General features: G+C 47.5%; 5 protein-coding genes and 1 pseudogene across 5 annotated transcripts; all 6 read right to left on the bottom strand.

The window, feature by feature from the left end:
• Positions 1–716: 716 nt before the first annotated feature.
• On the bottom strand, positions 717–1,580 carry LOC123351949 (annotated as a pseudogene).
• Positions 1,581–10,818: 9,238 nt separating this feature from the next.
• LOC123351948 (chemokine-like receptor 1) lies at positions 10,819–11,685 on the bottom strand. The gene has a single exon (XM_044991642.1). It carries the CDS (start codon positions 11,683–11,685, stop codon positions 10,819–10,821), a length of 867 nt encoding a protein of 288 aa, XP_044847577.1.
• A 10,143-nt stretch (positions 11,686–21,828) lies between these two features.
• On the bottom strand, positions 21,829–22,686 carry LOC123351947 (chemokine-like receptor 1). Its single transcript, XM_044991641.1, has one exon. The coding sequence runs from the start codon at positions 22,684–22,686 to the stop codon at positions 21,829–21,831; it is 858 nt and encodes a 285-aa protein (XP_044847576.1).
• A 9,291-nt stretch (positions 22,687–31,977) lies between these two features.
• Positions 31,978–32,844, bottom strand: LOC123351946 (chemokine-like receptor 1). Its single transcript, XM_044991640.1, has one exon. The coding sequence runs from the start codon at positions 32,842–32,844 to the stop codon at positions 31,978–31,980; it is 867 nt and encodes a 288-aa protein (XP_044847575.1).
• A 10,704-nt stretch (positions 32,845–43,548) lies between these two features.
• On the bottom strand, positions 43,549–44,406 carry LOC123351945 (chemokine-like receptor 1). Its single transcript, XM_044991639.1, has one exon. The coding sequence runs from the start codon at positions 44,404–44,406 to the stop codon at positions 43,549–43,551; it is 858 nt and encodes a 285-aa protein (XP_044847574.1).
• A 10,108-nt stretch (positions 44,407–54,514) lies between these two features.
• LOC123351944 (chemokine-like receptor 1) lies at positions 54,515–55,381 on the bottom strand. Its single transcript, XM_044991637.1, has one exon. It carries the CDS (start codon positions 55,379–55,381, stop codon positions 54,515–54,517), a length of 867 nt encoding a protein of 288 aa, XP_044847572.1.
• Between the last annotated feature and the right edge of the window lie 11,212 nt (positions 55,382–66,593).

The raw sequence follows: 66,593 nt of genomic DNA, 5'->3' as shown, positions 1-66,593 counted from the left end.
AAAGAGATGACTAAGGAGGGGATATGATTGAGCTGTATAAAATGGTATGCAAAAAGTAAATAAGGAAGTCTTATTTATTTGTTCCCATAACACAAGAACAAGGGGTCACCAAATGAAATTAATAGGCAGCAGGCTTAAAACAAACAAAAGGAAGTATTTCTTCACACAACGCACAGTCAACCTGTGGAACTCCTTGCCAGAGAATGTTGTGAAGACCAAGACTATAACAGGGTTATGTTATGTTCTGGTTAACACACAGTGAGGTTCCTATGGGCCTAAACACTTTTAAAAATAGGACTTAGATACTTTTGAAAATGTTACCCTTTGTTTCATAGACCCCATTGAGCTTCAAGAAACACCACATTTCTAAGCTGAATTTGTCTAGGTTCAACTTCTGTTCACTCGATCAGGTTACACCTTCCTCTGCCAGACTGAAGAGCCAGTTATTAAATATTTTTTCCCCACATAGGTACTTACAGATTGTGATCAAGTCACCTCTTCACCTTCTCTTTGTTAAGATGAATAGATTGAGCTCCTTGTGTCTCTCACTCCAAGGCAGGTTTTCAAATCCTGTAATAATTCTCACGGCTCTTCTTTGAGTAAGGCAAAAAAAAATTCACTTGCTAAAAAAGATAATTTTGGGGTCAAGAGGAAGTTACAGGTCCCAGCGAAGAGAATTTTTTCTCCATGCAAATATCAACAATTCATCCATTCCCCTATTCAGCCGTCTCTGTCCCTGAGTTGTCAGTGGTTTGGGGGTTGCGTACACGTTGCCGGTACCTCTGAAACTCTTCCTCCATGGTGAGGTAGAAGATGGGGTTGAGGCAGCTGCTGAAATATGTCAGGGCACCAGCAAAAGTGCTTCCCGTGTTCAGAAGAGTCTGAGGATACGTAGCTGAGATCTGCAGGAAGGAGAAGACGTGATACGGCAGCCAGCAGAGGAAAAAGGTCGGGATCAAGCCAAGAAGGATCTTGAGTGGCTTGGTGGACTAGATCAGCCTGTTCCTCCTCAGCTTGGCAGTGAGAATAATGTAGGAGGTTAGGATCAAGATCAAGACTAGTGGGATCAGAAACCCAACCAGGAACTGGATGGCAACGGCAGCCTTCAACCTCCTTTCATCCAGCTGGAAGCTCATTCTGATGCTGACAGATGAGTGCAGGGATTCCCAGAGATCACTGTGCCGCAAGCTGAACCCAACAGACAGGGCCCACATGCCTATAGCCATCTTGAATGTCAGGAAGGGTGTTCGGTGGTTCTGGGCCCACTCAGGGTGTCCCACAAGGATGCAGTGATCGACACTGAGAGCCATGAGGAGGAAAGCGCTGAAGAACATGTGGAAGGAGGTGACGGTGCTGCTCAGCTCATTGGCCGAGTCTAAGTCCAGGATGAAGATTGAGGTCAATCTGAGGGGCAGGAAAATGATGAAGATTAAATCGGCCACGGCCCGGCTCCAGAACCACACAGTGCTGGCCGTCCTCTCCACACGGCAGCTGGCAACAAAGAAGGCGTAGCCATTCAACGGCACCCCGGCGAGGAAAGCCACGCCACACAGCACCAGTAAGAGGACTGGGAACTCCATTCTTGGAAGAGTTGCAGTCACAATATCCCCTCCTTCACGTCAGAGTTCTGTGGGGACAGTTCAGATGTTGTGCTGAGGAAAGGAAGGAAGAACAATGAAAATGGCTCCAGGAGAGGACAATGACAGAGAGAGACAGCCGCCGAGTTTATAATCTCCTTAGAGTTTATTAGGTCCCCAGATCCTGAGCTGAACACAAATAGGATGAAATCCTTGTAGGCCAATGGTACCTATGATTTGAAGACCTTAGAAGCATAGAACCAGTGGGTTAGAAGGTGACCGCAAAGGTCATCTCGTCTAACCCCCTGCCAAGATGCAGGACTTGCGTCTGTTCTCTGCCCAAACATTTTTTGTTTTTACATAATATTGTTTTTTTGACTACACCAAACATTAAAAATAACCCCCACATTTGCTTCTTACCGCAATGTTGGATTTAAGGGCAAGGGGAGGTGGGCAATGAGGGGGGCCAGTCGAAGACAGAGATTGAAGAGACACACACACCCGCCACCCTCCACAGCCTCACCAAAATTCCCAAATAATCTTCTTGCTGTTAGTATCCCAAAGGATCTGGTTATTCCCGTCTTTGTTAAAAAAAAAAACAGTTAATGAGTGATCACTTCCACTCCACTTTTTTTTGTTTTGAAATAATGGAATTTCTGAAAGAGAGTCTTCCTCAGCCCCCCTTCATTTTGAAGTGGAGTTTTCGTGTGGTTTGGGTCATATCGGGGGGTGAGTTAGTGGAGCAGGCACAATCCCCATCGAAAGATCCCCCCTGTGAAAACCTCCAGTGATGGAGAGAAACTCCCCAGCAGGAGAAAAGTAAGATGGAAACAAGGACGACAACAAAAAAGCTGGCCAAACACCAGAGGAAGAAGAGACCTGTAATCAGCTAAAAAACTTTTTTTTTTAAAAAGGAAGGCTATTGCAGGAGTCTATTGTAGTGGTTAGCCAGGGAGTTCCGTCCCAGACTTTCTCACTGAACTGCTTGGGGAGCCTGGATAAGTCACGCCACGGCCCCGTGCCTCAGTTTCCTCTCCAAACTTTAGAGTGTGAGCTTGCTGTGGCCAGACCTCTTTCTCCCTCTGGGTCTGTGCAGTGCCTGGCACGATGGGGCCCCCGAGCTCGGTCAGTGTCTACGCACCGCCCTGCGTGACGAGGGCCCATGACCTCTGCCAACAGGACCCACAAATAATTTCAACTGGTTCTAACTGGAGTGGATGAGGGGAGGGGATGGGGACAGCTGGAAGGGGGGAGATCCAGGGGGCATTGGTGTGGGCGGCGGGACAGAATGAGCTCCAGTGGGGCAGATGTCCTTACCTGTGTCTTGGAGGACGCAGCGTCTCAGAGTCGACCCCCGTCCAAGGTCCCCAACGCGATGCCTGCAGCTCTCCCAGACTGGCTCAGCCCGGAGCAGGAAGCTGTTCATGTGGGGCAGGAAGAACAATGAGTGGAAATCACAGGATGTGGCTGGGTCTGAATACTTCTGCAAAGCCTGGAAGGCCTCCTGCACCAAAAGCTACGTTCAGATGTTATGTGAACCACAAGCTCCTGTTTGAATATAGGTATTCAGACCTGCCTGTAGAGGCCTAGACTTTAAGAACTTAGGTGTATTTTTATCACTTAGCTAGTTACAGGGGTATAAAAACAAAGAATCAAAACCACAGTCTGCCTTTGTCTGGGCCTTCTCTCACGGTGACAGTCTGAGGCCTGGTTCTTAGGCTAAGGCCTTTGGCTAAGCAGCGGGGGCAGCCATACGCTGGGAAGCAAACGGTCACATCCTCACATCCCAAACCCGTCACGCTGAAAGAAGAGGGTTTGGGGCTGTTAGGAAGACGATCCTGTCCTGGTAGTGCCCATCGCCAGCAGATAAAGAAACAGCTCTTGAGATGGTTAAAGAAAACTTAGTTTGACAGTATCCTGTCTGGCAATAAATCACTTATCAATGGTTGTGGTTGTGAAACCTTCATTTCTGTCTGTTTCATCTTGACCCCCCACACACACACTTTTCTATTCTTAATCTGTCTGGTTCTCTACTTGTTTCTGTCAGCTGTATAATTCATTTTGCTAGGTGTAGATTATTGAGGGTAGCGGGATAAAATTGGTTAGAGAATTGTGTTACAATATGTTAGGATTGGTTCGATAAAGTTCAGTAAAATAATTGGTTAAGGTATAGCTGAGATATAAACTGGGGTCAAACAGGAAGTGGGGGGAAGGGAAATTGGAATCATGCTTGCTGGACATTAACCCCAATGAACATTGCATTGTCTGCACTACGGACTGCTGGTCTTTTGCCGACTGCTGTCTGCTTGACGAGAACCAGGGAAGTGGGAGGGTGGAGGGAAACCCTCTAACAGCTCCCCCTCTTTGCTGGTCCCTAGCAAGGTGTCTGCATCACGCTGTCCACTTCCATGGGCCAGCGCGCAGGACCCCCATCGGAGAGCAGGGGCTGAGACAGCCACGTCCAGCAGACTCCACCGTGCGAGGTCCCAGGAGCAGAGACAGCAGCTGGGACTCTGCTCTCCAGCCCCTCCTGGCTGAGGAAAGCGAACAGAATCCTGCTGGGAGTCGGACGCGTGAGATTCTCAGCCCTGCCTTTGCTGCACCCCTCAGCCCGGGCCATGTTACAGGCCAGCGAACGCTAAGGAAATCCTCGCTCTGTGCTAGAGACCACACAAACCACAGCCCGGCCTCCAACCTGCCTTCTTGTTTCGTCATTTGCCTGGAGGCCTCAGGCGTGGAGGCACTTTTCTCAATTAGGAGCAGGGAGGTGATTTTCACTCTGGATCCAGCCCTGGTGCAACCGCCGCTGGGATCCCGTGTCCGGTTCTGGTGCCCACCCTTCAAGAAGGATGTTGAGCAACTGGAGAGGGGTCAGAGAAGATCCACGAGAAGGATTAATGGACTGGACCCTGGGCTTGACAGAAAGAGACTCCAGGAGCTGAGGGTGTTCAGGGAAGGCTGGGCCACGGTAGCGGCTCAGTGAAGATGCTATTTATGCTTCTCCCATCAGCGTAGTTAATTTCCCCCCCGCCCCGCTCCCCGGAGAAGTGGTAGCTGTCCTGACAGGAGAAACGTTATCTACACCGGGCCTTAGGTCAGTATAACAACGTCACCCGGAGTGGTGGGTTTCCACACCCATGAGTGACATAGTTATACCAACATCAGTTGCTAGTGTAGACCAAGTGAAAGGGAAGGTGACATGGTGACTTGATTGCCAGTTTCTGAGAAGCAACTGAATTGTATGTGTGCTGCCATCCACTGGCCAGGTGTTTTACTGTACCCCTTTCAGGATTCTCATTTGTCTTGTGTACCCCCAAGTTTCTCCTAATTTTAAAACTGATTATTTACAAAATCAGACATAAATATACAAGTTTCACTAGTACTGATAAATAGTTTACTTTTTCATTTTACCATATACTGATGAAATACATCAATTGGAATATAAATAATGCACTAACATTTCAATGGACAGTATATACAGCAGGATAAAAAAATCATCATATGAAATTTAAGTTAGTACTGACTATGTTCGTGCTTTTTATGTAGTCTGTTGTAAAACTAGACAAATATTTAGATGAGCTGATAATGTACCCACAGGAAGATCTCTGTGTAACCCCGGGAGTAAATGTACCCCTGGTTGAGAACCACTGCTATACACTTTTACCCAAAGGCTCATCTGTGATTTGTTGGCTGTGACACACATGACATTGTGTTTGCTCCACAACTGGCTGGTGGATGTGTTTGAAACTGGAGAATGACCAGCAATGTAGAGAAGGGTGGAAGCTGCATATATTTTGACCAGGAATATCAGGATTCATTGAGACACTGTTTTAAAAAGTCACTTTGACAGGGTTCCTGTCGTGCAACCTGGACTGTGGGACATCCGAGCCCTGTGCCCCACCAGCCTGGGGTATCCCTCTCACACTGTGATGCTGTGTCAAGCTGCAAACTTCTCGCAAATCCTACACTCCACAGCCATAGCCAGGCAGGAACACACCCCACTGTGTTCCATGAAGGACCTCCCAGCCACTCATGAACCTCCAATAGGGAGGCTCCAGTCAATTCCCGCCGGCTCCCTGGCCTTGCAGTCCAGATCTGTACAGTCCTGCATTGGCATGAAGCCTGACAAGTGTAAGTTCATTGCCCAGTCTGCACCTCCCCTGATTTGGAGAGCAGAAACACCAGCTTTGGAAACTGAGCTGAGATTTCACAAGCACTTCCATCAAAACACACAGTTCTAGGTAGAATATAAAGCAGGTTTATTAACTACAGACAGAATTAAAGCGATTATAAGCATCAAGCACAGAGATCAAACTTGGTTACACAAGAAGGAAAAGTAAATTTACAGTCTGAGTTAAATAAACTAGACAGGATATGAATCAAGCTGTGTGTCACCCTGGCAGGTGGTACAAGCAGGTTACAGTTCCTCAATACACAGGCAGGGCTTGTCGTCCAGCCCAATGCCAAATTTCCCCAGTTCAAAGTCTTTGTCCTTCAGATGTGTTTCCAGGTGTTGTGGTGGGAGTGATGCCAAGTGGTGATGTCGTTTCCTCTCTTTTATAGTTTCTTCCAGCTTGCTGGAAATCCACTTTGCTATGACTTGGGTCAAACAGTCTCCATTGTCTACGTGCTCTCTCTGAGAAATCTCCATTGTATACAGTTCCTGAGATAGTGGCTTCTTGGATGAGGGTTGATGAGCCAGTAATGCTGTCTGGCTCCTCCACTGTCGTACCTGAAAGGCTGGTTGTGGGTGTTCCCAACATCACAACTTATTTCAGTAACACACACATAGCAAAACTTCCTAACGCCCCATGCAATGACAGCACGTACAATTCAACAGGATATTAATAATCAACAGAGCAAAACTTTTTTCATGATACCTCACAAGGCAGACTGTTCATATTGATATGACAGTGGTGATTATGGGGGTTCCGGGTGCTGTTTTGAGGTACAGAGTGCCACAGCCACCCGCATTTTATTTAAAGTCCCCAATATTTTATACACCTCCTCACTCCTTTGGTTTCCAAAACAGCTGGATGTTTCTGGTTTTCTAATACTTTTGGTGGGGTTTTGTAGCATCGCCAACTCTAACAATTTGGTTGTGGCATTCTCCATGCTTGTTCTTTTCCTCCAAGCCTCAGATCCTGGAATTGGATGATTATGTGGGAATTTCAGCTTTCTTTCTTTCTTTCTTTTTTTTAAGTTTCCAGCCTTTGCCGTTGCAGAGAAAAGCTTGAAATGCTGCCCCCCCCCCAAAAAAAATCATAAGGCAAAAAAAGAAGAACCCAAATGTCTGTCTTTTCAAACAAATCTCATCATGTTTTAGGGGGCGGCTCATGAGGTTTGAAGGTTCGTGTTTGGCAATGAAGAGACAGGACTAGACTTTAAAAAGTGGTTAAGGGATTTAGGTGCCAAATTCCCATTGAAGTTAGGAGTTAAGCGCTTAATTCACATAGGTGCTTTCGAAAACATCATCCATAGAAGTTTAAGTCAATTCAATTAGATCATGTAATGGCAGACTGCTAAAAAGTGACATTTAAGTTCTTATATACAAATGCTAGAAGTCTAATAATAAGACGCATGCACTAGACTGCCTTTTATTAAATGAGGAGATTGACATAATAGGCATCACAGAAACTTGGTGGAATGAGGATAATCAATGGGTAATACTTGGTTTAGTAAGAGCAGATTACAAAATATATTGGAAGGACAGAACAGGTCCTGCTGGTGGGGGATTGGCACTAGATGTGAAAGAAAGCGTAGAGTCAAATGAAGTAAAAATCTTAAATGAACCAAACTGTGCCATAGAATCTCTCTGGATAGTAATCCCATGCTCTAATAATAAAAATATTGCATAAACTCAAAGACTTTAAGGTCAGAAGGGACCATTATGATCATCTAGTCTGACCTTCTGCACAACGCAGGCCACAGAATCTCACCCACCCACTCCTGTAACAAACCCCTAAACTATGTCTGAGTTATTGAAGTCCTCAAATTGTGGTTTGACGACCTCAAGCTGCAGAGAATCCTCCAGCAAGTGATACGTGCCCCATGCTGCAGAGGAAGGTGAAAAATCTCCAGGGTCTCTGCCAATCTGCCCTGGAGGAAAATTCCTTCCCGACCCCAAAAATGGCGATCAGTTAACCCCTGAGCATGTTGGCAAGACTCACCAGCCAGCACCCAGAAAAAATTCTCTGTAGTAACTCAGCAGCAGTAGGATATATTAGCAACCACCTGACCAGGATGGTGACAGCGACTGAAATGGTCTGGGAGATTAGAGAGGCTGTTAAAATAAAAAACAACTCTATAATAATGGGGGATTATCAACTATCCCCATATTGACTGGATAGATGTCACTTCAGGATGGGACACAAGGATCATTTGTTGACTCCTTAAATGACGGCTTCTTCATACAGGTAGTCCTGGAACCCACCAGGGGAGAGCCAATTCTTGGTTTAGTGCTAGGTAGAGCACAGGATCTGGTCCAAGGGGTGAATATAACTGAACTGCTTCATAATAGTGACCATAATATAATTTAATGTATCATCCTTATGGCAGAGAAAACATCACAGCAGCCCACCACTGTAGCGAAGAAAACTACACAAAAATGAGGAAGTTAGTTAAACAGAAATTAAAGGGGACAGTGCCAAAAGTGAAATCCCTGCAAGCTGCGTGGAGACTTTTTAAAGACACCATAATAGTGGCTCAATTTAAATGGATCCCGCAAATTAAAAAAAACACAGTAAGGGAACCAAAGAAGAGCCACCGTGGGTAAACAACAAACTAAAGAAGCTTTGAGAGGCAAAAAAGGCGTCTTTTAAAAGTGGAAGTTAAATCCTACTGTGGAAAATAGAAAGGGGCATAAACTCTGGCAAATGAAGCGTGAAACTATAACTAGGAAGACCAAAAAAAGAATGTGAAGAACAGCTGGCCAAAGATGCAAAAAGTAATATGAAAAAAAAGGTTCATCAGAAGGAGGAAGTTCCCTCACCAAAGACTCTTAAGCAAAGTAAGCTGTTGTGAGGTGAGGGGGAAGGTCCTCCCATGGATCAATAACTGGTTAAATGGTAGGACACTGAAGGGGATGCTTATGTTCATTTTGGATAAAATGTGGTTTGCAGGGTGCTTATGCATAGGGAAGCAGGATGTAGCTCAGCACCCTAGGGCTATTCTAGAGAAGGCCGAGGCGGGGGGAGCTCAGCATGTGGAATGGAGAACTATGGGTATGTGATAAACAAATCCATATATGGAAAGGTTAACTCTGATTGGTTAGAGGTTCATGTTATGTAACTTGTAATGTAACTGCCACATGCTATAAAATAGTAAGGGGAGGGGCTCCTTGCTGGAGGGACTCTGCCTGATTTTTGTACCAGGGGCTCTGCCTTTCTATATATTGAATAAAGCCTTGTTGAATTGTATCGCATCAAAGTCCTTTGATTTCTGCCCAGCATCTGACCCACTGGGAACCACAAAATCCCAACGAAACAAAGGGTAAGAATAAATGGTCAGTATTCAGAATGGAGACAGATAAATAGCGACGTATCCCAGAATGATCTGGAAACAGAGGTAAACAGTGAGGGGGCAACATTTTCAAATGATATAAAACTACTCAAGACAGTTACGTTCAAAGCAGACTGCGAGGAGTTACAAAGGGGTCTCACGAAACTGGGTGACAGCAACAAAATGGCAGGTGAAATTCAGCGTTGATAAATGCAAAATAATGCACATTGGAAACCATAATCTCAACTATACATATAAAATCATGGGGTCTAAATTTGCTGTTACCACTCAAGAAAGATCTTGGAGTCACTGTGGATAGTTCTGTGAACACCTCCACTCAATGTGCAGCGGCCATCAAAAAAGCGAACAGAATGTTGGGAATCATTAAGAAATGGATAGATGATAAGACTGAAAATATTATATTGTCTTTATATAAATCCATGGTACACCCACATCCTGAATGCTGAGTGCAGATGTGGTCAGCCCATCTCAAAAATGATATATTGGAACTGGAAAAGGTTCAGAAAAGGGCTACAAAAAATGATTAGGGGTATGGAACTGCTTCCATGGGAGGAGAGATTACTAAGACTTTTCAGCTTAGAAAAGAGATGACTATGGGGGGATATGATAGAGCTCTATAAAATCCTGACTGATGTGGAGACAGTCATGACTGAAGTGTTATTTACTCCTTCCCATTACACAAGAACTAGGGGTCGCCAAATGAAATGAATAGCCAGCAGGTTGCAAAGAAATAAAAGGAAGTATACAAATAAAGAAAAGGAAGTATTCCTTCACACACCGCGCAGTCAGCCTGAGAAACTCTGTGTGAAGTATCTCTTCACACAACATATAATCAGATTGTGCAACTCTTTATCAGGGTTATATTCTGTTCTGTTCTCATTGACTCACAGCGAGGTTCCTAAGGGCTTAAACACTTTTAAAAATAGGGCTTAGACCCTTTTGAAAATGTTACCCTTTTTCTCAACAAACACAGGAAAGAAAGCTCCACTGGGAGCAAAGATGACAGAGAAGATGATGAGAAGAACACAGATGATGAGAAGAAGAATGACTCAAGGACGTAGAAAAGGAGAGACCATAGAAAACAAAATTCCCCCAAATAATCTAAAAACAAGCAAAACCAAGAATCCATATATTTTGTTAAAATGACAGATTCACACATTCCAAGGCTGCAAGGGACCATTGTGATCATCTCGTCTGACCTCCTGGGTCACATGGAACAGAGAACTGCCCCAAAACAATTCCTAGAGCAGAGCTTATAGAAAAATTTCCCAGCTTCATTTAAAATTGCAAAGTGATGGAGCATCCACCACGACCTCTGGGAAATTGCTCCAATGGTCAGTTATTCTGACCATTAAAAATTTACACCTCATTTCCACTCTGAATTTGTCTAGGTTCAACTTCTGTTTACTGGATTGTGTTAGACCTTCCTCTGCTAGACTGAAGAGCTCGTTATTAAATATTTGTTCCCCACATAGGTACTTACAGACTATGATCAAGTCACCTCTACACCTTCTCTTTGTTAAGCTAAATAGACTGAGCTCCATGATTCTCTCACTGTAAGGCAGTTTTCTTATCCAGTAATCATTCCTGTGGCTCTTCTATGAATAAGGCCAAAAAATTCACTTGCTAAAAAAGACAATTCTGGGATCAAGAGGAAGTTACAGGTCCCAAAGAACAGAATTCTTTCTCCATACAAATATCAACAATTCCATCCATTTCCCTATGCAGCCGGCTCTGGCCCTGAGTTGTTGGAGGTTTGGGAGTTGCGTGCACGTTGCCGGTACCTCTGAAACTCTTCCTCCATGGTGAGGTAGAAGATGGGGTTGAGGCAGCTGCTTAAATATGTCAGGACATAAGCAGAAGCCCTTCCTGTGTTCAAAAGAGACAGAGGGTACTTAGCTGACATCAATAAGAAGTAGAAGACATGATACGGCAGCCAGCAGAGGAAAAAGGTTGGGATCAAACCAAGAAGGATCTTGAGTGGCTTGGTGGACTGGATCAGCCTGTTCCTTCTCAGCTTGGCAGCTAGAACGATGTAAGAGGTTAGGATCAAGATCAAGGCTAATGGGATCAGAAACCCAACCAGGAACTGGATCGCAATGGCGGCCCTAACTCTCCCTTCATCCACTTGGAAATTCATGCTGATCCTGGGAGGTGAGAGCAGGAATTCCCAGAGATCACCATACCGCAAGCTGAACCCAACAGACAGGGCCCACAAGCCCAAAACCATAATGAAAACCAAGCGGGGCGTGTGGTGGTTCTGGGCCCACTCAGGGCGCGCCACGAGGATGCAGCGATCGACACTGAGGGCTGTGAGGAGGAAGGTGCTAGAGAACATGTGGAAGGAGGTGATGGTGCTGCTCAGCATATTGGCCCAATTTAAGTCCAGGATGAAGAAGGAGGTGAATCTGAGAGGCAGGAAAATGATGAAGATTAAATCAGTCACAGCCTGGTTCCAGAACCACACGGCGCTGGCCGTCCTCTCCACACGGCAGCCGGCAACAAAGAGGACGTAGCCATTCAATGCCACCCCGGCGAGGAAGACCACGGCACACAGCACCAGGAAGGGAACTTGGAGGTATTCCATTCTTGGAAGAGGTACAGTCACAGTATCCCCTCTTCCTCCTCCCGGCTCGGCTTGGGCAGTGCAGACGTTGTGCTGAGCAAAGGAAGGAAGAGCAATGAAAAGGGCTCTAGGAGAGGACACGGACAGATTGAGACTCTTCTCAGGGTTTATAAACTCCTCAGATCCTGAGCTGAACTCAGATAGGATCACATCCTTTTAGGCCAATGGCACCAATGCTTCGAAGATCTTTGGAGCACAGAGTCAGAGAGTCAGAAGGAACCACAAAGGTCATATCATCTAACCTCCAGCCAAGATGCAGGATTTGTCGTGTCTATTCTCTGCTCAAACGGTTTTTGTTTTGCCTCTGACCTGTGACAACAGGCTCCACAAATAATTTCAATCGGTTCTAATCAGAGCGGATGAGGGGAGGGGTTGGGGGCCACTGGAAGGGGGGAGATCTGGGGGCACTGATGTGAGGGCAGGACAGAAGGAGATCCAGTGAGGAAGCTGGGGGGGTTGCCTCATTACCTTACCCGTGTCTTGGGGAATGCAGCGTCTCAGAGTTGACCCCCGTCCAAGGTCCCCAACGCGACGTCTGCAGCTCTCCCAGACTGGCTCAGCCCAAAGGAGGAAGCTGTTCATGTGGGGCGGGGAGAACAATGACTGGAGATCACAGGATGCAGCTGGGTCCGAATACTTCTGCAAAGTCAGGAAGGCCTCCGGCACCCACAGCTACATGCAGACGTTATGTGAACCAGAAGCTCCTGTTAGAATATAGATATCCAGGCCTGCCTGTAAAGGCCTACACTTTAAGAACTTAGGTGTATTTTTACCACTTAGCTAGTTACAGGGGTATAAAAACAAATAATCAAAATCACAGTCCGCCTGTGTATGGGCCTTCTCTCACTAGGATAATTCATTAATGATCTGGAGGACGGCGTGGATTGCACCCTCAGAAGTTTGCAGAAGACACTAAACTGGGAGGAGTGGTAGATACGCTGGAGGGTAGGGATAGGACACAAAGGGACCTTGACAAATTAGAGGATTGGGCCAAAAGAAACCTGATGAGGTTCAACAAGGACAAGTGAAGAGTCCTGCATTTAGGAATGAAGAATCCCTTGCACTGCTACAGACTAGGGGCTGAGTGGCTAAGCAGCAGTTCTGCAGAAAAGGACCTAGGGGTTACAGTGAACAAGAAGCTGGATATGAGTCAACAGTGTGCCCTTGTTGCCAAGAAGGCTACTGGCATTTTGGGCTGTATAAGTAGTAGTGTTGCCAGCAGATCGAGGGATGTGATCATTCCCCTCTATTTGACATTGGTGAGGCCTCATCTGGAGTACTGTGTCCAGTTCTGGGCCCCACACTACAAGAAGGATGTGGAAAAATTGAAGAGTCCAGTGGAGGGCAACAAAAATGATTAGGGGGCTGGAGCACATGATTTATGGGAAGAGGCTGAGGGAACTGGGATTGTTTAGCCTGCAGAATAGAGGAAGAATGTTGGGGGATTTGATAGCTGCTTTCAACTACCTGAAAGTAGGTTCCAAAGAGGATGGATTTAGACTGTTCTCAGTGGTACCAGATGACAGAAGAAGGAGTAATGGTCTCAAGTTGCAGTGGGGGAGGTTTAGGTTGGACATTAGGAAAAACCTTTTCCCTAGGAGGGTGGTGAAGAACTGGAATGGGTTCCCTAGGGAGGTGATGGAATCTCCTTCCTTAGAGGTTTTTAAGGTCAGGCTTGACAAAGCCTTGGCTGGGATGATTTAGTTGGGGATTGGTCCTGCTTTGAGCACGAGGTTGGACTAGATAAACTCCTGACGTCTCTTCCAACCCTGATATTCTATGATTCTATGATTCTATGATTCTCTGAGGCCTTGTTCTTAGGCTAAGGCCAGTGGTGAGCTCCAGCCGGTTCGCAGCAGTTCGCGCGAACCGGTTGTTAAATTTAGTAGCCTTTTTAGAACCGGTTGTTCCAGGACAATGATGTTCCAGGACAAAGTTTTTAAATTTAACAAAGCTCGGGCAGCTGTCTGCCCGGCCCCCAGCCCCAGCTCACCTCCCCCTCTCCCCTGAACGCTCCTCCCCTACTTCCCGCGAATCAGATGTTCGCGGGAAGCCTGAAAGGAGGAGCAGGCAGGTAAGCCGGGCGGGGCGGACGGCGCGCGTGGCCCAGTCCAGCTCCACTTGAGCGGCTCACCCTGGCCCCGGCCAAGCTTCCCAGCCCGGTCCCGGCCAAGCACCCCCGGCTCGGTCTGGTCCCGGCTGAGCGGCTCCGACCCGGCCCAGCTCGGGACCCACCGACTCCGGTGCCGGCCCGGGGAGTCGGGCCCTGTGGCTCTGGCCGAGCGGCTCGGCCCCGGTGCCGGCCCGGGGAGTCAGGCCCCGAGGCTCCGGCCAAGCGGTGCCTGCTCTGGTCCAGCCGGGCTCGGGGAGTTGGGCCCCGCGGCGGCGGAGTGGACCCATCCCGTCCCCAGCCAGTGTGGTAAGGGGGCAGGGAGGGAGTGGGTTGTGGGGGGGTAGATAGGGGTCAGAGTGGTCAGAGGGCAGGGAACAGGGTGAATGAATGGGGGAAAGGGTCCTGGGGAACAGTCAGGAAAGAGCAGGGTTGGATGAGGTGGGGGGGGCACTCTGTTTTATCTTTATGTCCCTCATTTTTCTATTGTTAATCTGTTCTCTACTTGTTGCTGTTTGCTGTATAATTAATTTTGCTAGGTGTAGATTATTGAGGGTAGTGGGATACAATTGGTTAGAGAATTATTTTACAATATGTTAGGATTGGTTCAGTAAAATGATTGATTAAGGTGTAGCTGCGAATATTACTATATAAATTGAGGTCAAACAGGAAGTGGGGGGAAGGGAAATTGGAATCACGCTTGCTGGACGTTATCCCCAATGAACATCGCATTGTCTGCACTACGGACTGCTGGTCCTTTGCTGCCTGCTGTCTGTGTGACAAGAACCAGGGAAGCGGGAAGGTGGAGAGAAACCCCTCTAACAGCTCCCCTCACTCTGCTGGTCCCTAGCAAGGTGTCTGCATTAGGCTGTGCACACCCATGGGCCGTCGGGCAGGGCCCCCATCGGAGAGCCGGGGCTGAGACAGTCATGTCCAGCTGACTCCCCCGTGCAAGGTCCCAGGAGCAGAGACGCCAGCTGAGACTTTGATCTCCAGGCACTCCTGGCTGGGGAAAGTGAACAGAGCCCCGCTGGGAGTAGGACGCGTGAGAGTCTCAGCCCTGCCTTTCGTGCAGGGAACCCACCCTTGCCAGGGTCATGTTACAGACCAGCCAAGGCTAAGGAAGCCCTCACTCTGTGCTGGAGACCACACAAACCACAGCGCAGCCTGCATCCTGCCTCTGTCATTTGCCTGGAGGCCTCAGGTGTGGGGGCATTTTTCAGCTCAACATGAGCTTCCAGAGCCAACAGGGCACCGGCCGTCCTGGGATGCATCAACAGGGGAGTCTCGATTAGGAGCAAGGAGGTGATTTTCCCTCTGGATCCTGCCCTGGTGTGACCACAGCTGGGATCCTGTGTCCGGTTCTGGTGCCCACCCTTCAAGGAGGTTGTTGAGCAACTGGAGGGGGTCAGAGAAGAGCCACGAGAAGGATTAACGGACTGGACCCCAGGCTTGGCAGAGAGAGACTCCAGGAGTTCAGTCAGGCTCAGTAAAGACACTATCTATGCTGACGCGAGAGCTTCCCCAATCGATCACATTAATCCACCCCCCTGAGAGGTGGTAGCTGAGTTGACGGAGGAAGCAATGTGTACACCAGTCGTTAGGTCGGTATAACAGCGTCACCCAAAGAGGGTGGGTTTTCCACATCCCCGAGCGACGTAGTTGTACCATTATATTTTGCCTAGTGTAGACCAAGCAAAAGGGAAGTGACTCGATTACCTGTTTTGTGACCAGCACCTGAATTGCACCTATGCTGCCATCTACTGGCCAGGTGCTTTTACTGCCATCGTCAGCCCTGAGCCTTTGGATAACAGTCTGTAGCAGTGGGTCCCTGAGGGTATGCAGAGAGGTATGCAGAGAGGTCTTCCGTGGGGTACCTCAGCTCATCTAGATATTTGGCTGATTTTACAACAAGCTACATAAAAAGCACGAGCCTAGTCAGTACAAACTACAATTTCAAACAATGACTTGTTTCTACTGCTCTATATGCTGTCCACTGAAATGTAAAAAGACTATTTATGTTCCAATTTATTTATTTTATAATTATATGATAAAATGAGAAAGTAAACTATTCATCAGTCTAGTGTGCTGTGACAGTAGTATTTTTATGTCTGATTTTGTACAGAAGTAGTTTTTAAGTGAGGAGAAACTCGGGGGTACGCAAGACAAATGAGACTCCTGGAAGGGGGACAGAGACAGATATGGGGAGGCCATTGTAGAATTCACCGTAGCATTGAAGCTGGAAGGTTTAATCTCACTTTCTTATCTATGTCCTGGGGGAATCAGACACGGCATCTCAGAATTGAGTCCCCCAACACACACACACCATCTGCAGCTCCCCCTCCCCACAGACTCTGTCTGGGGACAGGAAGCTGTCCTCTCAGGGAGGGAAAGAAGGGGGGGTCTCAGCAGGGGTGAGAGATGCTCACAAAGCTGGGTTTGCAAAGCCTCTGAGGCTGCCAGCTCCGTGCAAGGCTCAAGCAGCTCAGCTCAGATCTGGGGCCTGCTGTGACGAAGGGTCTGATCCCGTCTGGAGAGACGGTCGCCCACATCCGGGGTAGCCACAGCCCGAGAGCAGGAGCTGAGCTGCAGCAGCATCATTGCAGAAATTCAGCCCGTTCACACCTGGAGACACACCAGACTCAGCTTGGGCCCCTGAACTGCCGCTGGATCAGGAATGATTCATGCATGGGTGCTGCCACCCTTCACCCCCGGTCACCCCAGGAATATCCTGGAGAGACCCTGCCAGGCGGCGAGTGGATCGTGAATCTCTCGCGTCATTGGCTGTTAGCCACACGACATAGAGTCTGCTCCACGACTGGCTGGTGGGTTGGTTGGGCGCTGGAGAACGCCAGCGATGTAGCGAAGGGTGAAAGCTGCGTGAATTTTGGCCAGGAATATCAGGATTCATTGAGACGTTGGTTTAAAAAGCCACTGTGACGGGGTTCCCAGTGTGCAACCCAGACTGTGGGACTGCTGAGCCCTCTGTCCCACCAACCTGGGATGTTCCTCTCACACTGTGATGCTGTGTCAAGCTACAAACCTCTGGCAGGCCCTGCACTTACACAGCCATCCCCAGGCAGCGACACACCCCACTGAGTCCCGGGAATGTTTCTCCCAGCCACTCATGAACCATCAATACAGAGACTCCAGTCAGTTCCCTCCAGGTCCCCGGCCTTGCACCCCAGTCCTGTATCATCCTGTTCTGCTCAGAAATCCGGCCAGTGTAAGTTCATTACCCATTCGGTGCCCCCCCGACGCGAAGAGCACAAACACCAGCCTTTGGAAACTAAGCTGAGATTTCCCAGCACGTCAACCAAACACACCGGTTTAGGTAGAATATAAAACAGGTTTATTAACTACAGACAGATATTATGTGATTAAAAGCAGTGAGCATAGAGGTCACCATTGGTTACGTAAGAAATAAAAGTAAATTCCCAAGCTGCAATAATAAACTAAACTACTGTTGCTACCTGGTAACCCTACTCAATACACAGGCTGGGCTTCTTTTCCACCCCAATAACAAACCTTGCCAGGTCAAAGTCTTTGTCCTCTAGACGTGTTTTCAGGTGTTGTTGAGTTGTGGGGGGGAGTGAGGCCAAGTGGTGACATCACTTCGCCTCTTTTTAGTTTCTTCCATCTTGCTAGAAAGATCTTTTCCTATCATTTCAACAAGCTTCTGTACCAAATGACTGGAGGATAGCTAATGTGACACAAATTTTTTTAAAAAAAAGGATCCACAGGTGGTCCTGGAAGTTACAGGGTGGTAAGCCTGACTTCAGTACCAAGCAAACTGGTTGAAACTATAGTAAACAACAAAATTGTCAGACTCATAGACGAACGTCATTGGTTTGGGAAGAGTCAACATGTTTTTTGTAGAGGGAAATCATGCCTCACTAAGCTACTAGAATTCTTTGAGGGGGTCAACAAGCATATGAACAAGGGTGATCTAGACAATATAGCGTACTTAGATTTTCAGCAACTCTTTGACAAGGTCCCTCACCAAAGGCTCTTAAGCAAAGCAAACTGTCCCGAGATAAGCGGGAAGGTCCTCCCATGGATCAGAAATTGGTTAAAAGGTAAGAAACAAAGGGTAGGAATAAATGGTCAGTTTACAGAATAGCAGTGTCCCCCAGGGATCTGTGCTGGGTCCAGTGCTGTTCAACATGTTCATAAATGATCTGGAAAAGGGGGTAAACAGTGGGCAGGGGCAAAATTTTCAGATGATACAAAACTACTCAAGATAGTTAAGTCCAAAGCTGACTGCGAAGAGTTACAAAGGGACCTCACAAAACTGGGTGACTGGGCAACATAATGGCAGACGAAACTCAATGTTAATAAATGCAAAGTAATGCACATTTTTGGCTTTGACAGGAGGGTTCAGCAATAGGTCTACAGCGGTTAGAGGAAAGGATGGGAGAATATTGATAGAAGAGAAAGAACAAATTAATTGATGGGCAGAGCATTTTAGAGAGACTCTAAATAGACCAAATCCTGAAGAGGTAGTTGAAATAGAGGAAACGAGTTTTCAGATGGCGGTAGAACAAGGGCCTATCACAGAGCGAGAGATAGAAGAGGCCATTAGACAGACAAAAGAAAATAGGGCACTAGGCGAAGATAGAATAACCACAGGAATGCTAAAAGCCGACCTGAATATGAGTGCCGGGATTCTAGAGGAGCTATTCAACAAGGCATGGGAAGAAGAGAAAGTACCTGAAGCATGGAAGAAAGGTATCATTGTGAAATTACCAAAGAAGTGTGATTTGTCTTTGTGTGATAATTGGAGAGGTATAAACCTGTTATCAGTGCTCGGGAAGGTTTTATGCAGAGTCCTGTTACAGAGAATAAGACAAGCAGTAGAAGAGGTCCTGAGGGAAGAACAAACAGGATTTAGGAGTGGGAGAGGATGCGTTGATCAGATATTTGTATTACGTATGATAATGGAACAATCCCTTGAATGGAACTCGCCACTGTTCATTAACTACCTTGATTTCGAGAAGGCATTTGATAGCGTCCACCATCCATCTCTCTGGAATATCCTAAAAACATATGGATTCCCTCCGAAAGTTATTAACATCCTCAAAGATATGTATGCCAATAATAAGTGTTGTGTTCGCCATGAAGGACAGCGGAGCGAGTGGTTCCATGTGAGAACGGGAGTTAGACAAGGATGTGTTATTTCGCCCATCCTATTTCTTGTGGTTCTAGACTGGGTGATGCGGAAAGCCACCGAAGATAGGCCAAGAGGGATCGCATGGGGACCCTCTGGTCATATAGAAGATTGTGACTTTGCGGATGACATCGCCCTGATTTCAAGCTCTCAGATGGACCTCCAAGAGAAGACTGATAGAGTAGGTAGAGCAGCAAGGTGCGTGGGACTTAATATCCACGCCGGTAAGAGCAAAACAATGAAAGTAAAAACAGCCAGCTCGACGACAACAGTAGTATGTGACGTAGAATTGGAGGAGGTGAACGATTTTAAATATCTTGGTAGTTACATATCGGCTGATGGTAATATTCAGAAGGAGATATCTACCAGAATCGGTCTTGCAGCAACTGCATTCTATAGACTTCAGAACATTTGGAGGTCGGCCATCTTGCAAATGAAAACCAAGGTAGAGATCTACAGGTCGAACGTCCGCTCTGTGTTGCTTTATGCGGCGGAAACATGGAGGACCAACAAGAAGATAGAAAGTCGGCTTCGGGGTTTTAAAGGAAGGAAGGTGTCTTAAGCGAATTCTTAACATACACTGGCCGCAGCATATCACCAATGTTGAAGTGAGCCGATTAACGGGCATTAACAACATAGTGGATGAAGCCAAACAACGAAGATGGAGATGGTTGGGGCATGTGTTGAGAATGGGTGCTGATAGACACCCTCATTTTGCCCTTGGATGGACACCACAAGGAAGAAGGAGGAGAGGTAGACCATTGGGGACGTGGTGAAGGACCATTGAAGAGGAAATGAAAGGCATGGGAATGAAGTGGGATGAAATTTGCTGCCTCGCTCAAGAATGAAATGAATGGAGGAGAATGGTTGACGCCTTATGCTCCACTGGGAGTGAATAAGAGGAAGAAGAAGAAGAAGAATGCACATTGGAAAGCGTATTCCAAATATACATATAAAACGATGGGGTCTAAATTAGCTGTTACCACTCAAAAAAAAATCTAGGAGTAATTGTGGATAGTTCTCTATAAACATCCACTCAATGTGCAGCGGCCGTCAAAAAAGAAACAGAATGTTGGGAATCATTAAAGGGATAGAGAATAAGAATGAAAATATCATATTACCTCTATATAAATCCATCTAAAAATTATTTATTTTATATATAAAGAAAAGGGCAACAAAAATTATTAGGGGTGTGGAAGAGATTCCATATGAGAGATTAGTAAAATTGGGACTTTTTAAATTGTTAAAGATATGACTAAGGGGGGACATGATAGAGCCCTATAAAATCTTGACTGGTGTGGAGAAAGTAAATAAGAAAGTGTTATTTACTCCTTCCAAAAACACAAGAACTAGAGGTCACCAAATCAAATTAATAGTCACCAGGTTTAAAAACAAACAAGAGGAAGTATTTCTTCACACAATGCACAGTCAACCTGTGGAACTTTTCCCCAGAGGATGTTGCGAAGGCCAAGACTATAACAGGGTTAAAAAGAGAACAAAATCATTTCATGGAGGATGAGTCCATCAGTGGATATTAGTCAAGATGGGCAGGGATGGTGTCCATAACCTCTGTTTGCCAGAGGCTGGGAAAATGGGTGACAGGGAATGGATCATTTGATGATTCTCTGTTCTGTTCATTCCCTCTGGGGCACCTGGCACTGGCGGAAGACAGGGTACTGGGCTAGACGGACCTTTGTTCTGACTCAGTATGGCCATTCTTATGTTATGTCTCATTGACTTTCAGCAAGGTTCCTATGGGCCTAAACACTTTTAAAAATAGTACTTAGACCCTTTTGAAAATGTTACCCTTTCATAGACCCCTTGATCTTCAACAAACACAGTGAAGAAGAAGAGCTGGAGCCCCAATGGGAGCAAAGATGAAATGATGAGAAGAATAAGGACACGAAGACGTAGGAAAGATCAGACCATAAAAAATCAGATGTCCTAAAATGCTCTAAAAATTAAAGAAAGCAAAACTCTAATATATTTCATTGTGATCATCTAATCCAGGGGTAGGCAACCTATAGCATACGTGCCAAAGGCGGCATGCAAGCTGATTTTCAGTGGCACTCAGACTGACCAGGTCCTGGCCACCGGTCAGGGGGGCTCTGCGTTTTAATTTAGTTATAAATGAAGTTTCTTAAACATTTTTAAAACCTTATTTACTTTACATACAATAGTTTAGTTATATATTATAGACTTATAGAAAGAGATCTTGTAAAAACATTAAAATGTATTACTGGCATGCGAAACCTTAAATTAGAGTGAATAAATGAAGACTCAGCACACCACGTCTGAAAGGTTGCCGACCCTGATTTAATCTCACCTCCCTGATCACATGGGCCAGAGAACTGCCCAAAACAATTCCTAGAGCAGAGATTTTAGAAAAAAAACCAATTAATTTAAAATTGCTGGTGATGGAGGATTCACCATGACCCTTGGGAATTTTTGCCAATGGTCAGTTATTTTGAACAGTAAAAATTTACACCCCATTTCCAGACTGAATTTGTCTCGGTTAAACTTCTGTTCACTGGATCATGTTAGACCTTCCTATGCTAGACTGAAGAGCCCGTTATTAAATATTTGTTCCCCACATATGTACTTACAGACTATGATCAAGTCACCTCTACACCTTCTCTTTGTTAAGCTAAATAGATTGAGCTCCATGATTCTCTCACTGTAAGGCAGTTTTCTAATCCAGTAATCATTCCTGTGGCTCTTCTATGAATAAGGCCAAAAAATTCACTTGCTAAAAAGACAATTTTGGGGGCAAGAGGAAGTTACATCTCCCAGCAAACAAATATCGACAATTCCATCCATTCCTCTATTCAACCATCTCCAGCTCTGAGTTTTCGGTCGTTTGGGGGTTGCAAGCACATTGCCAGTAACTCAGAAACTGTTCCTCCATGGTCAGGTAGAAGATGGGGTTGAGGCAGCTGTTGATATATGACACAACACAAGCAAAATTGCTTTCTGTGACAAGAAAAGAAGGGGGGTACTTAGGTGAGATCAGCAGGAAGGAGAAGACGTGATACGGCAGCCAGTAGAGGAAAAAGGTCGCGGTCAAGCCAAGAAGGATCTTGAGTGGCTTGGTGGATTGGATCAGCCTGTTCCTTCTCAGCTTGGCAGCTAGAACAATGTACAAGGTTGGGATCAAGATCAAGGCTAACGGGATCAGAAACCCGACCAGGAACTGGATCACAATGGTGCCCTTCACCCTCCCTTCATGCAGTGCGACATTTATGCTGGTGCTGGCAGGTGAGAGGAGGGATTCCCAGAGATCACCGTACCGCAAGCTGAACCCAACAGACAGGGCCCATATGCCCATAATAATAATGAAAGCCAGGCGGGGCGTGCGGTGGTTCCGGCCCCACTCAGGGCGCGCCACGAGGATGCAGCGATCGACACTGAGGGCGGTGAGGAGGAAGGCACTGGAGAACATGTGGAGGGAGGTAACGGTGTTGTTCAGTATCTTGGCCCGGACTAAATTCAGAATGAAGATGAATCTGAAGGGCAGACAAACGATAAAGAGGAAATCGGCTATGGCCCGGTTCAGGAACCACACGGTGCTGGCCGTCCTCTCCACACGGCAGCTGGTGACGAAGATGACGTACCCATTCAACAGCAGCCCAGCGAGCAAGGCCAGGCCACTCAGCACCAGAGAGAGGATTGGGAACACCATTCTCAGAGGAGTTGAAGTCACAATATCCCCTCCTTCTCCTCAGGGCTTGGCGGGGGCAGCGCAGATGTTGTACTGAGCAAAGGAAGGAAAAGAAATGAAAATGGCTCCAGGACAGGACAACGACAGAGTGAGACAGCCGCTGAGTTTATAATCTCCTTAGAGTTTATAAACTCCCCAGATCCTGAGCTGAATGCAAATAGGATGAAATCCTTGAAGGCCAATGGTACCAATAGTTTGAGGACCTTAGAAACGTAGAGCCAGTGGGTTAGAAGGTCATCTCGTTTAACCCCCTGCCAAGAAGCAGGACTTGCGTCTGTTCTCTGCCCAAACGTTTTTTGTTTTGACATAATATTGTTTTTTCGACTACACCAAACATTAAAAATAACCCCCACATTTGCTTCTTACCGCAAAGTTGGATTTAAGGGCAAGGGGAGGTGGGCAATGAGGGGGGCGGGTCCAAGGCAGAGATTGGAGAGACACAAACACCCGCCACCTTCCACAGCCTCACCAAAATTCCCAAATAATCTTCTTGCTGTTAGTATCCCAAAGGATCTGGTTATTCCCGTCTTTGTTAAAAAAAAAAAAAAGTTAATGACTGATGACTTCCACTCCACTTTTTTTTGTTTTGAAATAATGGAATTTCTGAAAGAGAGTCTTCCTCAGTTCCCCTTCATTTTGAAGTGGAGTTTTCGTGTGGTTTGGGTCATGTCGGGGGGTGAGTTAGTGGAGCAGGCACAATCCCCACCGAAAGATCCCCCCTGTGAAAACCTCCAGTGATGGAGAGAAACTCCCCAGCAGGAGAAAAGTAAGATGGAAACAAGGACGACAACAAAAAAGCTGGCCAAACATCAGAGGAAGAAGAGAACTGTAATCAGCTAAAAAACTTTTTTTTTAAAAAAGGAAGGGTATTGCAGGAGTCTATTGTAGTGGTTAGCCGGGGAGTTCCGTCCCAGACTTTTTCACTGAACTGCTTGGGGAGCCTGGATAAGTCACGCCATGGCCCCGTGCCTCAGTTTCCTCTCCAAACATTAGAGTGTGAGCTTGCTGTGGCCAGACCTCTTTCTCCCTCTGGGTCTGTGCAGTGCCTGGCACGATGGGGCCCCCGAGCTCGGTCAGTGTCTACGCACCACCCTGCGTGACGAGGGCCCATGACCTCTGACAACAGGACCCACAAATAATTTCAACCGGTTCTAACTGGAGTGGATGAGGGGAGGGGATGGGGACAGCTGGAAGGGGGGAGATCCAGCGGGCATTGGTGTGGGCGGCGGGACATAATGAGATCCAGTGGGGCAGATGGAGTTTATCTCATGTCCTTACCTGTGTTTTGGAGGACGCAGCGTCTCAGAGTCGACCTCTGTCCAAGGTCCCCAACGCGATGCCTGCAGCTCTCCCAGACTGGCTCAGCCCGGAGCAGGAAGCTGTTCATGTGGGGCGGGGAGAACAATGAGTGGAGGTCACAGGATGTGGCTGGGTCCGAATACTTCTGCAAAGCCTGGAAGGCCTCCGGCACCCAGAGCTACTTGCAGATGTTATGCGAACCACAAGCTCCTCTTAGAATATAGGTATTCAGACCTGCCTGTAGAGGCCTAGACTTTAAGAACTTAGGTGTATTTTTATCACTTAGCTAGTTACAGGGGTATAAAAACGAAGAATCAAAACCACAGTCTGCCTGTGTCTGGGCCTTCTCTCACTGTGACAGTCTGAGGCCTGGTTCTTAGGCTAAGGCCTCTGGCTAAGCAGCGGGGGCAGCCATACGCTGGGAAGCGAACGGTCACATCCTCACATCCCAAACCCGTCACGCTGAAATAAGGTGCTATTGGGCTGTTAGGAAGACGATCCTGTCCTGATAGTGCCCATCGCCAGCAGATAAAGAAACAGCTCTTGAGATGGTTAAAGAAAACTTAGTTTGACAGCATCCTGTCTGGCAATAAATCACTTATCAATGGTTGTGGTTGTGAAACCCTCATTTCTGTCTGTTTCATCTTGACCCCCCCACACACACACTTTTCTATTCTTAATCTGTCTGGTTCTCTACTTGTTTCTGTCTGTTGTATAATTCATTTTTATAGGTGTAGATTATTGAGGGTAGTGGGATAAAATTGGTTAGAGAATTGTGTTACGATATGTTAGGATTGGTTAGATAAAGTTTAGTAAAATAATTGGTGAAGGTATAGCTGAGATATAAACTGGGGTCAAACAGGAAGTGGGGGGAAGGGAAATTGGAATCACGCTTGCTGGACATTAACCCCAATGAACATAGCATTGTCTGCACTACGGACTTCTGGTCTTTTGCCGACTGCTGTCTGCTTGACGAGAACCAGGGAAGTGGGAGGGTGGAGGGAAACCCTCTAACAGCTCCCCCTCTTTGCTGGTCCCAAGCAAGGTGTCTGCATCACGCTGTCCACTTCCATGGGCCAGCGCACAGGACCCCCATCGGAGAGCAGGGGCTGAGACAGCCACGTCCAGCAGACTCCACCGTGCGAGGTCCCAGGAGCAGAGACAGCAGCTGGGACTCTGCTCTCCAGCCCCTCCTGGCTGAGGAAAGCGAACAGAACCCTGCTGGGAGTCGGACGCGTGAGATTCTCAGCCCTGCCTTTGCTGCACCCCTCAGCCCGGGCCATGTTACAGGCCAGCGAACGCTAAGGAAATCCTCGCTCTGTGCTAGAGACCACACAAACCACAGCCCAGCCTCCAATCTGTCTTCTTGTTTCATCATTTGCCTGGAGGCCTTAGGCGTGGAGGCACTTTTCTCAATTAGGAGCAGGGAGGTGATTTTCACTCTGGATCCGGCCCTGGTGCAACCGCCGCTGGGATCCTGTGTCCGGTTCTGGTGCCCACCCTTCAAGAAGGATGTTGAGCAACTGGACAGGGGTCAGAGAAGATCTACGAGAAGGATTAATGGACTGGACCCCGGGCTTGACAGAAAGAGACTCCAGGAGCTGAGGGTGTTCAGGGAAGGCTGGGCCACAGTAGCGGCTCAGTGAAGATGCTATTTATGCTTCTCCCATCGGCGTAGTTAATTCCCCCACCCCCTTTCCCCCGGAGAAGTGGTAGCTGTCCTGACAGGAGAAGCATTATCTACACCGGGCCTTAGGTCAGTATAACAACGTCACCCGGGGTGGTGGGTTTCCACACCCATGAGTGACATCGTTATAGAATCATATCATAGAATCATAGAATCTCAGGGTTGGAAGGGACCTCAGGAGGTATCTAGTCCAACCCCCTGCTCAAAGCAGGTCCAAACCCAACTAAATCAGTTGCTAGTGTAGACCAAGTGAAAGGGAAGGTGACATGGTGACTTGATTGCCAGTTTCTGAGAAGCAACTGAATTGCATGTGTGCTGCTATCAACTGGCCAGGTGTTTTACTGTACCCCTTTCAGGATTCTCATTTTCTTGTGTACCCCTAAGTTTCTCCTAATTTTAAAACTGATTATTTACAAAATCAGACATAAATATACAAGTTTCACTGGTACTGATAAATAGTTTACTTTTTCATTTTACCATATACTGATGAAATACATCAATTGGAATATAAATAATGCACTAACATTTCAATGGACAGTATATACAGCAGGATAAAAAAATCATCATATGAAATTTAAGTTAGTACTGACTATGTTCGTGCTTTTTATGTAGTCTGTTGTAAAACTAGACAAATATTTAGATGAGCTGATGATGTACCCACAGGAAGATCTCTGTGTAACCCCGGGAGTAAATGTACCCCTGGTTGAGAACCACTGCTATACACTTTTACCCAAAGGCTCATCTGTGATTTGTTGTCTGTGACACACATGACATTGTGTTTGCTCCACAACTGGCTGGTGGATGTGTTTGAATCTGGAGAATGGCCAGCAATGTAGAGAAGGGCGGAAGCTGCATATATTTTGACCAGGAATATCAGGATTCATTGAGACACTGTTTTAAAAAGTCACTTTGACAGGGTTCCTGTCGTGCAAACTGGACTGTGGGACATCTGAGCCCTGTGCCCCACCAGCCTGGGGTATCCCTCTCACACTGTGATGCTGTGTCAAGCTGCAAACTTCTCGCAAATCCTACACTCCACAGCCATAGCCAGGCAGGAATTCACCCCACTGTGTTCCATGAAGGACCTCCCAGCCACTCATGAACCACCAATAGGGAGGCTCCAGTCAATTCCCTCCGGCTCCCTGGCCTTGCAGTCCAGATCTGTACAGTCCTGCATTGGCGTGAAGCCTGACATGTGTAAGTTCATTGCCCAGTCTGCACCTCCCCTGATGTGTAGAGCAGAAACACCAGCTTTGGAAACTGAGCTGAGATTTCACAAGCACTTCCATCAAAACACACAGTTCTAGGTAGAATATAAAACAGGTTTATTAACTACAGACAGATTTAAAGCCATTATAAGCATCAAGCACAGAGATCACAGTTGGTTACACAAGAAGGAAAAGTAAATTTGCAGTCTGAGTTAAATAAACTAGACAGGATATGAATCAAGCTGTGTGTCACCCTGGCAGGTGGTACAAGCAGGTGACAGTTCCTCAATACACAGGCAGGGCTTGTCTTCCAGCCCAATGCCAAATTTCCCCAGTTCAAAGTCTTTGTCCTTCAGATGTGTTTCCAGGTGTTGTGGTGGGAGTGATGCCAAGTGGTGATGTCGCTTCCTCTCTTTTATAGTTTCTTCCAGCTTGCTGGAAATCCACTTTACTATGACTTGGGTCGAACAGTCTCCATTGTCTATGTGCTCTCTCTGAGAAATCTCCACTGTATACAGTTCCTGAGATAGTGGCTTCTTGGATGAGGGTTGATGAGCCCATAATGGTGTCTGGCTCCTCCACTGTCGTACCTGAAAGGCTGGTTGTGGGTGTTCCCAACATCACAACTTATTTCAGTAACACACACATAGCAAAACTTCCTAACGCCCCATGTAATGTCAGCACGTACAATTCAACAGGATATTATTAATCAACAGAGCAAGACTTTTTTAATGATACCTCACAAGGCAGACTGTTCATATTGATATGACAGTGGTGAATATGGGGGTTCTGGGTGCTGTTTTGAGGTACAGAGTGCCACAGCCACCTGCATTTTATTTAAAGTCCCCAATAATTTATACCCCTCCTCACAACTCTAACAATTTGGTTGTGGCATTCTCCATGCTTGTCTTTTTCCTCCAAGCCCCAGATCCTGGAATCAGATGATTATGTAGGAATTTCAGCTTTCTTTCTTTCTTTCTTTCTTTCTTTCTTTCTTTCTTTCTTTTAAGTTTCCAGCCTTTGTCGTTGCAGAGAAAAGCTTGAAATGCTGCCCCCCCCCAAAAAAATCATAAGGCAAAAAAAGAAGAACCCAAATGTCTGTCTTTTCAAACCAATCTCATGATGTTTTAGGGGGCGGCTCATGAGGTTTGAAGGTTCGTGTTTGGCAATGAAGAGACAGGATTAGATTTTTAAAAGTGGTTAAGGGATTTAGGTGCCAAATTCCCATTGAAGTTAGGAGTTAAGCACCTAATTCACATAGCTGCTTTTGAAAACATCACCCATAGAAGTTTAAGTCAATTCAATTAGATCATGTAATGGCAGACAGCTAAAAAGTGACATTTAAGTTCTTATATACAAATGCTAGAAGTCTAATAATAAGACACATGCACTAGACTGCCTTTTATTTAATGAGGAGATTGACATAATAGTCATCACAGAAACTTGGTGGAATGAGGATAATCAATGGGTAATACTTGGTTTAGTAAGAGCAGGTTACAAAATATATCGGAAGGACAGAACAGGTCCTGCTGGTGGGGGATTGGCACTAGATGTGAAAGAAAGCGTAGAGTCAAATGAAGTAAAAATCTTAAATGAACCAAACTGTACCATAGAATCTCTCTGGATAGTAATCCCATGCTCTAATAATAAAAATATTGCATAGACTCATAGACTTTAAGGTCAGAAGGGACCATTATGATCATCTAGTCTGACCTTCTGCACAACGCAGGCCACAGAATCTCACCCACCCACTCCTGTAATAAACCCCTAAACTATGTCTGAGTTATTGAAGTCCTCAAATTGTGGTTTGACGACCTCAAGCTGCAGAGAATCCTCCAGCAAGTGATCCGTGCCCCATGCTGCAGAGGAAGGCAAAAAACCTCCAGGGCCTCTGCCAATCTGCCCTGGAGGAAAATTCCTTCCCGACCCCAAAAATGGCGATCAGTTAACCCCTGAGCATGTTGGCAAGACTCACCAGCCAGCACCCAGGAAAAAATTCTCTGTAGTAACTCAGCAGCAGTAGGATATATTAGCAACCACCTGACCAGGATGGTGACAGCGACTGTGAAATGCTCTGGGAGATTAGAGAGGCTGTTAAAATAAAAAACAACTCTATAATAATGGGGGATTATCAACTATCCCCATATTGACTGGATAGATGTCACTTCAGGATGGGACACAAAGATCATTTGTTGACTCCTTAAATGACGGCTTCTTCGTACAGGTAGTCCTGGAACCCACCAGGGGAGAGCCACTTCTTGGTTTAGTGCTAGGTAGAGCACAGGATCTGGTCCAAGGGGTGAATATAACTGAACTGCTTCATAATAGTGACCATAATATAATTTAATGTATCAGGCCTATGGCAGGGAAAACATCACAGCAGCCCACCACGGTAGCAATTAATTTCAGACAGGGGACTACACAAAAATGAGGAAGTTAGTTAAACAGAAATTAAAGGAGACAGTGCCAAAAGTGAAATCCCTGCAAGCTGCGTGGAGACTTTTTAAAGACACCATAATAGAGGCTCAATTTAAATGGATCCCGCAAATTAAAAAAACATAGTAAGGGAACCAAAAAAGAGCCACCATGGGTAAACAACAAACTAAAGAAGGTTTGAGAGGCAAAAAAGGTGTCCTTTAAAAGTGGAAGTTAAATCCTACTGTGGAAAATAGAAAGGGGCATAAACTCTGGCAAATGAAGCGTGAAACTATAACTAGGAAGACCAAAAAAAGAATGTGAAGAACAGCTGGCCAAAGATGCAAAAAGTAATATGAAAAAAAAGGTTCATCAGAAGGAGGAAGTTCCCTCACCAAAGACTCTTAAGCAAAGTAAGCTGTTGTGAGGTTAGGGGGAAGGTCCTCCCATGGATCAATAACTGGTTAAATGGTAGGACACTGAAGGGGATGCTTATGTTCATTTTGGATAAAATGTGGTTTGCAGGGTGCTTATGCATAGGGAAGCAGGATGTAGCTCAGCACCCTAGGGCCATTCTAGAGAAGGCCGAGGCAGGGAGCTCAGCATGTGGAATGGAGAACTATGGGTATGTGATAAACAAATCCATATATGGAAAGGTTAACTCTGATTGGTTAGAGGTTCGTGTTATGTAACTTGTAATGTAAGTGCCACGTGCTATAAAATAGCAAGGGGAGGGGCTCCTTGCTGGAGGGACTCTGCCTGATTTTTGTACCAGGGGCTCTCCCTTTCTATATATTGAATAAAGCCTGGTTGAATCACATCGCATCAAAGTCCCTTGATTTCTGCCCAGCATCTGACCCATTGGGAACCACAAAATCCCAACAAAACAAAGGGTAGGAATAAATGGTCGGTATTCAGAATGGAGACAGATAAATAGCGACGTACCCCAGGATGATCTGGAAAAAGAGGTAAACAGTGAGGTGGCAACATTTTCAAGTGATACAAAACTACTCAAGACAGTTACGCTCAAAGCAGACTGCGAGGAGTTACAAAGGGGTCTCACAAAACTGGGTGACGGCAAGAAAATGGCAGGTGAAATTCAGCATTGATAAATACAAAGTAATGCACATAGGAAACCATAATCCCAACTATACATATAAAATCATGAGGTCTAAATTTGCTGTTACCACTCAAGAAAGATCTTGGAGTCACTGTGGATAGTTCTGTGAACACCTCCACTCAGTGTGCCTCGGCCATCAAAAAAGCGAACAGAATGTTGGGAATCATTAAGAAATGGATAGATAATAAGACTGAAAATATCATATTGTCTCTATATAAATCCATGGTACTCCCACATCCTGAATACTGAGTGCAGATGTGATCGCCCCATCTCAAAAATGGTATATTGGAATTGGAAAAGGTTCAGAAAAGGGCTACAAAAAATGATTAGGGGTATGGAACTGCTTCCATAGGAGGAGAGATTGCTAAGACTTTTCAGCTTAGAAAAGAGATGACTATAGGGGGATATGATAGAGCTCTGTAAAATCCTGACTGATGTGAAGACAGTCATGATTGAAGTGTTATTTACTCCTTCCCATTACACAAGAACTAGGGGTCACCAAATGAAATGAATAGCCAGCAGGTTGCAAAGAAATAAAAGGAAGTATATAAAGAAATAAAAGGAAGTATTCCTTCACACACCACACAGTCAGCCTGAGAAACTCTGTGTGAAGTATCTCTTCACACAACATATAATCAGATTGTGCAACTCTTTATCAGGGTTATATTCTGTTCTGTTCTCATTGACTCACAGCGAGGTTCCTAAGGGACTAAACACTTTTAAAAATAGGCCTTAGATCCTTTTGAAAATGTTACCCTTTTTCTCAACAAACACAGGAAAGAAAGCTCCACTGGGAGCAAATATGACAGAGAAGATGATGAGAAGAGCACAGATGATGAGAAGAAGAATGACTCAAGGACATAGAAAAGGACAGATCATAAAAAACAAAATTCCCCCAAATAATCTAAAAACAAGCAAAACCAAGAATCCATATATTTTGTTAAAATGACAGATTCACACATTCCAAGGCTGCAAGGGACCATTGTGATCATCTCGTCTGACCTCCCGGGTCACATGGGCCAGAGAACAGCCCCAAAACAATTCCTAGAGCAGAGCTTATAGAAAAATTTCCCAGCTTCATTTAAAATTGCAAAGTGATGGAGCATCCACCACGACCTCTGGGAAATTGCTCCAATGGTGAGTTATTCTGACCATTAAAAATTTACACCTCATTTCCAGTCTGAATTTGTCTAGGTTCAACTTCTGTTTACTGGATTGTGTTAGACCTTCCTATGCTAGACTGAAGAGCTCGTTATTAAATATTTGTTCCCCACATAGGTACTTACAGACTATGATCAAGTCACCTCTACACCTTCTCTTTGTTAAGCTAAATAGACTGAGCTCCATGATTCTCTCACTGTAAGGCAGTTTTCTAATCCAGTAATCATTCCTGTGGCTCTTCTATGAATAAGGCCAAAAAATTCACTTGCTAAAAAAGACAATTCTGGGATCAAGAGGAAGTTACAGGTCCCAAAGAATAGAATTCTTTCTCCATACAAATATCAACAATTCCATCCATTTCCCTATGCAGCCGGCTCTGGCCCTGAGTTGTTGGAGGTTTGGGAGTTGCGTGCACGTTGCCGGTACCTCTGAAACTCTTCCTCCATGCTGAGGTAGAAGATGGCGTTGAGGCAGCTGCTTAAATATGTCAGGACATAAGCAGAAGCCCTTCCTGTGTTCAAAAGAGACAGAGGGTACTTAGCTGACATCAATAAGAAGTAGAAGACGTGATACGGCAGCCAGCAGAGGAAAAAGGTTGGGATCAAACCAAGAAGGATCTTGAGTGGCTTGGTGGACTGGATCAGCCTGTTCCTTCTCAGCTTGGCAGCTAGAACGATGTAAGAGGTTAGGATCAAGATCAAGGCTAATGGGATCAGAAACCCGACCAGGAACTGGATCGCAATGGCGGCCCTCACTCTCCCTTCATCCACTTGGAAATTCATGCTGATCCTGGGAGCTGAGAGCAGGAATTCCCAGAGATCACCATACCTCAAGCTGAACCCAAGAGACAGGGCCCACAAGCCCAAAACCATAATGAAAGCCAAGCGGGGCGTGCGGTGGTTCTGGGCCCACTCAGGGCGCGCCACGAGGATGCCGCGATCGACACTGAGGGCTGTGAGGAGGAAGGCGCTGGAGAACATGTGGAAGGAGGTGATGGTGCTGCTCAGCATATTGGCCCAATTTAAGTCCAGGATGAAGAAGGAGGTGAATCTGAGAGGCAGGAAAATGATGAAGATTAAATCGGTCACAGCCCGGTTCCAGAACCACACGGCGCTGGCCGTCCTCTCCACACGGCAGCCGGCAACAAAGAGGACGTAGCCATTCAATGCCACCCCGGCGAGGAAGACCACGGCACTCAGCACCAGGAAGGGAACTTGGAGGTATTCCATTCTTGGAAGAGGTACAGTCACAGTATCCCCTCTTCCTCCTCCCGGCTCGGCTTGGGCAGCGCAGACGTTGTGCTGAGCGAAGGAATTGCAATGAAAAGGGCTCTAGGAGAGGACACAGACAGAGAAAGACTCTTCTCAGGGTTTATAAACTCCTCAGATCCTGAGCTGAACTCAGATAGGATCACATCCTTTTAGGCCAATGGCACCAATGCTTCGAAGATCTTTGGAGCACAGAGTCAGAGAGTCAGAAGGAACCACAAAGGTCATATCATCTAACCTCCAGCCAAGATGCAGGATTTGTTGTGTCTATTCTCCGCTCAAACGGTTTTTGTTTTGCCTCTGACCTGTGACAACAGGCTCCACAAATAATATCAACCGGTTCTAACCAGAGCGGATGAGGGGAGGGGTTGGGGGCCACTGGAAGGGGGGAGATCTGGGGGCAGTGGTGTGAGGGCAGGACAGAAGGAGATCCAGTGAGGAAGCTGGGGGGGTTGCCTCATTAACTTACCCGTTTCTTGGGGAATGCAGCGTCTCAGAGTCGACCCCCGTCCAAGGTCCCCAACACGACGTCTGCAGCTCTCCCGGACTGGCTCAGCCCAAAGGAGGAAGCTGTTTGTGTGGGGCGGGGAGAACAATGAGTGGAGATCACAGGATGCAGCTGGGTCCGAATACTTCTGCAAAGTCAGGAAGGCCTCTGACACCCACAGCTACATGCAGATGTTATGTGAACCAGAAGCTCCTGTTAGAATATAGATATCCAGGCCTGCCTGTAAAGGCCTACACTTTAAGAACTTAGGTGTATTTTTACCACTTAGCTAGTTACAGGGGTATAAAAACAAAGAATCAAAATCACAGTCCGCCTGTGTATGGGCCTTCTCTCACTAGGATAATTCATTAACGATCTGGAGGACGGCGTGGATTGCACCCTCAGAAGTTTGCAGAAGACACTAAACTGGGAGGAGTGGTAGATACGCTGGAGGGTAGGGATAGGACACAAAGGGACCTTGACAAATTAGAGGCTTGGGCCAAAAGAAACCTGATGAGGTTCAACAAGGACAAGTGAAGAGTCCTGCATTTAGGAATGAAGAATCCCTTGCACTGCTACAGACTAGGGGCTGAGTGGCTAAGCAGCAGTTCTGCAGAAAAGGACCTAGGGGTTACAGTGAACAAGAAGCTGGATATGAGTCAACAGTGTGCCCTTGTTGCCAAGAAGGCTAATGGCATTTTGGGCTGTATAAGTAGTAGTGTTGCCAGCAGATTGAGGGACGTGATCATTCCCCTCTATTTGACATTGGTGAGGCCTCATCTGGAGTACTGTGTCCAGTTCTGGGCCCCACACTACAAGAAGGATGTGGAAAAATTGAAGAGTCCAGTGGAGGGCAACAAGAATGATGAGGGGGCTGGAGCACATGATTTATGGGAAGAGGCTGAGGGAACTGGGATTGTTTAGCCTGCAGAATAGAGGAAGAATGTTGGGGGATTTGATAGCTGCTTTCAACTACCTGAAAGGAGGTTCCAAAGAGGATGGATTTAGACTGTTCTCAGTGGTACCAGATGACAGAAGAAGGACTAATGGTCTCAAGTTGCAGTGGGGGAGGTTTAGGTTGGACATTAGGAAAAACCTTTTCCTTAGGAGGGTGGTGAAGCACTGAAATGGGTTCCCTAGGGAGGTGATGGAATCTCCTTCCTTAGAGGTTTTTAAGGTCGGGCTTGACAAAGCCTTGGCTGGGATGATTTAGTTGGGGATTGATCCTGCTTTGAGCAGGGGGTTGGACTAGATAAACTCCTGACGTCTCTTCCAACCCTGATATTCTATGATTCTATGATAGTCTGAGGCCTTGTTCTTAGGCTAAGGCCAGTGGTGATCTCCAGCCGGTTCGCAGCAGTTCGCGCGAACCAGTTGTTAAATTTTGAAGCCTTTTTAGAACCGGTTGTTCCAGGACAACCAGGTTCTAAAAAGTTTTTAAATTTAACAAAGCTCGGGCAGCTGTCTGCCCGGCCCCGGCCCCGGCCCCGGCCCCAGCTCACCTCCCCCTCTCCCCTGAACGCTCCTCCCCTGCTTCCCGCGAATCAGATGTTCGCGGGAAGCCTGAAAGGAGGAGCAGGCAGGTAAGCCGGGCGGGGCGGACGGCGCGCGTGGCCCAGTCCAGCTCCACTTGAGCGGCTCACCCTGGCCCCGGCCAAGCTTCCCAGCCCGGTCCCGGCCAAGCACCCCCGGCTCGGTCTGGTCCCGGCTGAGCGGCTCCGACCCGGCCCAGCTCGGGACCCACGGCACCGACTCCGGTGCCGGCCCGGGGAGTCGGGCCCTGTGGCTCTGGCCGAGCGGCTCGGCCCCGGTGCCGGCCCGGGGAGTCGGGCCCTGAGGCTCCGGCCAAGCGGTGCCTGCTCTGGTCCAGCCGAGCTCGGGGAGTTGGGCCCCGCGGCGCCGGTCATGGTCCTGGCGGAGTGGACCCGGTACCGGCCTCAGGCAGTGTGGTAAGGGGGCAGGGAGGGAGTGGGTTGTGGGGAGGTAGATAGGGGTCAGGGTGGTCAGAGGGCAGGGAACAGGGTGAATGAATGGGGGCAAGGGTCCCGGGGAACAGTCAGGAAAGAGCAGGGTTGGATGAGGTGGGGGGGGCACTCAGGGACAGAGAGAAGGGGTGGTTGGATGGGGTAGGGGTCCTGGGGGGCCATCGAGAATGAGAGGAGGGGTTGGGTGGGGTGACAAGGGGCAGTCAGGGGACAGGGAAGGGGGGGATGGGTCAGGGGTCCCGGGGGGTGTGTCAAGGAACATGAGGGGTTGGATGGGGCACGACCCCCCCCGGGGGGGCCACGACCCCCCCGGCGGGGGAGGAGGGAACCGGTTGTTAATATTTTGGCAGCTCATCACTGGCTAAGGCCTTTGGCTAAGCAGCAGGAGCAGCCCTAAGCTGGAAAGCGAACGGTCACATCCTGAAATCCCAAACCTGGCACACTGAAATAAGGGCTATTGGGCTGTTAGAAAGACGATCCTGTCCTGATAGTGCCCATCACCACCAGATGAAGAAACAGATCTTGAGATGGTTAAAGATAGCACCTTGTCTGGCAAGAAATCCCTTCTCAATGGTTGTAGATGTGAAACCCTCATTTCTGTCTGTTTTATCTTTATGGCCCTCATTTTTCTATTGTTAATCTGTTCTCTACTTGTTGCTGTTTGCTGTATAATTAATTTTGCTAGGTGTAGATTATTGAGGGTAGTGGGATACAATTGGTTAGAGAATTATTTTACAATATGTTAGGATTGGTTCAGTAAAATGATTGATTAAGGTGTAGCTGTGAATATTACTATATAAATTGAGGTCAAACAGGAAGTGGGGGGAAGGGAAATTGGAATCACGCTTGCTGGACGTTAACCCCAATGAACATCGCATTGTCTGCACTACGGACTGCTGGTCCTTTGCTGCCTGCTGTCTGTGTGACAAGAACCAGGGAAGCGGGAAGGTGGAGAGAAACCCCTCTAACAGCTCCCCTCACTCTGCTGGTCCCTAGCAAGGTGTCTGCATTACGCTGTCCACACCCACTGGCCGTCGGGCGGGTCCCCCATCGGAGAGCCGGGGCTGAGACAGTCATGTCCAGCTGACTCCCCCGTGCAAGGTCCCAGGAGCAGAGACGCCAGCTGAGACTTTGATCTCCAGGCACTCCTGGCTGGGGAAAGTGAACAGAGCCCCGCTGGGAGTAGGACGCGTGAGAGTCTCAGCCCTGCCTTTCGTGCAGGGAACCCACCCTTGCCTGGGTCATGTTACAGACCAGCCAAGGCTAAGGAAGCCCTCACTCTGTGCTGGAGACCACACAAACCACAGCGCAGCCTGCATCCTGCCTCTGTCATTTGCCTGGAGGCCTCAGGCATGGGGGCATTTTTCAGCTCAACATGAGCTCCCAGAGCCAACATGGCACTGGCCGTCCTGGGATGCATCAACAAGGGAGTCTCGATTAGGAGCAAGGAGGTGATTTTCCCTCTGGATCCTGCCCTGGTGTGACCACAGCTGGGATCCTGTGTCCGGTTCTGGTGCCCACCCTTCAAGGAGGTTGTTGAGCAACTGGAGGGGGTCAGAGAAGAGCCACGAGAAGGATTAACGGACTGGACCCCAGGCTTGGCAGAGAGAGACTCCAGGAGTTCAGTCAGGCTCAGTAAAGACACTATCTATGCTGACGCGAGAGCTTCTCCAATCGATGACATTAATCCACCCCCCTGAGAGGTGGTAGCTGAGTTGACGGAGGAAGCAATGTGTACACCAGTCGTTAGGTCGGTATAACAGCGTCACCCAAAGAGGGTGGGTTTTCCACATCCCCGAGCGACGTAGTTGTACCATTATATTTTGCCTAGTGTAGACCAAGCGAAAGGGAAGTGACTCGATTACCTGTTTTGTGACCAGCACCTGAATTGCACCTATGCTGCCATCTACTGGCCAGGTGCTTTTACTGCTATCGTCAGCCCTGAGCCTTTGGATAACAGTCTGTAGCAGTGGGTCCCTGAGGGTATGCAGAGAGGTATGCAGAGAGGTCTTCCGTGGGGTACCTCAGCTCATCTAGATATTTGGCTGATTTTACAACAAGCTACATAAAAAGCATGAGCCTAGTCAGTACAAACTACAATTTCAAACAATGACTTGTTTCTACTGCTCTATATGCTGTCCACTGAAATGTAAGAAGACTATTTATGTTCCAATTTATTTATTTTATAATTATATGATAAAATGAGAAAGTAAACTATTCATCAGTCTAGTGTGCTGTGACAGTAGTATTTTTATGCCTGATTTTGTACAGAAGTAATTTTTAAGTGAGGAGAAACTCAGGGGTACGCAAGACAAATGAGACTCCTGGAAGGGGGACAGAGACAGATATGGGGAGGCCATTGTAGAATTCACCGTAGCATTGAAGCTGGAAGGTTTAATCTCACTTTCTTATCTATGTCCTGGGGGAATCAGACACGGCATCTCAGAATTGAGTACCCCAACACACACACACACCATCTGCAGCTCCCCCTCCCCACAGACTCTGTCTGGGGACAGGAAGCTGTCCTCTCAGGGAGGGAAAGAAGGGGGGGTCTCAGCAGGGGTGAGAGATGCTCACAAAGCTGGGTTTGCAAAGCCTCTGAGGCGGCCAGCTCCGTGCAAGGCTCAAGCAGCTCAGCTCAGATCTGGGGCCTGCTGTGACGAAGGGTCTGATCCCGTCTGCAGAGACGGTCGCCCACATCCGGGGTAGCCACAGCCCGAGAGCAGGAGCTGAGCTGCTGCAGCATCATTGCAGAAATTCAGCCCGTTCACACCTGGAGACACACCAGACTCAGCTTGGGCCCCTGAACTGCCGCTGGGTCAGGAATGATTCACGCATGGGTGCTGCCACCCTTCACCCCCGGTCACCCCAGGAACATCCTGGAGAGACCCTGCCAGGCGGCGAGTGGATCGTGAATCTCTCGCGTCATTGGCTGTTAGCCACACGACATAGAGTCTGCTCCACGACTGGCTGGTGGATTGGTTGGGCACTGGAGAACGCCAGCGATGTAGCGAAGGGTGAAAGCTGCGTGAATTTTGGCCAGGAATATCAGGATTCATTGAGACGTTGGTTTAAAAAGCCACTGTGACGGGGTTCCCAGCGTGCAACCCAGACTGTGGGACTGCTGAGCCCTCTGTCCACCAACCTGGGATGTTCCTCTCACACTGTGATGCTGTGTCAAGCTACAAACTTCTGGCAGGTCCTGCACTTACACAGCCATCCCCAGGCAGCGACACACCCCGCTGAGTCCCAGGAATGTTTCTCCCAGCCACTCATGAACCATCAATACGGAGGCTCCAGTCAGTTCCTTCCAGGTCCCCGGCCTTGCACCCCAGACCTGTATCATCCTGTTCTGCTCAGAAGGCCGGCCAGTGTAAGTTCATTACCCATTCGGTGCCTTCCCCGACGCGGAGAGCACAAACACCAGCCTTTGGAAACTGAGCTGAGATTTCCCAGCACATCAACCAAACACACCGGTTTAGGTAGAATATAAAACAGGTTTATTAACTACAGACAGATATTATGTGATTAAAATCAGTGAGCACAGAGGTCACCATTGGTTACCTAAGAAATACAAGTAAATTCCCAAGCTGCAATAATAAACTAAACTACTGTTGCTACCTGGTAACCCTACTCAATACACAGGCTGGGCTTCTTTTCCACCCCAATAACAAACCTTGCCAGGTCAAAGTCTTTGTCCTCTAGACGTGTTTTCAGGTGTTGAGTTGTGGGGGAGAGTGAGGCCAAGTGGTGACATCACTTCGCCTCTTTTTAGTTTCTTCCATCTTGCTAGAAAGATCTTTTCCTATCATTTCAACAAGCTTCTGTACCAAATGACTGGAGGATAGCTAATGTGACACAAATTTTAAAAAAAAAGGATCCACAGGTGGTCCTGGAAGTTACAGGGTGGTAAGCCTGACTTCAGTACCAAGCAAACTGGTTGAAACTATAGTAAAGAACAAAATTGTCAGACTCATAGACGAACGTCATTGGTTTGGGAAGAGTCAACATGTTTTTTGTAGAGGGAAATCATGCCTCACTAAGCTACTAGAATTCTTTGAGGGGGTCAACAAGCACATGGACAAGGGTGATCTAGACAATATAGCATACTTAGATTTTCAGCAACTCTTTGACAAGGTCCCTCACCAAAGGCTCTTAAGCAAAGCAAACTGTCCCGAGATAAGCGGGAAGGTCCTCCCATGGATCAGAAATTGGTTAAAAGGTAAGAAACAAAGGGTAGGAATAAATGGTCAGTTTACAGAATGTAGACAGGTAAATAGCAGTGTCCCCCAGGGATCTGTGCTGGGTCCAGTGCTGTTCAACATGTTCATAAATGATCTGGAAAAGGGGGTAAACAGTGGGCAGGGGCAAAATTTTCAGATGATACAAAACTACTCAAGATAGTTAAGTCCAAAGCTGACTGCGAAGAGTTACAAAGGGACCTCACAAAACTGGGTGACTGGGCAACATAATGGCAGACGAAATTCAATGTTAATAAATGCAAAGTAATGCACATTTTCGGCTTTGACAGGAGGGTTCAGCAATAGGTCTACAGCGGTTAGAGGAAAGGATGGGAGAATATTGATAGAAGAGAAAGAACAAATTAATCGATGGGCAGAGCATTTTAGAGAGACTCTAAATAGACCAAATCCTGAAGAGGTAGTTGAAATAGAGGAAACGAGTTTTGAGATGGAGGTAGAACAAGGGCCTATCACAGAGCGAGAGATAGAAGAGGCCATTAGACAGACAAAAGAAAATAGGGCACTAGGCGAAGATAGAATAACCACAGAAATGCTAAAAGCCGACCTGAATATGAGTGCTGGGATTCTAGAGGACCTATTCAACAAGGCATGGGAAGAAGAGAAAGTACCTGAAGCATGGAAGAAAGGTATCATTGTGAAATTACCAAAGAAGTGTGATTTGTCTTTGTGTGATAATTGGAGAGGTATAAACCTGTTATCAGTGCTCGGGAAGGTTTTATGCAGAGTCCTGTTACAGAGAATAAGACAAGCAGTAGAAGAGGTCCTGAGGGAAGAACAAACAGGATTTAGGAGTGGGAGAGGATGCGTTGATCAGATATTTGTATTACGTATGATAATGGAACAATCCCTTGAATGGAACTCGCCACTGTTCATTAACTACCTTGATTTCGAGAAGGCATTTGATAGCGTCCACCATCCATCTCTCTGGAATATCCTAAAAACATATGGATTCCCTCCGAAAGTTATTAACATCCTCAAAGATATGTATGCCAATAATAAGTGTTGTGTTCGCCATGAAGGACAGCGGAGAGAGTGGTTCCATGTGAGAACGGGAGTTAGACAAGGATGTGTTATTTCGCCCATCCTATTTCTTGTGGTTCTAGACTGGTGATGCGGAAAGCCACCGAAGATAGGCCAAGAGGGATCGCATGGGGACCCTCTGGTCATATTGAAGATTGTGACTTTGCGGATGACATCGCCCTGATTTCAAGCTCTCAGATGGACCTCCAAGAGAAGACTGATAGAGTAGGTAGAGCAGCAAGGTGCGTGGGACTTAATATCCACGCCGGTAAGAGCAAAACAATGAAAGTAAAAACAGCCAGCTCGACGACAACAGTAGTATGTGACGTAGAATTGGAGGAGGTGAACGATTTTAAATATCTTGGTAGTTACATATCGGCTGATGGTAATATTCAGAAGGAGATATCTACCAGAATCGGTCTTGCAGCAACTGCATTCTATAGACTTCAGAACATTTGGAGGTCGGCCATCTTGCAAATGAAAACCAAGGTAGAGATCTACAGGTCGAACGTCCGCTCTGTGTTGCTTTATGCGGCGGAAACATGGAGGACCAACAAGAAGATAGAAAGTCGGCTTCGGGGTTTTAAAGGAAGGAAGGTGTCTTAAGCGAATTCTTAACATACACTGGCTGCAGCATATCACCAATGTTGAAGTGAGCCGATTAACGGGCATTAACAACATAGTGGATGAAGCCAAACAACGAAGATGGAGATGGTTGGGGCATGTGTTGAGAATGGGTGCTGATAGACACCCTCATATTGCCCTTGGATGGACACCACAAGGAAGAAGGAGGAGAGGTAGACCATTGGGGACGTGGTGAAGGACCATTGAAGAGGAAATGAAAGGCATGGGAATGAAGTGGGATTAAATTTGCTGCCTCGCTCAAGAATGAAATGAATGGAGGAGAATGGTTGACGCCTTATGCTCCACTGGGAGTGAATAAGAGGAAGAAGAAGAAGAAGAATGCACATTGGAAAGCGTATTCCAAATATACATATAAAACGATGGGGTCTAAATTAGCTGTTACCACTCAAAAAAAAAATCTAGGAGTAATTGTGGATAGTTCTCTATAAACATCCACTCAATGTGCAGCGCCCGTCAAAAAAGAAACAGAATGTTGGGAATCATTAAAGGGATAGAGAATAAGAATGAAAATATCATATTGCCTCTATATAAATCCATCTAAAAATTATTTATTTTATATATAAAGAAAAGGGCAACAAAAATTATTAGGGGTGTGGAAGAGATTCCATATGAGAGATTAGTAAAATTGGGACTTTTTAAATTGTTAAAGATATGACTAAGGGGGGACATGATAGAGCCCTATAAAATCTTGACTGGTGTGGAGAAAGTAAATAAGAAAGTGTTATTTACTCCTTCCAAAAACACAAGAACTAGAGGTCACCAAATCAAATTAATAGTCACCAGGTTTAAAAACAAACAAGAGGAAGTATTTCTTCACACAATGCACAGTCAACCTGTGGAACTTTTTCCCAGAGGATGTTGTGAAGGCCAAGACTATAACAGGGTTAAAAAGAGAAAAAAATCATTTCATGGAGGATGGGTCCATCAGTGGATATTAGTCAAGATGGGCAGGGATGGTGTCCATAACCTCTGTTTGCCAGAGGCTGGGAAAATGGGTGACAGGGAATGGATCATTTGATGATTCTCTGTTCTGTTCATTCCCTCTGGGGCACCTGGCACTGGCGGAAGACAGGGTACTGGGCTAGACGGACCTTTGTTCTGACTCAGTATGGCCATTCTTATGTTATGTCTCATTGACTTTCAGCAAGGTTCCTATGGGCCTAAACACTTTTAAAAATAGTACTTAGACCCTTTTGAAATTGTTACCCTTTCATAGACCCCTTGATCTTCAACAAACACAGTGAAGAAGAAGAGCTGGAGCCCCAATGGGAGCAAAGATGAAATGATGAGAAGAATAAGGACACGAAGACGTAGGAAAGATCAGACCATAAAAAATCAGATGTCCTAAAATGCTCTAAAAATTAAAGAAAGCAAAACTCTAATATATTTCATTAAAATGACAAATTCATAGATTCCAGGGCTGGAAGGGACCATTGTGATCATCTAATCCAGGGGTAGGCAACCTATAGCATGCGTGCCAAAGGCGGCATGCAAGCTGATTTTCAGTGGCACTCAGACTGACCAGGTCCTGGCCACCGGTCAGGGGGGCTCTGCGTTTTAATTTAATTATAAATGAAGTTTCTTAAACATTTTTAAAACCTTATTTACTTTACATACAATAGTTTAGTTATATATTATAGACTTATAGAAAGAGATCTTGTAAAAACATTAAAATGTATTACTGGCACGCGAAACCTTAAATTAGAGTGAATAAATGAAGACTCAGCACACCACGTCTGAAAGGTTGCCGACCCTGATTTAATCTCACCTCCCTGATCACATGGGCCAGAGAACTGCCCAAAACAATTCCTAGAGCAGAGATTTTAGAAAAAAAACCAATTAATTTAAAATTGCTGGTGATGGAGGATTCACCATGACCCTTGGGAAATTGTGCCAATGGTCAGTTATTTTGAACAGTAAAAATTTACACCCCATTTCCAGACTGAATTTGTCTCGGTTCAACTTCTGTTCACTGGATCGTGTTAGACCTTCCTATGCTAGACTGAAGAGCCCGTTATTAAATATTTGTTCCCCACATAGGTACTTACAGACTATGATCAAGTCACCTCTACACCTTCTCTTTGTTAAGCTAAATAGATTGAGCTCCATGATTCTCTCACTGTAAGGCAGTTTTCTAATCCAGTAATCATTCCTGTGGCTCTTCTATGAATAAGGCCAAAAAATTCACTTGCTAAAAAGACAATTTTGGGGGCAAGAGGAAGTTACATCTCCCAGCAAACAAATATCGACAATTCCATCCATTCCTCTATTCAACCGTCTCCAGCTCTGAGTTTTCGGTCGTTTGGGGGTTGCAAGCACATTGCCAGTAACTCAGAAACTGTTCCTCCATGGTCAGGTAGAAGATGGGGTTGAGGCAGCTGTTGATATATGACACAACACAAGCAAAATTGCTTTCTGTGACAAGAAAAGAAGGGGGGTACTTAGGTGAGATCAGCAGGAAGGAGAAGACGTGATACGGCAGCCAGTAGAGGAAAAAGGTCGCGGTCAAACCAAGAAGGATCTTGAGTGGCTTGGTGGATTGGATCAGCCTGTTCCTTCTCAGCTTGGCAGCTAGAACAATGTACAAGGTTGGGATCAAGATCAAGGCTAACGGGATCAGAAACCCGACCAGGAACTGGATCACAACGGTGCCCTTCACCCTCCCTTCATGCAGTGAGACATTTATGCTGGTGCTGGCAGGTGAGAGGAGGGATTCCCAGAGATCACCGTACCGCAAGCTGAACCCAACAGACAGGGCCCATATGCCCATAATAATAATGAAAGCCAGGCGGGGCGTGCGGTGGTTCCGGCCCCACTCAGGGCGCGCCACAAGGATGCAGCGATCGACACTGAGGGCGGTGAGGAGGAAGGCGCTGGAGAACATGTGGAGGGAGGTAACGGTGTTGTTCAGTATCTTGGCCCGGACTAAATTCAGAATGAAGATGAATCTGAAGGGCAGGAAAACGATAAAGAGGAAATCGGCTATGGCCCGGTTCAGGAACCACACGGTGCTGGCCGTCCTCTCCACACGGCAGCTGGTGACGAAGATGACGTACCCATTCAACAGCAGCCCAGCGAGCAAGGCCAGGCCACTCAGCACCAGAGAGAGGATTGGGAACACCATTCTCAGAGGAGTTGAAGTCACAATATCCCCTCCTTCTCCTCAGGGCTTGGCGGGGGCAGCGCAGATGTTGTACTGAGCAAAGGAAGGAAAAGAAATGAAAATGGCTCCAGGACAGGACAACGACAGAGTGAGACAGCCGCTGAGTTTATAATCTCCTTAGAGTTTATAAACTCCCCAGATCCTGAGCTGAATGCAAATAGGATGAAATCCTTGAAGGCCAATGGTACCAATAGTTTGAGGACCTTAGAAACGTAGAGCCAGTGGGTTAGAAGGTCATATCGTCTAACCCCTTGCCAAGAAGCAGGACTTGCGTCTGTTCTCTGCCCAAACGTTTTTTGTTTTGACATAATATTGTTTTTTCGACTAGACCAAACATTAAAAATAACCCCCACATTTGCTTCTTACCGCAAAGTTGGATTTAAGGGCAAGGGGAGGTGGGCAATGAGCGGGGCCGGTCCAAGACAGAGATTGGAGAGACACACACACCCGCCACCTTCCACAGCCTCACCAAAATTCCCAAATAATCTTCTTGCTGTTAGTATCCCAAAGGATCTGGTTATTCCCGTCTTTGTTAAAAAAAAAAAAGTTAATGAGTGATCACTTCCACTCCACTTTTTTTTGTTTTGAAATAATGGAATTTCTGAAAGAGAGTCTTCCTCAGTCCCCCTTCATTTTGAAGTGGAGTTTTCGTGTGGTTTGGGTCATGTCGGGGGGTGAGTTAGTGGAGCAGGCACAATCCCCACCGAAAGATCCCCCCTGTGAAAACCTCCAGTGATGGAGAGAAACTCCCCAGGAGGAGAAAAGTAAGATTGAAACCAGGACAACAACAAAAAAGGTGGCCAAACACCAGAGGAAGAAGAGACCTGTAGTCAGCTAAAAAAGGAAGGATATTGCAGGAGTCTATTGTAGTGGTTAGCCGGGGAGCTCCGTCCCAGACTTTCTCACTGAACTGCTTGGGGAGCCTGGATAAGTCACGCCACGGCCCCGTGCCTCAGTTTCCTCTCCAAACATTACAGTGTGAGCTTGCTGTGGCCAGACCTCTTTCTCCCTCTGGGTCTGTGCAGTGCCTGGCACGATGGGGCCCCCGAGCTCGGTCAGTGTCTATGCACCACCCTGCGTGATGGGAGCCCATGACCTCTGACAACAGGACCCACAAATAATTTCAACTGGTTCTAACTGGAGTGGATGAGGGGAGGGGATGGGGACAGCTGGAAGGGGGGAGATCCAGGGGGCATTGGTGTGGGCGGCGGGACAGAATGAGATCCAGTGGCGCAGATGTCCTTACCCGTGTCTTGGAGGACGCAGCGTCTCAGAGTCGACCCCTGTCCAAGGTCCCCAAAGCGATGCCTGCAGCTCTCCCTGACTGGCTCAGCCCGGAGCAGGAAGCTGTTCATGTGGGGCAGGAAGAACAATGAATGGAAATCACAGGATGTGGCTGGGTCCGAATACTTCTGCAAAGCCTGGAAGGCCTCCTGCACCAAAAGCTACATTCAGATGTTATGTGAACCACAAGCTCCTGTTTGAATATAGGTATTCAGATCTGCCTGTAGAGTCCTAGACTTTAAGAACTTAGGTGTATTTTTATCATTTAGCTAGTTACAGGGGTATAAAAACAAAGAATCAAAACCACAGTCTGCCTGTGTCTGGGCCTTCTCTCACTGTGACAGTCTGAGGCCTGGTTCTTAGGCTAAGGCCTTTGGCTAAGCAGCGGGGGTAGCCGTACGCTGGGAAGCAAACGGTCACATCCTCACATCCCAAACCCGTCACGCTGAAATAAAAGGGTTTGGGGCTGTTAGGAAGACGATCCTGTCCTGATAGTGCCCATCGCCAGCAGATAAAGAAACAGCTCTTGAGATGGTTAAAGAAAACTTAGTTTGACAGCATCCTGTCTGGCAATAAATAACTTATCAATGGTTGTGGTTGTGAAACCTTCATTTCTGTCTGTTTCATCTTGACCCTCCCCACACACACTTTTCTATTCTTAATCTGTCTGGTTCTCTACTTGTTTCTGTCAGCTGTATAATTCATTTTGCTAGGTGTAGATTATTGAGGGTAGTGGGATAAAATTGGTTAGAGAATTGTGTTACAATATGTTAGGATTGGTTCGATAAAGTTCAGTAAAATAATTGGTTACGGTATAGCTGAGATATAAACTGGGGTCAAACAGGAAGTGGGGGGAAGGGAAATTGGAATCATGCTTGCTGGACATTAACCCCAATGAACATAGCATTGTCTGCACTACGGACTGCTGGTCTTTTGCCGACTGCTGTCTGCTTGACGAGAACCAGGGAAGTGGGAGGGTGGAGGGAAACCCTCTAACAGCTCCCCCTCTTTGCTGGTCCCTAGCAAGGTGTCTGCATCACGCTGTCCACTTCCATGGGCCAGCGCGCAGGAGCCCCATCGGAGAGCAGGGGCTGAGACAGCCACGTCCAGCAGACTCCACTGTGTGAGGTCCCAGGAGCATAGACAGCAGCTGGGACTCTGCTCTCCAGCCCCTCCTGGCTGAGGTAAGCGAACAGAATCCTGCTGGGAGTCGGACGCATGAGATTCTCAGCCCTGCCTTTGCTGCACCCCTCAGCCCGGGCCATGTTACAGGCCAGCGAACGCTAAGGAAACCCTCGCTCTGTGCTAGAGACCACACAAACCACAGCCCAGCCTCCAACCTGCCTTCTTGTTTCGTCATTTGCCTGGAGGCCTTAGGCGTGGAGGCACTTTTCTCAATTAGGAGCAGGGAGGTGATTTTCACTCTGGATCCGGCCCTGGTGCAACCGCCGCTGGGATCCTGTGTCCGGTTCTGGTGCCCACCCTTCAAGAAGGATGTTGAGCAACTGGACAGGGGTCAGAGAAGATCTACGAGAAGGATTAATGGACTGGACCCCGGGCTTGACAGAAAGAGACTCCAGGAGCCTTAGGTCAGTATAACAACGTCACCCAGGGTGGTGGGTTTCCACCCTGGGACTCTGCTCTCCAGCCCCTCCTGGCTGAGGTAAGCGAACAGAATCCTGCTGGGAGTCGGACGCATGAGATTCTCAGCCCTGCCTTTGCTGCACCCCTCAGCCCGGGCCATGTTACAGGCCAGCGAACGCTAAGGAAACCCTCGCTCTGTGCTAGAGACCACACAAACCACAGCCCGGCCTCCAACCTGCCTTCTTGTTTCGTCATTTGCCTGGAGGCCTTAGGCGTGGAGGCACTTTTCTCAATTAGGAGCAGGGAGGTGATTTTCACTCTGGATCCGGCCCTGGTGCAACCGCCGCTGGGATCCTGTGTCCGGTTCTGGTGCCCACCCTTCAAGAAGGATGTTGAGCAACTGGACAGGGGTCAGAGAAGATCTACGAGAAGGATTAATGGACTGGACCCCGGGCTTGACAGAAAGAGACTCCAGGAGCCTTAGGTCAGTATAACAACGTCACCCAGGGTGGTGGGTTTCCACCCTGGGACTCTGCTCTCCAGCCCCTCCTGGCTGAGGTAAGCGAACAGAATCCTGCTGGGAGTCGGACGCATGAGATTCTCAGCCCTGCCTTTGCTGCACCCCTCAGCCCGGGCCATGTTACAGGCCAGCGAACGCTAAGGAAACCCTCGCTCTGTGCTAGAGACCACACAAACCACAGTCCGGCCTCCAACCTGCCTTCTTGTTTCGTCATTTGCCTGGAGGCCTTAGGCGTGGAGGCACTTTTCTCAATTAGGAGCAGGGAGGTGATTTTCACTCTGGATCCGGCCCTGGTGCAACCGCCGCTGGGATCCTGTGTCCGGTTCTGGTGCCCACCCTTCAAGAAGGATGTTGAGCAACTGGACAGGGGTCAGAGAAGATCTACGAGAAGGATTAATGGACTGGACCCCGGGCTTGACAGAAAGAGACTCCAGGAGCCTTAGGTCAGTATAACAACGTCACCCAGGGTGGTGGGTTTCCACACCCATGAGTGACATAGTTATAGAATCATATCATAGAATCATAGAATCTCAGGGTTGGAAGGGACCTCAGGAGGTATCTAGTCCAACCCCCTGCTCAAAGCAGGTCCAAACCCAACTAAATCAGTTGCTAGTGTAGACCAAGTGAAAGGGAAGGTGACATGGTGACTTGATTGCCAGTTTCTGAGAAGCAACTGAATTGCATGTGTGCTCCTATCAACTGGCCAGGTGTTTTACTGTACCCCTTTCAGGATTCTCATTTGTCTTGTGTACCCCTAAGTTTCTCCTAATTTTAAAACTGATTATTTACAAAATCAGACATAAATATACAAGTTTCACTGGTACTGATAAATAGTTTACTTTTTCATTTTACCATATACTGATGAAATACATCAATTGGAATATAAATAATGCACTAACATTTCAATGGACAGTATATACAGCAGGATAAAAAAATCATCATATGAAATTTAAGTTAGTACTGACTATGTTCGTGCTTTTTATGTAGTCTGTTGTAAAACTAGACAAATATTTAGATGAGCTGATGATGTACCCACAGGAAGATCTCTGTGTAACCCCGGGAGTAAATGTACCTCTGGTTGAGAACCACTGCTATACACTTTTACCCAAAGGCTCATCTGTGATTTGTTGTCTGTGACACACATGACATTGTGTTTGCTCCACAACTGGCTGGTGGATGTGTTTGAATCTGGAGAATGGCCAGCAATGTAGAGAAGGGCGGAAGCTGCATATATTTTGACCAGGAATATCAGGATTCATTGAGACACTGTTTTAAAAAGTCACTTTGACAGGGTTCCTGTCGTGCAAACTGGACTGTGGGACATCTGAGCCCTGTGCCCCACCAGCCTGGGGTATCCCTCTCACACTGTGATGCTGTGTCAAGCTGCAAACTTCTTGCAAATCCTACACTCCACAGCCATAGCCAGGCAGGAATTCACCCCACTGTGTTCCATGAAGGACCTCCCAGCCACTCATGAACCACCAATAGGGAGGCTCCAGTCAATTCCCTCCGGCTCCCTGGCCTTGCAGTCCAGATCTGTACAGTCCTGCATTGGCGTGAAGCCTGACATGTGTAAGTTCATTGCCCAGTCTGCACCTCCCCTGATGTGTAGAGCAGAAACACCAGCTTTGGAAACTGAGCTGAGATTTCACAAGCACTTCCATCAAAACACACAGTTCTAGGTAGAATATAAAACAGGTTTATTAACTACAGACAGATTTAAAGCCATTATAAGCATCAAGCACAGAGATCACAGTTGGTTACACAAGAAGGAAAAGTAAATTTGCAGTCTGAGTTAAATAAACTAGACAGGATATGAATCAAGCTGTGTGTCACCCTGGCAGGTGGTACAAGCAGGTGACAGTTCCTCAATACACAGGCAGGGCTTGTCTTCCAGCCCAATGCCAAATTTCCCCAGTTCAAAGTCTTTGTCCTTCAGATGTGTTTCCAGGTGTTGTGGTGGGAGTGATGCCAAGTGGTGATGTCGCTTCCTCTCTTTTATAGTTTCTTCCAGCTTGCTGGAAATCCACTTTACTATGACTTGGGTCGAACAGTCTCCATTGTCTATGTGCTCTCTCTGAGAAATCTCCACTGTATACAGTTCCTGAGATAGTGGCTTCTTGGATGAGGGTTGATGAGCCACTAATGCTGTCTGGCTCCTCCATTGTCGTACCTGAAAGGCTGGTTGTGGGTGTTCCCAACATCACAACTTATTTCAGTAACACACACATAGCAAAACTTCCTAACGCCCCATGCAATGACAGCACGTACAATTCAACAGGATATTAATAATCAACAGAGCAAGACTTTATTAATGATACCTCACAAGGCAGACTGTTCATATTGATATGACAGTGGTGATTATGGGGGTTCCGGGTGCTGTTTTGAGGTACAGAGTGCCACAGCCACCCGCATTTTATTTAAAGTCCCCAATATTTTATACACCTCCTCACTCCTTTGGTTTCCAAAACAGCTGGATGTTCTGGTTTTCTAATACTTTTGGTGGGGTTTTGTAGCGTCGCCAACTCTAACAATTTGGTTGTGGCATTCTCCATGCTTGTTCTTTTCCTCCAAGCCTCAGATCCTGGAATTGGATGATTATGTGGGAATTTCAGCTTTCTTTCTTTCTTTCTTTCTTTCTTTTTTTTAAGTTTCCAGCCTTTGCCGTTGCAGAGAAAAGCTTGAAATGCTGCCCCCCCCAAAAAAAATCATAAGGCAAAAAAAGAAGAACCCAAATGTCTGTCTTTTCAAACAAATCTCATCATGTTTTAGGGGGCGGCTCATGAGGTTTGAAGGTTCGTGTTTGGCAATGAAGAGACAGGACTAGACTTTAAAAAGTGGTTAAGGGATTTAGGTGCCAAATTCCCATTGAAGTTAGGAGTTAAGTGCCTAATTCACATAGGTGCTTTCGAAAACATCATCCATAGAAGTTTAAGTCAATTCAATTAGATCATGTAATGGCAGACTGCTAAAAAGTGACATTTAAGTTCTTATATACAAATGCTAGAAGTCTAATAATAAGACACATGCACTAGACTGCCTTTTATTAAATGAGGAGATTGACATAATAGGCATCACAGAAACTTGGTGGAATGAGGATAATCAATGGGTAATACTTGGTTTAGTAAGAGCAGGTTACAAAATATATCGGAAGGACAGAACAGGTCCTGCTGGTGGGGGATTGGCACTAGATGTGAAAGAAAGCGTAGAGTCAAATGAAGTAAAAATCTTAAATGAACCAAACTGTACCATAGAATCTCTCTGGATAGTAATCCCATGCTCTAATAATAAAAATATTGCATAGACTCATAGACTTTAAGGTCAGAAGGGACCATTATGATCATCTAGTCTGACCTTCTGCACAACGCAGGCCACAGAATCTCACCTACCCACTCCTGTAACAAACCCCTAACCTATGTCTGAGTTAGGGGAGTCCTCAAATTGTGGTTTGACGACCTCAAGCTGCAGAGAATCCTCCAGCAAGTGACCCCTGCCCCATGCTGCAGAGGAAGGCGAAAAACCTCCAGGGCCTCTGCCAATCTGCCCTGGAGGAAAATTCCTTTCCGACCCCAAAAATGGCGATCAGTTAAACCCTGAGCATGTGGGCAAGACTCACCAGCCAGCACCCAGGAAAAAATTCTCTGTAGTAACTCAGTAGCAGTAGGATATATTAGCAACCACTTGACCAGGATGGTGATAGCGACTGTGAAATGCTCTGGGAGATTAGAGAGGCTATTAAAATAAAAACAACTCCATAATAATGGGAGATTATCAACTATCCCCATATTGACTGGATAGATGTCACTTCAGGATGGGACACAAAGATCATTTGTTGACTCCTTAAATGACGGCTTCTTCGTACAGGTAGTCCTGGAACCCACCAGGGGAGAGCCACTTCTTGGTTTAGTGCTAAGTAGAGCACAGGATCTGGTCCAAGTGGTGAATATAACTGAACTGCTTCATAATAGTGACCATAATATAATTTAATGTATCAGGCCTATGGCAGGGAAAACATCACAGCAGCCCACCACGGTAGCGATTAATTTCAGACAGGGGACTACACAAAAATGAGGAAGTTAGTTAAACAGAAATTAAAGGGGACAGCGCCAAAAGTGAAATCCCTGCAAGCTGCGTGGAGACTTTTTAAAGACACCATAAGAGAGGCTCAATTTAAATGGATTCCGCAAATTAAAAAAAACACAGTAAGGGAACCAAAGAAGAGCCACCGTGGGTAAACAACAAACTAAAGAAGGTTTGAGAGGCAAAAAAGGCGTCCTTTAAAAGTGGAAGTTAAATCCTACTGTGGAAAATAGAAAGGGGCATAAACTCTGGCAAATGAAGCGTGAAACTATAACTAGGAAGACCAAAAAAAGAATGTGAAGAACAGCTGGCCAAAGATGCAAAAAGTAATATGAAAAAAAAGGTTCATCAGAAGGAGGAAGTTCCCTCACCAAAGACTCTTAAGCAAAGTAAGCTGTTGTGAGGTGAGGGGGAAGGTCCTCCCATGGATCAATAACTGGTTAAATGGTAGGAAACTGAAGGGGATGCTTATGTTCATTTTGGATAAAATGTGGTTTGCAGGGTGCTTATGCATAGGGAAGCAGGATGTAGCTCAGCACCCTAGGGCCATTCTAGAGAAGGCCGAGGCGGGGAGCTCAGCATGTGGAATGGAGAACTATGGGTATGTGATAAACAAATCCATAAATGGAAAGGTTAACTCTGATTGGTTAGAGGTTCATGTTATGTAACTTGTAATGTAACTGCCACATGCTATAAAATAGTAAGGGGAGGGGCTCCTTGCTGGAGGGACTCTGCCTGATTTTTGTACCAGGGGCTCTGCCTTTCTATATATTGAATAAAGCCTTGTTGAATTGTATCGCATCAAAGTCCTTTGATTTCTGCCCAGCATCTGACCCACTGGGAACCACAAAATCCCAACGAAACAAAGGGTAAGAATAAATGGTCAGTATTCAGAATGGAGACAGATAAATAGCGACGTATCCCAGAATGATCTGGAAACAGAGGTAAACAGTGAGGGGGCAACATTTTCAAATGATATAAAACTACTCAAGACAGTTACGTTCAAAGCAGACTGCGAGGAGTTACAAAGGGGTCTCACAAAACTGGGTGACAGCAACAAAATGGTAGGTGAAATTCAGCGTTGATAAATGCAAAATAATGCACATTGGAAACCATAATCTCAACTATACATATAAAATAATGGGGTCTAAATTTGCTGTTACCACTCAAGAAAGATCTTGGAGTCACTGTGGATAGTTCTGTGAACACCTCCACTCAATGTGCAGCGGCCATCAAAAAAGCGAACAGAATGTTGGGAATCATTAAGAAATGGATAGATGATAAGACTGAAAATATCATATTGTCTTTATATAAATCCATGGTACGCCCACATCCTGAATGCTGAGTGCAGATGTGGTCGCCCCATCTCAAAAATGATATATTGGAATTGGAAAAGGTTCAGAAAAGGGCTACAAAAAATGATTAGGGGTATGGAACTGCTTCCATAGGAGGAGAGATTACTAAGACTTTTCAGCTTAGAAAAGAGATGACGATGGGGGGATATGATAGAGCTCTGTAAAATCCTGACTGATGTGGAGACAGTCATGACTGAAGTGTTATTTACTCCTTTCCATTACACAAGAACTAGGGGTCGCCAAATGAAATGAATAGCCAGCAGGTTGCAAAGAAATAAAAGGAAGTATATAAAGAAATAAAAGGAAGTATTCCTTCACACACCGCACAGTCAGCCTGAGAAACTCTGTGTGAAGTATCTCTTCACACAACATATAATCAGATTGTGCAACTCTTTATCAGGGTTATATTCTGTTCTGTTCTCATTGACTCACAGCGAGGTTCCTAAAACTAGGCCTTAGATCCTTTTGAAAACGTTACCCTTTTTCTCAACAAACACAGGAAAGAAAGCTCCACTGGGAGCAAAGATGACAGAGAAGATGATGAGAAGACCACAGATGATGAGAAGAATAATGACTCAAGGACGTAGAAAAGGACAGACCATAAAAAACAAAATTCCCCAAAATAACCTAAAAACAAGCAAAACCAAGAATCCATATATTTTGTTAAAATGACAGATTCACACATTCCAAGGCTGGAAGGGACCATTGTGATCATCCCATCTGACCTCCCGGGTCACATGGGCCAGAGAACTGCCCCCAAAACAATTCCTAGAGCAAAGCTTATAGAAAAATTTCCCAGCTTCATTTAAAATTGCAAAGTGATGGAGCATCCACCACGACCCTTGGGAAATTGCTCCAATGGTCAGTTATTCTGACCATTAAAAATTTACACCTCATTTCCAGTCTGAATTTGTCTAGGTTCAACTTCTGTTTACTGGATTGTGTTAGACCTTCCTATGCTAGACTGAAGAGCTCGTTATTAAATATTTGTTCCCACATAGCTACTTACAGACTATGATCAAGTCACCTCTACACCTTCTCTTTGTTAAGCTAAATAGACTGAGCTCCATGATTCTCTCACTGTAACGCAGTTTTTTAATCCAGTAATCATTCCTGTGTCTCTTCTATGAATAAGGCCAAAAAATTCACTTGCTAAAAAAGACAATTCTGGGATCAAGAGGAAGTTACAGGTCCCAAAGAACAGAATTCTTTCTCCATACAAATATCAACAATTCCATCCATTTCCCTATGCAGCCGGCTCTGGCCATGAGTTGTTGGAGGTTTGGGAGTTGCGTGCACGTTGCCGGTACCTCTGAAACTCTTCCTCCAAGATGAGGTAGAAGATGGGGTTGAGGCAGCTGCTGAAATATGTCAGGACACAAGAAAAAGTGCTTCCTATGTTCAGAAGAGTCTGAGGATATGTAGCTGAGATCTGCAGGAAGAGGAAGACGTGATACGGCAGCCAGCAGAGGAAAAAGGTCGGGATCAAACCAAGAAGGATCTTGAGTGGCTTGGTGGAGTGGATGAGCCGGTTCCTTCTCAGCTTGGCAGCTAGAACGATGTAGGATGTTGGGATCAAGATCAAGGCTAATGGGATCAGAAACCCGACCAGGAACTGGATCGCAATAGCGGCCTTCACCCTCCTTTCATCTGGATCGAAATTCATGCTGGTGCTGGCAGGTGAGAGCGGGAATTCCCAGAGATCACCGTACCGCGAGCTGAAAGCAGCAGACAGGACCCATATGCTTATAACCATCCTGAAAGCCAGAAGGGGCGTGCGGTGGTTCTGGGCCCACTCAGGGCGCGCCACGAGGATGCAGCGATCGACACTGAGGGTGGTGAGGAGGAAGGCGCTGGAGAACATGTGGAAGGAGGTGACGGTGCTGCTCAGTATATTGGCCCAATCTAAGTCCAGGATGAAGAAGGAGGTGAATCTGAGAGGCAGGAAGACGATGAAGATGAAATCGGTCATGGCCCAGCTCCAGATACACACAGTGCTGGCCGTATTCTCCACACGGCAGCCGGCTAAGAAGAGGACGTAGCCATTCAACGGCACCCCGGCAAGGAAGGCTACACCACTCAGCACCAGGAAGAGAATTCGGAGGAACTCCATTCTTGGAAGAATTGTAGTCACAATATCACCTCCTTTGCGTCCGGGCTCGGAGGGGTCAGCGCAGATGTTGTGCTGAGCAAACGATAGAAGAACGATGAAACAGGCACCAGAAGGAGACAAGGACAGTTTGGTTTCTACTAAATAAAATGTTTAAAAAACACACCCCTTTGCTTCTTGCTGAAAAGTTGGATTTCTAGGCAAGGAAAGGTGGCCAAGATACAAAGACAGAGATATGAGAGACACCCCCCCCAGAGCCTCACTAAAATTCCCAAATAATCTTCTTGCTATTAGTTTCCCAAAGGAGCTGGTTTTCCCATCTTGGTTTTAAAAAAGGCCAGTAACAAGTCAAAAGATTTTTTTTTTTAATTGCAAGAGTCTCTTTTAGTGGATAGAAAGGGAGTCCGGACTCCTGGGTTCCATCCCAGACTCTGTCACTAAACTGTTTGGGTAGCCAGGACAAGTCACATCATGGCCCCGTGCCTCAGTTTCCCCACCAAATGTTTGTCTGTTTAGAGTGTGAGCTCGCTGTGGCCAGGCCTTGTGGCTCTGTCCAACACCCAGTGTGACAGGGGCCCCTGATCTTTGACAAGACCAACAGGAAGGGGAGATCCAAGGAGCAGCAGTGGGGGGGTGAGAATGAGATCCAGTGGGGCAGCTGGAGGATTTACCTTATTTCCTTACCTGTGTCTTGGGGGACTCAGCGTCTCAGAGTCAGGTCCCCAACGCGATGCCTGCAGCTCGCCCAGACTGGCTCATCTCAGAGCAGGGAGCCGTTCAGGTGGGGGTATATCTGGCAGGAAGGGGACAATGGGGGGAGGTCATAGGAAAACACAGAACGTGGCTGGGTCCGATCATGTCACAAAGCCTGGGAGGTTTTCATCACCCACAGCTACATGCAGAAGTCACACAAACCACAAGCTCCCCACTGTGCTGGGGCCCAGCAAGGCGTCTGTATTTGCTGCCTGCATTCTGGGGCAGGTGGGTGGGGCACCCAGCAGAAAGCAGGGGCTGAGACAGCCACGTCCGGCTGACTCCCCCGTGCGAGGTCCCAAGAGCAGAGACACCAGCTGGGACTCTGCCCTCGAACCCCTCCTGGCTGGGGAAAGCAAACAGACCCCTGCTGGGAATGGGACGCATGAGATTCTTAGCCCTGTCTTTTGTGCAGGGAACCCACCCTCAGCCTGGACCATGTTACAGACCAGCCAAGGCTAAGGAAACCCTCGCTCTGTGCTGGAGACCACACAAACCACAGCCCGGCCTGCAACCTGCCTCTGTCTCTTGTCATTTGCCTGAAGGCCTCAGGCGTGGGGGCATTTTTCAGCTCAACATGAGCTCCCAGATCCAACAGGGCACCAGCTGTCCTGGGATTTATCAACAGGAGAGTCTCAACTAGGAGCAGGGAGGTGATTTTCCCTCTGGATCCTGCCCTGGTGTGATCACAGCTGGGATCCTGTGTCCGGTTCTGACACCCACCCTTCAAGAAGGATGTTGAGCAATTGGAGGGGCTCAGAGACGAGCCACGAGAAGGATTAATGGACTGGACCCTGGGCTTGGCAGAGAGAGACTCCAGGAGCTCAGTTTATCAAAAGACACATCTACACTGGCTCAGCGAAGACGCTGTTTATGCTGATGCAAGAGCTTCTCCCATTAAGCATAATTAATCCAACTCCCTGAGAGATGGTAGCTCAGTTGACTGTCTGCACCGGGCGTTAGGTTGGTATCATAGTATCAGATTAGGGTTGGAAGGGACCTCAGAAGGTCATCTAGTCTAATCCCCTGCTTGAAGCAGGACCAGTCCCCAGACAGATTTTTACCCCAGTTCCCTAAATGGCCCCCTCAAGGATTAAACTGACAGCCCTGGGCTTAGCAGGCCAATGCTCAAACCACTGAGCTATCCCTCCCCCCTTTCACAGAGGGGTGGGTTTTCCACACCCATGAGTGAGTAGTTATACCAACATCAGTTGCTAGTGTCAACCAAGCGAAAGGGAAGGTGACGGGATGACTTGATTACCTGTTTCTTACCAGGTTTCAGAGTAGCAGCTGTGTTAGTCTGTATCCGCAAAAAGAACAGGAGTACTTGTGGCACCTTAAAGACTAACAAATTTATTTTAGCATGAGCTTTCGTGAGCTATAGCTCACTTCTTCGGATGCATAGAATGGAACACACAGACAGGAGATATTTATACATACAGAGAACATGAAAAGGTGGAAGTATGCATAACAACTGGAAAAGTCTAATCAATTGAGATGAGCTATCATCCGCAGGAGGGAAAAAACACTTTTTGAAGTGATAAGTAAGATGGCCCATAGAAGGTGTGAGGAGAACTTAACATAGGGAAATAGATTCAATTAGTGTAATGACCCAACCATTCCCAGTCTCTGTTTAGGCCAGTGTTAATTGTATCTAATTTGCATATTAATTCGAGTTCAGCAGTTTCTCTTTGGAGTCTGTGTTTGAAGTTTTTTTGTTGCAAAATTGCCACCTTCAAGTCTGTCACTGAGTGGTTAGAGAGGTTGAAGTGTTCTCCCACTGGTTTTTGAATGTTATGATTCCTGATATCAGAGGGGTAGCCGTGTTAGTCTGGTTCTGTAAAAGCAGAAAAGAATCCTGTGGCACCTTATAGACTAACAGACGTTTTGCAGCATGAGCTGTCGTGGGTGAACACCCACTTCTTCGGATGCAAGTGGTGGAAATTTCCTGGGGCAGGTATATATAAGCAAGCAAGAAGCAAGCTAGAGATAACGAGGTTAGATCAATCAGGGAGGATGAGGCCCTGTTCTAGCAGTTGAAGTGTGAAAACCAAGGGAGGAGAAACTGGTTCTGTAATTGGCAAGCCATTCACAGTCTTTGTTTAGTCCTGAGCTGATGGTGTCAAATTTGCAGATGAACTGGAGCTCAGCAGTTTCTCTTTGAAGTCTGGTCCTAAAGTTTTTTTGCTGCAGGATGGCCACCTTAAGATCTGCTATTGTGTGGCCAGGGAGGTTGAAGTGTTCTCCTACAGGTTTTTGTATATTGCCATTCCTAATGTCTGATTTGTGTCCATTTATCCTTTTCCTTAGAGACTGTCCAGTTTGGCCGATGTACATAGCAGAGGGGCATTGCTGGCATATGATGGCATATATTACATTGGTGGACGTGCAGGTGAATGAACCGGTGATGGTGTGGCTGATCTGGTTAGGTCCTGTGATGGTGTTGCTGGTGTAGATATGTGGGCAGAGTTGACATTGAGGTTTGTTGCATGGATTGGTTCCTGAGCTAGAGTTACTATGGTGGGGTGTGCAGTTGCTGGTGAGAATATGCTTCAGGTTGGCAGGTTGTCTGTGGGCGAGGACTGGCCTGCCACCCAAGGCCTGTGAAAGTGTGGGATCATTGTCCAGGATGGGTTGTAGATCCCTGATGATGCGTTGTAGGGGTTTTAGCTGGGGACTGTATGTGATAGCCAGTGGAGTCCTGTTGGTTTCTTTCTTGGGTTTGATTCCTGATGTCAGATTTGTGTCCATTTATTCTTTTGCGTAGAGACTGTCCGGTTTGGCCAATGTACATGGCAGAGGGGCATTGCTGGCACATGATGGCATATATCACGTTGGTAGATGTGCAGGTGTACGAGCCCCTGATGGCGTGTCTGATGTGATTAGGTCCTATGATGGTGTCACTTGAATGGATATGTGGACAGAGCTGGCATCGGGCTTTGTTGCAGGGATAGGTTCCTGGGTTAGTGTTTATGTTGTATGGTGTGCGGTTGCTGGTGAGTATTTGCTTCAGGTTGGGAGGCTGTCTATAAGTGAGGACTGGCCTGTCTCCCAAGATCTGTGAGAGTGAGGGATCATCTTTAAGGATAGGTTGTAAATCTTTGATGATGCGCTGGAGAGGTTTTAGTTGGGGGCTGTAGGTGATGGCTAGTGGCATTCTGTTATATTCTTTTTTAGGCCTGTCCTGTAGTAGGTGGCTTCTGGGCAGGGGCGGCTCTAGGCACCAGCAAAACAAGCTGCTGCCTAGGGCGGCAAAATATAGGGGGCGGCAAAAGGCTGGGGCTGGGGCCCCCAGCTCATCCTGCCGCTGCGAGCGGAGGAGTGGCCCGTCCCCTGCAGCTGGGCAGGGCCGCGCTACCAGCTTCGCTTGGGGGAGAGGGGGGGCCCCTTACCGGTAGCGCGGCCCCGCCTGGCTGCAGGGGACGGGCCGCTCCTCCTCCGCTTGTTCATGAGCCGGTCCTTTAAACAGCGCTGCAGCTGCCTGGCTCGGAGGGGCTGAGCTCCGCCCCGCTCCGAGCCGCGTGTGAGGGGGCGGGGCTGCGAGATCCGGGCTGAGCGGCCCCGCCCCCTCCCCACACGGCTCTGAGCAGGGAAGAGCTCAGCCCCCTGCGGAGCCATGCGGCTGCAGCGCTGTTTAGGACCCGGGCGCATGGTGAGCCGGGGTAAGCAGCCGGGGCCAGGGGGTTGGCTAAGGGGCAGGGAGTCCCGGGGACACTCAGGGGGCAGGGAGGGGGCACAGGTTCTGGGGGGGGGCGGTCAGGGGCCAGGGAAGGGGGGGCTGGATTGGGGGGGTCTCAGGTGGTTGTCAGGCACCCCCCAACCCCATTACCCCCCAGGCCCAGCCCTGACCCCCAGCTCCAAGTCCAGCCCCTCTGAGGTGGGCACCCCCCAAACCCATCCTCCCCACCCAGCCCTGACCCCCAGCTCCAAGCCCAGCCCCTCGGACCTGGGCACCCCCCTGACCCCATTCCCCCCACAGCCCTGACCCCCAGCTCTGAGACCAGCCCCTCTGAGCCAGACACCCCCCTCACCCTATTCCCCCCACAGCCCTGATCCCCAGCTCCGAGCCCAGCCCCTCTGAGCCGGACACCCCCCTGACCCCATTCCCCCCACAGCCCTGACCCCCAGCTCCGAGCCCAGCCCCTCTGATCCGGACACCCCCCTGACCCCATTCCCCCCACAGCCCTGATCCCCAGCTCTGAGCCCAGCCCCTCTGATCCGGACACCCCCTGACCCCATTACCCCCACAGCCCTGACCCCCAGCTCCAAGCCCAGCCCCTCGGACCTGGGCACCCTCCGGCCCCATCCCCCTCACAGCCCTGACCCCCAGCTCCGAGCCCAGCCCCTCTGATCCAGACACCCCCCTCACCCCATTCCCCCCACAGCCCTGATCCCCAGCTCCGAGCCCAGCCCCTCTGATCCAGACACCCCCCTCACCCCATTCCCCCCACAGCCCTGACCCCCAGCTCCGAGCCCAGCTCCTCTGATCCGGACACCCCCCTCACCCCATTCCCCCCACAGCCCTGATCCCCACCCAGCCGTGGGCAACAGCAGCACCACCTCCAGGCAGTGACAGCCCATTGGCACCAACCATCACCATCACCCAGCAACAGCCCATTATGTAATTGCAAATGTATACAGACCAGTAAAGCATTTAATGTTTTTAAATAATGTTATTGGTGTATTTTCAAATTATTACAAATTAATTTTCACTAGTTATTTTTTACATTTCCAAATACATGTTACTATAGTATTGCAACTTTTTTTTATGGAAGGGGCCCCCAAAATTGCTTTGCCCCAGGCCCCTGAATCCTCTGGGTGGCCCTACCCAGTGCGTGTGAGGAGCCGGGGAGGGAGGGAAATGGGGTCCCCTGGAGCCGAGCCCGGGCTGCGATGGCGGCGAGGGGCTCCTGGAGTGTGTGAGGAGGTGAGGGGCCGGCTGGGTTCGTCGGTGCTGAGCAGGTAGCCTCGCAGCCGGAGATCCTCGCCTTCCCGCCCCCCGGGGCTGGGCCAGGGCACCGTGAGGCTGAAGAGCAGCAGGTCCGGGGGGCTCTCCAGGTCCTCGGCCGCCAGCATGTCGGGGTGAGGGCGGTGAGCGCGAACTGATCCACCTTGGCCACCAGCAGTGCTGCAAAGCCCAGGGAGGGGGCCATGTTCTTTGCGCCACCCCGTAGCCGTGCCGCCACCTGGAAGTACTCCCGCTCCGTGCTGCCCAGCAGCTCCACCCGCATGGGGACGGAGTCGCAGCTGGGCCAGGGCTCGGCTGCAGTGTGCTGGTAGCGGATCCCACATTTGGGGGGGAGCCCAGTGTGGGGGCAGCAGGGGGCGTGAGTGGGGGGGCACTGGTGGGCAGGGGGGTGCTCATGTCGGGGGGGGGCAGCCAAAAATTTTTTTGCTTGGGGCGGCAAAAAACCTAGAGCCGGCCCCGCTTCTGGGTACTCTTCTGGCTCTGTCAATCTGTTTTTTCACTTCAACAGGTGGGTATTGTAGTTTTAAGAATGCTTGATAGAGATCTTGTAGGTGTTTATCTCTGTCTGAGGGATTGGAGCAAATACGGTTGTATCTTAGAGCTTGGCTGTAGACAATGGATTGTGTGGTGTGTCCGGGATGGAAGCTGGAGGCATGTAAGTAAGTATAGCGGTGTCATAAGTAGTTAGTTAAGGGTTAAGTTCTACCTGTAAAGGGTTAACCCAGACCTGGTGAAACACCTGACCAAAGGACCAATCAGGGAAGAGAATTTGAAAATCCCAGAGAGCGGGAACTTGGGTCTCTGTGTTCTTTGTTCTGTGTTCTTAGCCGTCTGGAACTACACCAGCCCAGACGTTTAACCAAGTCTGCTCATCATTCTGAACTAATTTCTTCTATTCAAGCTAGTGAGTATTAGAAGTACAGGGTAATTTCATATAAGAATCCTGGGTCTGCAATTCTGTGTGTTTGTATTGATTATTCGTAATTTTGCCTGTATTGTTTGTACTGAGGAAAAGGGAGAAATTTCTCCAGGGATTAATAAGATTAGACCCTATGAATGTCCATCTTGGATTCATAGAGATTGTGTATTTTTTCTCTTCTTTTTTTTATTCTTTTAATAAACTCTTTTAAATTCAGGACTTGGTTAAGTTCCTTACCTGTGGATTCAGGGGAAGGAAGCTAGGCGCCACTATGTGGAGACAAGGGTTGTCTCCAAGCAGAGAAAGCAGGGAAGGGAGAGGGAAGGAAAGGAATCTTCCTCCCTCTGTGATTTGATCTGTGCTTCCCCGGGAAAGTCTCTGGAAGGAGGAGAGGGAGGGGGGAAGTGGGCTGCTTCCCTGTGTGTAGAGATTCAAGGAGCTGGAATCAAGGTATCTCTCTCTCTGGAGCAGGCTGGAGAGAGGGAAGAGAAGGGAGGGGGAAGGTTCCTCCTCTGTGAGTGGATCTGTGTTCCCAGGGAGTGTCTTTGAAGGGAGACGGGGGGGGACAGAGGGGTGTCTCGATTCACCGAAATAATCGAGTGGTGGCAGCGAGAAGGAACCCTACCCTAAGGGTTAGGGTGGTGTCAGAATACCTGCGGGTCCCCATCTTTGAACCCACAAGCTCAAAGGGGGGGTGAGATCCCAGGACAAGCGGTCAGTGGGTTTCCAGTATAGGGTGGTATTTATGTGACCATCGTTGATTAGCACAGTAGTGTCTAGGAAATGGACCGCTTGTGTGGATTGGTCTAGGCTGAGGTTGATGGTGGGATGGAAATTGTTAAAATCACTGTGGAATTCCTCGAGGGCTTCTTTTCCATGAGTCCAGATGATGAAGATGTCATCAATGTAGCGCAAGTGGAGTAGGGGCGTTAGGGAACGAGAGCTAAGGAAGCGTTGTTCTAAGTCAGCCATAAAGATGTTGGCATACTGAGGGGCCATGCGGGTACCCATAGCAGTGCCGCTGACTTGAAGATATATATTGTCCCCGAATGTGAAATAGTTGTGGGTGAGGACAAAGTCACAAAGTTCAGCCACCAGGTTAGCCGTGATATTATCGGGGATACTGTTCCTGATGGCTTGTAGTCCATCTTTGTGTGGAATGTTGGTGTAGAGGGCTTCCACATCCATAGTGGCCAGAATGGTGTTTTCTGGAAGATCACCGATGGATTGTAGTTTCCTCAGGAAGTCAGTGGTGTCTCGAAGATAGCTGGGAGTGCTGGTAGCATAGGGCCTTACCAGCAACTGAATTGCACATGTGCTGCCATCTACTGGCCAGGTGCTTTTACTGCCATCGTCAGCCCTGAGCCTTTGGATAACAGTCTATAGCAGTGGTTGTCAACCAGGGGTACGCAGAGGTCGTCCAGGGGGTACATCATCAGCTTATCTAGATATTCATCTAGTTTTACAACAGGCTACATAAAAAGCACGAACATAGTCAGTTCAAACTAAAATTTCATACAATGACTTGTTTATACTGCTGTATATTCTGTCCACTGAAATGTAAGAAGACTATTTATATTCCAAATGATTTATTGTATAATTATATGGTAAAATGAGAAAGTAAACTATTGATCAGTACTACTGTGCTGTGACACTTGTATTCTATGTCAGATTTTGTAAACAGGTAGGTTTTAAGTGCGGTGAAACTCGGGGGTACACAAGAGAAATGAGACTCCTGAAAGGGGTACAGCAGTCTGGGAAGGTTGAGAGCCACTGGTCTAAAGGGTATTTTCCCACTGAGCTGTGACCAGCTCTGGGGTGGGACATGGGGGATGTTTATACAGGTGACAGGAAGGAATTTGGGGAGGGTTGCTGTGAGGAGTGGGGGGGGTCACAATTTGTATAGAGGGGGGTGCTGACAGCCACTGAATCAAACTGGAAATCCTGTATATGATGGGAACCTCTTCCAGCCAGGGGCTGTGGCACCGATGGGTGGGACAGGGAAAGATCAGGGGATGCTGCTTTGGGCAGCGGGGTCTGGGGGCCAGATGGATCTAGGGAGGCTGCTATGGGGAGCAGGTAGGGAAATGGGGGGCTGCTGTGGGAGGATGAGCTGCTGTGGGAGGAACCTGGGCTAGGGAGCCAGGGGGCAGAGACAGATCTGCAGGGGTCGGGGGTGCAGAATTGTGGATTTCACCCTGGCATTGAAGCTGGAAGATTTAATCTCACTTTCTTACCTATGTCCTGGGGGAATCAGACACGGCACCTCAGAATTGATTCCCTCAACACACAAACTCCACATGCATCTCTCCCCGCCCCCACGGATGCTGTCTGGGGGCAGGAAGGTGTCTTCTCAGGGGAGAGAGTATGGGGGGGTGGCTCAGTGGGGGTGGGAGATGCTCACAAAGCTGAATCTGCAAAGCCTCCAAAGCGGCCAGCTCCGTGCAAGCCTCAAACAGCTCGGCTCAGCTCTGGGGTCTCTTGTGAAGAAGGGTCTGAGATCCCGTCTGCAGAGATAGTCGCCTGCATCCAGGGCAGCCATAACCCGAGAGCAGGAGCTGAGCTACAGACTCATCATTGCATAAATTCAGCCCATTCACACATGGAGACGCACCAGACCCAGCTTGGGCCCCCGAAGTGCTGCATTCCAAAATAATCTTCTTGCTGTTAGTTTCCCAAAGGAGCTAGTTATTCTGGTCTAGGTTAAAAAAAAAAGTTAAGGAATTATTGTTTACCCCCTTTCTTTTGAAATAATGGAATTTTTGTAATGGAATTTTGGGATGAGACCTTGTACAAAAGCAGCCACCACTGCTTGTTTGGCAGGTGTTTTCTGCATTATTTATGCCAGAATGTCTCCCAAACACTGGTTTAAGATGTTCCATATAATCAGCAGGGTTCTCTCCTTTGCTTTGTTTGCAAGCATTAATTTGAGTCCAGTCTATTCTTTTTGGGCATACGGTAAGGACACCAGTTACCAAATTGTTTCTATACGTAACTAAATTGTCATGACTAAGATCTTGGTCAGCCTAAGGCCAGTTGGCCTTTTAATAAAGGCAATCCAGCGTTTCCCTGGGTAGCATTGCTCTTAAAAGCTGATCCATGTCTGCCAAGGAAGGGTCTTAGCAACCAATGACCATCCTCAATTGTTCTTGAAATTCAATTAGATCTTCTCTTATTTTCAGAAATTTATCAATTAGATTATATAAATCCCAGGGAGACCATGGGTCATGCACAGTGACCATGACTCCTTGTCCCCACTCATTCAACCCTCCCAGGAGTTGTCGGAGAGGAAATATCGGGACCTCCTCAGAGGATAAGCCCTGGGTCTTCTGTATATCCCTAAGGATTGTCTTAGGTCTAGTACGATGTGCAGGGGGTGAATTAGCAACTTTGGGAGATTTTACAAGTTCTTTCAACATTTCAAATTGAGAAGACAAGCGTCGGATTGGCTCATCTTCTCCTTCTTCCAGGGCAGGGTGCCCTCTTAAATCAACTATTATTTGATCAGCTTGTCTAGATAGGTTGGCAATTTGAACCTCCTGAGAAGCCGAAGATGATGGTGAAGAAGTCGAGGGCCCTGAGGTGGGGGAAGTTAATGGTGTCTGAGATCCCTGGGAGGTGGACTCATCTTTATAGGGCTACGGAGGTGGAGTGGGAGATCTTTGAGCGATGGCCCCCGTTCCAACCTCCTCCATCCCCACCCGGCGGGGATGCACCACTGCCTGACAGGACAAGGGTGGGGCAGGCCACTGTCTGCATTCCACAAATAAATCAATAAGTTCCTCAGGCGCAGCTGAAGGGGTAGATCTAAGAGGCTGAACCTCTTGTTGAGGCCTTGAAGGGTAGAGGGAGGTGTGCTGGCCAGCAGAATTCTGGGCAAGGGTTAATTTTTCCTGTGTTTCTTTTAAGTTTTAAGTTTCTCCTGGGAGTCCCTAAAACTCCTCATATGAGATTCATGGTGCCGTTTCTCTGTTTCCTCACACCAGTCAAAATATGCATCGAACTGATCTTGTGGTACGACGTTGGCAAAAAGTGCGCCACTGAGGTGCACAAGCTTATCCAGGTTGAAACTACTGTCTAAAGGGAACTGTAGTTTAGGGTCATCTCTCGTATGCCAGTTCCATTTTTTCAAAAATTTACAAGTGAGCGGACGGTAGTTCGAATACATATAAGCTGCAGGTGTGCCTCTTGGCGGGATGGCACTTCCTTTCGACTCACCGGCCCCCATGTTTTCAGTTTGACAGATCAGATCACTTTCCCTCAGGTCTTTCATACAGGGAAAGTTTATTTAGGGCGTCCACGACTGTCTACACCCTCGTCTAGCAAAGGGCGTTGGCTAGTCTCAGGGAGCACAACGCCGCTTACTCAGTCGGGCGTTAGGACCCGTCAGTGGCTCATCAGAGGGAAAAGGGAAGAGGTTAGGGTGAAGGCAGTCTCCGTCAGTCTTGGTTCTGGAGCGGATAATGTGCCTTACTCCAGTCCAGAGGATTGAACAGAGCTCAGGGACCCTCTAAAGATGAGGGGAAAAGGACAGGGTCACGCAAACCTAGACCCAGGCAGGTCCCTTGCTGGGC

This window comes from Mauremys mutica, chromosome 17 (assembly GCF_020497125.1).
Source record: "Mauremys mutica isolate MM-2020 ecotype Southern chromosome 17, ASM2049712v1, whole genome shotgun sequence".
Classification (NCBI taxonomy): Eukaryota; Metazoa; Chordata; order Testudines; family Geoemydidae; genus Mauremys; species Mauremys mutica.
This window is presented reverse-complemented; position numbering and strand designations above follow the sequence as displayed.

Bases quoted from the DNA above. Each gene is read 5' to 3' on its own strand.
- LOC123351948 (XM_044991642.1), bottom strand. From the start codon at position 11,685: ATGGAATACCTCCAAGTTCCCTTCCTGGTGCTGTGTGCCGTGGTCTTC.
- LOC123351947 (XM_044991641.1), bottom strand. From the start codon at position 22,686: ATGGTGTTCCCAATCCTCTCTCTGGTGCTGAGTGGCCTGGCCTTGCTC.
- LOC123351946 (XM_044991640.1), bottom strand. From the start codon at position 32,844: ATGGAATACCTCCAAGTTCCCTTCCTGGTGCTGAGTGCCGTGGTCTTC.
- LOC123351945 (XM_044991639.1), bottom strand. From the start codon at position 44,406: ATGGTGTTCCCAATCCTCTCTCTGGTGCTGAGTGGCCTGGCCTTGCTC.
- LOC123351944 (XM_044991637.1), bottom strand. From the start codon at position 55,381: ATGGAGTTCCTCCGAATTCTCTTCCTGGTGCTGAGTGGTGTAGCCTTC.